At 43.7% G+C, this 72,089-nt stretch overlaps 1 protein-coding gene and 1 long non-coding RNA gene across 2 annotated transcripts; both read left to right on the top strand.

Annotated features, from left to right (window-relative positions):
- The first annotated feature begins 44,364 nt into the window (after positions 1-44,364).
- Positions 44,365-49,818, top strand: LOC142764892 (uncharacterized). Its single transcript, XR_012883947.1, has 3 exons — positions 44,365-44,499; positions 47,855-47,966; positions 49,602-49,818. It is a non-coding gene; the product is annotated as an uncharacterized LOC142764892 (long non-coding RNA).
- Positions 49,819-50,332: 514 nt separating this feature from the next.
- On the top strand, positions 50,333-64,473 carry LOC142765995 (uncharacterized). Its single transcript, XM_075867805.1, has 7 exons — positions 50,333-50,390; positions 51,618-51,802; positions 55,709-55,824; positions 57,131-57,242; positions 60,443-60,610; positions 61,590-61,706; positions 63,767-64,473. The coding sequence occupies exons 1-7, from the start codon at positions 50,333-50,335 to the stop codon at positions 63,935-63,937; spliced, it is 927 nt and encodes a 308-aa protein (XP_075723920.1). The 3' UTR covers positions 63,938-64,473.
- The last annotated feature ends 7,616 nt before the right edge of the window (positions 64,474-72,089 follow it).

Raw genomic sequence — 72,089 nt, 5'->3', positions numbered from 1 at the left:
ATGCTAAGGCCGCTAGCATCGATGTGCAGGCTGGTATAGGCATACTTATAGCGCTGACTGAGAACGAGATCAGATGTCAGCACCAAATTTAGGGTGTCAAAAGCGATGTCGCAATCGGTTGTCAAAGTGAAGACAGTGCCCGACGTCAGCAGCTTGTGCAATGACGACGCAATTGAGGTGATGTCGTGAATGAAACAGGGAAAATAAGATGTAAGGCTCAAAAAATTTTGTAACTGCCTCTGAAGCGTGTTAAAGCAATTACCTTGTCAGGATCTGGGTGAACGCTATCTCTAAAAACAAAGAAGCCCAACATTGTGATGTTTGTTCTGGCGAAACGACAATTTTTTGTATTGAGTGGCAGCCCAGCGTTTGATAGATATTTTTTCACAATCCATCAATGAAGCGAGACCTCATTTCACAACCGTCATACCACTCATCGCGCATTCATCACCAGCATAAGGTTTCCATTCCGTTTTGCCGCACCAAATTCTTTTCAGCAGCCTTCTTACCGAAACAGCCGCCGATTGGAACCACCTTCCCTCTTCCGTTGTAACAATAACAGACCCTTTGTTATTCAAGACTGCAATTTCTCAGCAATGCTTGTAACTATACGCAGTTTCCATTATCTATCTTTGTGTTGTATGTGCTTGAATTCTTACTTATACATCTTTAGTTGACTTATGTTGCCTTCCTGATTTGCGCATCTGACACTTGTTTCTTTATTTTGTCTCTTTTTTCTTGTGTGTTATAAATGTTGTTCCCACCACCTCTGTAATGCCCTACGGGCCCTGAGGGCATTCTAATAAATAAATACCCGTCAAACTTCGTCCAGCTGCTCTAGATGCTGAAGGAAAGTCATAGTCAGCATTAGTAGTTGGCGGCCACGGTGCATCCGTGTGAAGAGGTATCAGGGCAAGAGGTTCGGTGTCAGCAAAACTGGCCACAACGGTAGCATGGGAGAAAACAAGTGGCTAAGATGTAGTGTTATACTCAGTGATCAACGCTCTGCTGTCATGAAATCCGGCCAAACTAAGCCCAATTACAATTATACCGGACAGCCACCAATCATATGGTGCGAGAAACACATCACCATTAACGATCGTGTTGGACGTCAAGGTCAGAACATTCTCGTAGCCAGATGGAATATAACAGTGGGAAATCGTGGCAAAATGCAGTTTGCGAGCGTAATCAGATACAAATTCTGTGTCTACCAAGTGAAAGACTTGCTAATGACAAGATATCACGGCCGACGCTGAGGACAAAGTCTCACTCTAAAATATGTGCGTGGGTACATGGCAACTGAATGAGAGCACTGAAGGTGATGAAGTATGCCGTCGATGAAGACTCGCACAGTGCACACCTCAACAAGCTCATCAAGAACTGCATTGGCACACGGAAGGGGAGGTCCAGTATGCGGTGTTTATGCTTTCTTTAAAGCGAGCGCAGAGTTCAATAGTAATAACGCAAAACGCTGCAACCATGTCTACCAACACCTGGATCCATATTTTCAACACAAACAGTAAATTTGAGGTCTGCTGCAGAGGCGTTTGACCTAGCCTGAAAGATCTAGCTTTCCCACCGAAAGCAGCAATATTTAGTTTTCTGGGTGATGACCCCAGGTCGAAGCAGCTGGCCGAAGGGATAAGAGAAGCGGCGCATTGATAACAGATAGCGGTGACGCGGTAAACTGGAACCGCTTGCTTCGTCGAGGCTCCGCAGAGAATGTGAGCGATGTTCGTAGCGTTGTTAAGAGGTACCGTGTTGTGGGAACAGCAGCACTAAACTCGTGTCTTTCGTAGTAGTCGTAACCGCGTCTTTCGTAAATTTACTCTATAATTTACTCTATAAATTTACTCTATAAATTTACCGCGTCTTTCGTAAATTTACTGATAGCGCCGAGAAAAGCTGAAAACGTGTGCGCAGGTTCCACTTTAGTTACAAACTGGTCAAGTCGGGCGCCAGGCGTTGGAAAATGGAAGCGACGGTGGTAGAGCGTTTGCCGACCCGTGCATTGCGGGTGCGTAGAGTGGTTGCTGCTCAGGTGACGCGAGGGCCGCTAGGTGATCGTAAGTTGGCGTCGGTACATGGTCACACCTGGTAGTCTCTGTACAGCTCATAGAAACAAGCTTACCCCTGACAATGTTCTGGAGGCTGTTGCCAGGAGGCGTAGGGAGCTCAAATGGGCAGTAAGTAGCCTTTGCTTGAAGTTCCTCGCGCATGATAGAACGAGTCAACGCTGGTAAGTCACTGTATTTGGTTGCGGTAAGATGAGATAAGTTAGGTTGTAAATGTAGAAGATGGAGTTCATTAAGGCTCTGACACGTGGCGATGACTTATTCAGCGGTAGTGGGGTTTTGCACTGCAAGGGTGTTGAATATCGCCGCCCCACCTGTCGCTCTCTATCATTGAGTTGTTTGCGCGTCGAGCATCGACAAAGTGCGAGAACATCTGTTTAGGAAGTGTGCGACTCGCCGGTACGACACGCTCCGATAACTTCATTTACGCGATGTCGGAGCGGATGGACGGGTACGAGATAATCTCTCGTAACTGGTGTTCAGTTGTGAAATCCAGTCGATGAAATCCAGCTCGAGGTTAAAAAAGCAAGTGTTCGCTACAGCAGTCAGGTGGAATGCCACGCGCACGAGTTTCGCAGAGTCAGCTCAGCAGTTCAGTGCATTTACATAATCGAACTGCTTCAACCAGTCGTCGACGTCGTCTCTACGAAGTCCTGTGAACATTGGCGGGTCCTTCTAGGGTATGGTGACCAAGTAGATGTGTGGGCGTGAACGGCGACCTGAACGAAGCTCTAGGGGCGTATTGGAGTGGGACTCGTAAAAACACCGGTAGAACGAGAGGACTGAGGGACCAAACAGATTGATCCACAATTTGTGAGACTACGTTCAGGCAGCAAGCCGCTTCTTTATTGCCCTTGAGCCTGGGCCCCTCCGCTCATAAGCGGTTATGAAGAGTATCTACAGGTGATAGGATTCACATGCATAGATATTTTCTATTTATCTTTCTCTCTCTTTTTCTCCCTCTTCCTATATATATAGATATACATAAATCAAACTAAACCTAAAATCTCCAGTATACTTTCTTACATGGAGAAGTAGTTGGCCCTGTAGGAGCAGTAGGGCGTAGTGTAGGCAGTACTTCGGTGGACCAGCCTCCAGGGCCTCCGGTTCTGTGTGAGTAGCTCGTGATAGTCTTGAAGCTTGAGATACTCTGGGTTTTATAAGGGTGTGTAGGCAGAACCTGAAAAATTTCCACTTATTAATGAACGCACAAATGTACATTATTTCATTTTTGCGTGATACTCAACTTATTGCAGACTGCATGGCTCCCAGGCTGACACAACTATATCAGGTGCGTCAATCATTCTTGAAGGGCTTGTTTTGTTTAAGAATCATTACAGTAAGAAAACGTGATCACGAGAATTGCCTTAGAATCTGACCACGTTTACGAAAGCATTTATATAAAATTATCTCTATTTTCTTCGTGAAACAACAACCGAACACACATCACTGTCCTTCCCAATCTCTTCAGTTTGAGTTACTATATAATAATACCAGCGAAAATATTCAAAATCACATAAGCCAATGCACGCTGCCACATAAATCACGCAATATCCGTACCTACCGGGAGGCCGAGGGGAAAAGAGAGTGTTCTTGCTGTCTCCCCATCACACTGTACCAGAAAAAGGGAAGAATATACCTTTTGAAAGATGTTCCTGTGTAACTCACTGACAAATATCGAATTTGCGGCCACGTTTTTCTTCTGTTTGCAGCAGGGGAGTAGCGTAATGATATATTTTATTGGAATAGCAATTTACGGACACAATTTCATTTTTCGCTGTCACTACCATAACCATTGTCGCCGTGAGGCACTGTATAACGTCGCAGGGCGATAGTGTCGACCCACTGATTGCATTTTCCATGTTGCAGTTAAAGTGTGCGAGAAAATCGCGAAGCGAAAAGAGGCGCAGCATAGATAAACAGAAACGACTGACACAAGAACAAGAAACAGAGAAGGACCCAATGTACTCATCCGTTTTGCGTGATTGTGTCATTCGTGTCTGTTCATCTATGGAGCACATCGTTTCACTTGGCAATGTCATACCAACTAGCTACAGTCGAAGCAAACGTGCGAAGGCAGCCAAATAATAGGCTTCAACAGGAAAGCAAATGCACAGGCATTCTTCGCTCTAGCAAAAGTCCGATGAGGGAGGACGGAGGAGGGGCTGCTTAACTCCAACAAAAAAATCACGGCATGGTATTGACAGGAAATAGCAGATGACTCATGTGCTTGTGCTTGGATGTATGGTAGCAGCCCTTTTTGCGTTGCATCCATCGATAACAAGAATAATTGTTTCAATGACTACAGTGTCCCCGGGAGCGTTCGCGCACACCCTATTTTCAAAGGAATTAGCAAGAATTTTGCAGGTGTTCTGGTTTAAATAGCCTGCTAGCCTTTAAGCGCTCTACAACGCTCAGAATCGATTGGCTTACTACAAGAGGTGCATGGTCTAACGGCAGAGCTTTGTTGCATAGGACAGCTCAAATGCTTAAACACAAAACCTGCCGACGCACATGCGCAAGGCTTTACAAGCTCTACTTGTATCAATGACATCCTTTCGGAATGGCTTCCCGGGTACGCAACGCCTTCCTGCGTTCACGGTTCAAAATGTCACCTCACGTTCTTGAAGCGCTGTGCCGTACATGTATGATGAGCACAGGCATACGTTACCTTATATCAGGGGAGCGTGCGCACAGGCGTCTCAAATGATGGCGCTTTGATGCTTTGTACGAGTGCGAATTAGGTAGCAGTACGTATTCTGTGCTTCTTGATGCCATCTTTGCTCAGGATTCACCATATACAATGCACATGTGTATCTTAGCTACTTCAGCTACCGCAAAGGTTCATTCATAACCATGGACGATAGTTATCGGGATTGTGTTATGTGCTGCCTGGCGTCAATGGGGGGGGGGGGGGGGCATGCACATACAGCATGCTATATAGCTGCCAAACACCAATATATATTGTGCAATCAATCCTTCGTATCTTCCCGCACAATATAAAAGTAAACTACTTTTGTGAAGAAAAGTTATACTTTCTTGCTACACGGATTCATATGACAAATGGATCTACCATGTTTTTGTGCAACAAGAACAATCTTCATCCGGCTTGCTCATGCTGCCATTTCTTAATATTTGTACCTCACCAATTACCTACCAGAAACGCTACGCCATGCTGCTCTATGACGCCGAGTGAGATAGAGAGAAAAAAATAAGGAGAAAGGTGGGGAGGTTAACCAGGGCTGAGCCCCAGTAGGCTACCCTGCACTAGAGAAAAGAAAGGGGTAAAGAAAGGTATAGAGGAGGAGACAAAAGTCACTCACTGGAACTACGCGTAACAGCTTCACGTTTCACATCACAAGCGATGAAACAGACTGGTGTCTTTGAGAAAACGCAACAGCGCGTTCATCGCCTCTCGGAATTGGGATGGGCAGTGCATAGGCTAGGAAAGATCAGTGCAGCAAATATGGTCCTTTCGGGCATACGACAAGGAAACACATTTTGTGAACAATCTGCCTAAGCTCACGCAACGTACATATACTGGTACAACCAACCCTGCTACGTAACTACCAGAAAGTAGTTGAGTCAAGCAGTACCTACACGTTTTGTCAGAGATGTTAGTCTTAACAAGTCGACAGAATGTAGTTGTGACAATAAAGTTTCCAGTGAATATATCCAGGGAACTCTGCAGCGCTAGCGTCTATGGGTGCTGCAACGCATGTCACTTCTAGAAGCTTAAAAATGATGGGAAGTATTTGGATTGCTGTAATCTTCGTACTTCCGGCTTGGAGCTGCTTTGTCACTGCGTAACTGAAAATGTTCAGCTGTTACGTTTCACCCATTTAAGCTTTTAGGCTCACCAGTTTAAACCAGGTAACGATGTTCAAAACAGTTTGTCCTTTCATTTGACACACAACTAAAGTGCGTTGGAAGCCGACAAGCACTAATACCAGGCAAATCTATGTAATATTCATCATTTTATGTGGTGGCTGAACGATCGCAGCACCTGAGTCTCCTCCAGTTTATTTTAAAAAACTATATGGCTGTGACACGTACATAATGCACGCGAAAGCTACACGAAGTCGGTGAGGCGGCTCGAAAAAAGGATGTGCACAGGATTCTTGGACTAAACGCGGTGGCGTGTCGTCAGCTTTAAAACTGAATTTGCACCACGTTGAGTGTTTATATTCCTGTGGTGCAAACTTGTACGTGTTTTAAATCCGGACGGAGGCGTCTGGCTAAATCCTCTCACCACAGTCTTTCTTACTACAGGAATGCATAATACGACATCACAGAATTGGAGCAGCCAGCTTAGAAAATTTGGTTACCGGAAATCTGAATATATGTTGGTAATACACTATTTGTGCCAAATAGCTACGAAGAAATTGTGTATTCATTGGGCCGTGCTGAAACTGTGCTCAATGCTGAAATTTACCATTTCGACTTATAAGCAATCGTATCAGTGCGCCGCAGTACGCAGACATACTAACTACACTAATGCCAGTTTCTTCAACGCTTGATGCGCCTCCTTACAGGGAGAGTTAAACGACACGATTACTTTTCTTCGACCCACACAGAAATCATGCAATTTATTTTAGTCAGGCGTCAGTGTAACAAAAATTGAAAAAAGGTTCATTCGTTTTTGAAATTTCGCGCACTTGGTGTAATGGTTGCCTTGGTACACAAGAAGATGTCTCTTTTTTGCGTGTTCAATCCACTGCCATTACTAGATGGCTGTAGCGTTCAACCTACCATGGTCGTTATTTGCATTTTAGCTTTTTCTTCGTATTAACATAGGAGGTCCCGCCTGTGGTTTACTACCAAGGGACCTCCACCTGCATAATTACTCGCAATGTACACTTCTGACGCTAATAGGGAAACATTGGTTGATAAAAAAAACTAGCCAAGTAATATTGAAGGAAATACAGAGAACAGATGTTTTCTTATACATATTTAAGCAGAGATCTCACATGTAATTAAAGTACTGTTGTGATTGTCACGCTAATGTGCCGGGCTAACTATACATACACTAGCTGACAAACATTTTGTTCCATTGTGCAAGAATATTCCTGAAATAATTCAATATGCTAGGGAGACTACAAAGAATACACAGTCTAGGAACCGAATCATCAATGCAATAGATAAGAAAAAATAGATTGTAATAACTGGAACTCGATTCTACCTCGCACGATGTCAATTTATTTATAGTACTTAATGTAAGAATTGCTGGCCGTATTGCATTTAACTTGCAAGTATTTTCATGTATGTGAAATGGTTCTAATCCGGTGCGCATTTCGTTTTTATCGGTAAGAAACAGCTCTGCTGGCGTATTTGTTTCATATTTCTCCCATTTCTACAGCATTTCCCGATTAGTCGTTGGTTGTATGCGTATTATCGTAGTGTTTATGTGTTAACGTGCTGCATCCTCCTGAGGTGCCTCATGAAGAGCGGGCGAAGTCCAGAGAGAGACTATCTCCTCTTGCCCACAAATCTTTGTGGGCATGTTACGAAATGCCCAAATAAATGAATTGAAAATATCAACATGCTGGTAATCAGCATAATAGTAAGCGCAATGCTTGGTGTGGAGAGAGTTTTCCGAAATCTGGCCGCATCATTTTACATAGCAATGCTCACGGAAGTCAAATGCATTATGAAGCAACTTTTACCATTCACCGCTGATAACTTTGCAACTAGGATTGATGAATAAGAGGTGACTTACGGGAGTTGAGCGATTTAGAAGTGGCTCGGGCACAATGAGTTCACCACCTCCATTTTCCCCACCGCCTCCGCCACCTCCGCCGCCACCTCCGCCGCCACCGCCCCCTCCACTGGAAGCGTCGAAGCCGCCATACTCGTTTTCCTCCAGATTCACTGAAACAAAAGAGAATAAAAGAAATAGACAGATAGATAGATCGGTAGATAGATAAATAGATAGATGTAGTTGGGGGTGGACATTTCTTTGGTCAGACGGTAGTAAGAAACAATTTCGTGAAAAGTGCATAACGGATCTCTATAGATATCGACCTCATTGGAAGCCTGGTTAACGGCGACAGCGAGGTACGTGAAATAGCGCACTGTCTGGTGATCCTGCTTGTTATATAGGGTTACGTTCGAGTGGGTTAACTGAGCCATGGAGATAGGCTGGGCACAGGGGTGGCGCCAAGTCTTCTAACTGAAGAGGCACCCACAAGTTCGAGTAAGATCGAAATGTGGCCACTCGTCTAATCATGTCTGAAGGTTTTTTTTTCAAAATTGAACGAAAATATAGGAGCATTGCGTGAACGCGTTTGGGTTCTACCAATATTTGCGTGTAGCCAACTGTGAATGGTGCATACATACAGCTCTCCGTTATTATGCAGGCTCAGGTGACTCGCCCACAGCACGCGACCGAGTTTTCTAACGTGGCAAATCGGGGTACGAGCGGCCACTTTCTTTGTGCCTTTTCTCTGTATGCATGTCAAATGCATACATGGGGCATGACAGAGAGAGCTGAAATCTACCTACAGTCTCTCGAAAATTGCTCTTGCATTGATATATATATATATATATATATCATTACCACCTCAGCTCTACAAACAGAGCTTCGAAAACAAAGCATAAAGAAAAAAACATACTCACGATCGTCGCTGAGGACGAAGATTACCAGGCCTACCAGGACGATTCCCGTGGTCAAAAGGCAGCAGGTCATAGCGAACCACACCTTGACATTACTACAAAGGTGGGAAAGAATTTTGAATTGGTCTTGCGTGGTAAAAAAGGCCTACAGCGTAACCATGAGGTGTATATTGATTGGCTTGTTTGAATAAGAGTAAACAATAATATGATGCTTTCGCGAGAAGTATACGAGTGCTTTGAATTTCAATGACGTATGCAATGCGACGTAACATAAGAGAGCAATAACCTATGTCTCACACGAGCCTTACTGTTTTAGGTACCAAAAGTTAGTATAGAGAGGCTAGCAAAGTTTGGATTGTGCTTGCATGGCTGTACAAGACCGACCGACCGACCGACCGACCGACCGACCGACCGACCGACCGACCGACCGACCGACCGACCGACCGACCGACCGACCGACCGACCGACCGACCGACCGACCGACCGACCGACCGACCGACCGACGGACCGACCGACCGACCGACCGACCGACCGACCGACCGACCAACCGACCGACCGACCGACCGATCTATCTATCTATCTATCTATCTATCTATCTATCTATCTATCTATCTATCTATCTATCTATCTATCTATCTATCTATCTATCTATCTATCTATCTATCTATCTATCTATCTACTTTTGTAATTCACTGCGCAATGCTCCATCTTCACGTTTTCGTTCCTTCCTTCCTTCCTTTCTTCCTCCATCCCTCCCTCTTTCCCTTCCTATCTATCTGTCTATCTAATCTATCTATCTATCTATCTATCTATCTATCTATCTATCTATCTACTTTTGTAATTCACTGTGCAGTGCTTCATCTTCACGTTTTCCTTCCTTCACGACGGAAAGTAGACCGTCATATGTTTGCTTAGCAGTACAACACTTCAGTTACTATATCAGCAGTGACGGCGTTCATATTACAGTAGCAATGAAGCATCCCATGGTAATTGACTAGTCAACTCGACAGAAGGGCAGATCTTCCTATCAGAAAAGCCTGACCATCGACGAGCCCACGATCGAAAAAAAGCACGAGTCACGCGAATTCAGCACATGCATGTAACAAGTGCATTACCCCCACCCCCCCTCTAAAACGGTCACCAATGCCGTGTTTGTTGTGTGCCGTGCCGAAACATCCGAGTTACGCAAGCTTCACTTAATAAAATATGGAAACGTAACACTGGTTTCACACGGCAGTTTGTTCAAATGGCATTATACTGCAGGCGATTAGAGCATTTGTTACAATTTTTCTATAAAACTTTCATTATATAGATTTATCCAGCAAAAAAGCATGAGAAAAAAACAGCCGTGTTGCTAATAAGTAGGTGCAACGAACAGGTTTATGATAGCAGCGAACAGTCCTTAGTAGCACAGACATACACATGGTTATTAAGGCAAAAGCTCTCGACGACAGATCGAGCACCAGAAGACAGGGAGATGAGAGAGATGACATCACAGTGCGCTATGTCGACAGAACAATGCATCATCTCTCTCATGTTCCTGTCTCTTAGCGCTCAATATGTCGTCTAGTTCCGCTTACTAAAACGCCCAATAATAGCAAGGCAAAAGCCTCAGTCTTTTCATTAGGGGGAGAAGAAGTCGGCCTACAGCGACCTGCACTATACCATATTGGTCGAGTCCGAGAAAACGTAGGAACCGCAAACGTTTTAAAAGACAAAAATAAATAAAAAGAAATGAAGACCACTTTCTAACAATGGGCCACGAGTACTCAGATTTCTGGGAATATACCTAGGAAGTAAACAGTTAGAGCAAGGTTAATAATACTCGATGGTGATTGCCGTCAAGAACATGCACTAACTTGACGCTGAACTGAGCAACAATGACTAGACATGTCCGACTAAGTAAGGTATGAGGACGAAATAAAAAGGGCAGTGCTAGGACGACATAAAAGACAAGATGACACGACACAGCGCATGCCAGTCGTCTTCCCGTCTGTTGTATTGGTCCCAGCACTACCCTTGTTCATTTCGTTATGAATCCAAACCTACTCGCCCTTGTGTGATTTTGCATTCTATGAGGAAGGCTTGCCGCCCCTCTTGGAGGATTTGAGAGGATGGCCGTTATCCCTGCCTCCCTCCCCATGTCTGCGCTTCCCGAGTGCCCCGCTGTGTTTAGTTGCTTGAACGTACGACTAACGTTACAAAGATGATATTATACTTGCGTTTTGCCTGTAAAGTGCCATATCGCTGCGACACAGCGTAATTGTTTAAAAAACACTGAATCATTCGGGTTGAATCAATGTATAATTGCAAACTAAGACGTTTATATAAATTCGGTTTATTGAAAAATATTGATATGATGGCTAGAATGGCTAGGTTGGAAAAAGATTTTCCTGCTTATAATGTACGTCATCCGGAAGTGACTGATTGATATGGGGGGTTCAACGTCCCAAAACCACTTTATGATTATGAGAGACGCTGTAGTGGAGTGCTCCGTAAATTTCGACCACTTGGGTTCTTTAAAGTGCACCCAAATCTGAGCCCACGGGCACACAGCATTTTCGCCTGGATCGAAAATGCAGCCGCCGCAGCCGGGATTTGAATCCGCGACCTGCGGGTTAGCAGCCGAGTACGTTAGCCACTGAACCACCACGGCAAACCATCCTGAAGGATGGTACATGTAAAAATGTAGAACGAAATGCAGAAATCAAATGTCAAACTCTCAACTGCCTACACTTTTAAACTGCTTAATTAGGGAGCATAACATTGACATATATAGCATATCACAAAAACAGTGGCGATTAGTGTTTACATAATGATGCAACCTAGTGACTACATTTTTATTCCTGTATTGTATTCTTACATTGTTTTATTTTTTAATGCACATTGCGAAACACTTTTATTTCGGTTGTCCTTAGCCACACGTCTTCTGTGCTACGTTGTATACTAGGGGGTCAGGGCTACTCAAGCTGTTCTCATAGCTTTTACCTGCGCTCCTCGTAACATTTCTTTGTTGTGGATTAAATTTCAATTTCGATTTCAAATTGAGGAAGAAGCAAGGAAAATGATGGGAGCAACCTTGAGAGATAGGAAGATAGCAGAGTGGGTCCGGTAACATACAAGGATTAAAAATACCATAGTTGAAATCAGTAAGAAGAAATGTACAAGGCCCAGACACGTAGCTCGTAGGAAGGATAACCACTGGTGATTAAGGGTAACTGACTAGATTCCAACACAAACCAAGTGCGTGAGAGGGAGAGTGAAACGTACTTGGACAGATGAGATAAAGAAGTTCACCGGCACAACGTGACAGCAGAGAGCACAAGACCGGGTAGATTGGAGTAACATGGGAGATGCCTTTGCCCTGAAGTGGGCGTTGTCAGACTGATGATGATAACAGTATGCATAATAGAAACGCAAATGTAAAACGGGGAGTTGCTACCCACTAAAGCATGACCTTTGTAATTGTCAGTTATTCTATCAGGAAAATGTGGATCGTGAGAAAAAGAATGGTTGTCCGAAAATGCAGCTTGTATGTCGAGGGTGACGCTGCACAGCAGGTCCTCACTTCCCTGGTGTATCACATCATATTTCGCTAAAGCCAAAGACCTAGAAACACAGATAACACGTACGTTCCCCTTGGTTCAGGCTGTTCGATCCTCCTCACTACTGGCACTTCAGCGGCCACCAATGCATTCCTGCAGAACACGCAGAACCAGTTATAACAGTTATTGGGCAGCGCAATAAGCTTGTTTATGAAAGCAACAAACCTTACATTCTTGCCAGAATATGAGTTTTATGAACAAACATATCAAAGACGAGTTTTGATCAGCTACTATGAGAGTGATGTTTAGAATAATTGTAAATATATTGGAGAAGCATGCCGCTCCTAAAAAAACTAATGGTGTCACAAATAAAATCGGTACACCGAAGACTTGGTGTGCATTACTCCAACACATCGCATGAGCAAAATTCGTATAACTTTCTTGAAAGGTGAAAGCATAGAAACAGTGATCCCACGTACATCTCACTTTGCCATGTCTGCTCTAAATTCTTGTCTAGCGGCGTTTTGTTGGGCTTCCATGGACTCCTGCAAAAAATGGTTATGAATAATAACAGGTAATTTGACACTTGGATAAATTGGAACATGCATCCATAAATTGGATAAAAAAATTTATTAATAAATCAATGAAAGCGTTCGTTTGTGAACATAGAAGCATGCAATAGGCTTTTCTGATAAAAGACAGAACACCAATCACTGGCATGTGGGATATTTATCATAAGCCCAAAGGAGATTGCGGTGGGCCGTGATAAGGCGAAGTCATATTTGTTAGATAATAGGCGGACTTCTCGAGGCCCTAGTTACCACGTATTGACGAGCATTGCTTACTGCAAAAAAAACAATTGAAACAAGCGCTTGTCCGTTTCCCGTTGAAGTAACCTACTGCGACAAGCAGCTCCAGCGTGAGCGACACGCTAGCTGGTGATGGAACAACGTTTATTGATAGCCCCACTGCAGCATGTATAGTGCAGGGGTGAAGGGGCTAGGGAAAGAGAAACATGACGATATCTCTGACATGAGCGTTGTTAAGAAAATAGTGTGCACGAACGTGCGCGCGCACGGCTGGCTTGGAAGGTCGGCAGCAACGAACACAAAGAAAACATATCACCCGTGTTGTGTTTTTCTTTTTTCGCTAAGTAATTCTGATCGAGTGTTACATCATACACAGACGACTATGGATCATCACATAGAACTTACATACATTACATCAGACGACTATGGATCATTGCAATAGAACTAACGTTCGGCCCCAACAAAATCATTCTCTACCCTAAAGGAAAATTGCTCAATACTTGGATACTTCGCTTCTGAAAACGTAACGTTTTTATTTAAAACAAACAAGTGATACTGATGTAACACAGACAACACACACACTGTTCCCGGTGTTGGGGTGGCACTGCTACCCGGCGATGGTCCTTTATACACCCAAGGCCTGCAAACATAAAAATATGAAAATTCGTGCACTGCGGATGTAGTAAAATCGCGTAGACCATTTAACACGTCTTGCGCTAAAGCCACTCAGACATGCTGAACTCCTGGTTTGGTGCAGAGACATAATTTCTCAATCTGCGTAATCTTCTAGTGCTCGCTCAAAAAAGTGAATACAGAAAAAAAAGCATTCAGACAACGCAAACAGTAGGGAGGACATCTGTTTTAATAAGGGTGTAACAATTAAGTTATAAAATAAAACGAATTGAATCATTCAAAAAAAAAAAAGAAAACACTTTCCCTCGGTAGTATTCAAACCCACAGACACCGACCTTTGAAAGGAAGAAAATGACGTTCACTTGGCTCTAAACAGCAAAATCTGTTCTTTCAGTTTCTTATTTGGCCATGTGATACTGCGAGTTCGTTTTAGGCTACCCTGTACTGTCATTTCGGCCTCTGCCGCCGTCATCGTCATCGTAGCATTGATTTTAAATAATAATAATAATAATAATAATAATAATAATAATAATAATAATAATAATATTCAAGAGCTCGACCAAGTTCATCTGATCAGGTATCATGATGAGGATGTCGATGTGGTCAATGACCAAGGCAAGGTGATAAAACACAAGCGTTTCGGGATACCTACGGCTTCTTTGTACTCGCGACGAGGAAGCCGTACGAGTGCCGAAATGTCGCAGCGAGTTTCCTTTTTGACTTGGTCAGTGACCGCATCTACATCCTCAATAATAAAAACTGACTGCGTACTTGCATGCTTCTGTGCAAATGTCGTCGAAAGACTCTTCTGCCGGCCCCGCATATATGTTTTGCCGGGCCTCAGACAGCACCTCCTCCATGTTGAACCGGCCTCATCTGATTCGCATTGATAGAATAGAGGAGGCACTGCGTGGGATATGAACGCAATCTGGCAGTGACATCGGGTAACATGAGCTTGTACAGAACCCAGGGTCACTGCCAGGTGGCTGCGTCATATCGTCGGCAGAGCGCTTTTTCGTGCGTAGCGTCGCATTTTGTGCGTAGCAAAAGAAACACTAAGGTGTTGAGAATTACATGTCTGTGTATTTTCTAGTAAAGTAACACACGACCTAATACCTAAATACGGATGTCGTGCATCAGATATGCCAAATATTTAAGTTTTGCTTGAGAATGCTCACAAATATGAACGCCGCCCTCAGTCCAAGATGGCTGGGCACTGAGCAAGATTGGCCGAGTGGCTTACTAATTTACAGTGCCAGATAAATAAAAAGGTCAAAATTTCTTTGTACAAGTATCCGATGAAACATGATCGTCTTTGAAGTTGTAGCAGTAGTATAGTAGTAGTAGTAGTAGTAGTAGTAGTAGTAGTAGTAGTAGTAGTAGTAGTAGTAGTAGTAGTAGTAGTAGTAGTAGTAGTAACCATGCAGGTCACGTGGCTAGAGGGAAAATTCATGAAGTGAGAAAAAAGTAATGATGGTGATGACCTTTTTACAATAAAAAAATAAATAACATATTCATCACTGCTTCGCCATCTTTTTGAAAGCACTAAATAACTCAAATTGAAACAGAGCAGGCAATTTGCAAATATACTGTCAAATACGTGCTCAACTCATTGCCTTCCTCCGACGATTGGAAAGAAATTTATTACAGTAGGAAGAGCCTGAGAAATAATTCGTGAGATTTGCACCAATTTAACATGGCCTATTGGATTATACACTCCCTGAAACACCTTCGAATATGCGTCTTTGATGTAAACGAAGCGACACGTGCGAAGGAAGCGACCCTCCTGTACCTTTCGTTTCGGCAGTATGCAATCCCCGGGAAAGGTTTCAGGTGGTTTTACTAAAGTTTACTTATTGTTACTGCTGCAGCTATCTCTGTCAGTGTCAGCAGCTATCCCTGTCACTGTCAGCTTATTCACCCCTGTCGCATCGCACATCTCCCAGAGGGCCTCGCTATCACAGTCTCAAAAGCAATGAACATGAAGGTCGGAAATAATACTTTCAGGTTGGTCTACAACCATTCTCTCTGTTCTATGAAATGAAGTCAATAAACATCTGTGATGACGACTCGATACGTGAGATAACGCTAATCAATGAACGACATGCTCCCGCAAAAAAACAAAAAAAAAACAGCCGACATCAGTTCATTCTTCCCCTTGTTCGCTTCCTAGATACGCGAAGAGCCTTCGATCATAGTATCGATACCTTACGAATTCCAACGTGGTAAAAAATCAGGTAAATCACGAAAAACCAGCAAATATTTTCGTGAATACTTATTAGTAAGCTTGTCAGGTAAGAAAGCAAATGCTTTGCAGCATTAAAGGCTAGACAATGAATGTTAAGAGTTCCGCACGCGAATATGCGTACAGGTTTGAAAGTATCATTTTTATAGCGTGGGCACCTCCATACTGGCGCATCGATCATGTGATATTTCTAAGCTAGTACTTGCAAACATTGAGAAAGTTAGTACATATTTGTCTATGGGAACGTAGAGAACATCATAGCGTAAAGCAGAAAGGCCTCAAAAAAGATTGGTGGCTCACTTTGGGGATGACGGTTGAGCGACAGCCCCTTGAAGAAAACATAATTACAAATTAGTTTATACTGACTAACAAAGAATCTTAGATGTCGCTAATGTGCGTTTAAACTATTCAATTCAATGTATCTTCAAACTGACAACCAATTCAAATATACATCTCAACCAGCTCAACAATTAGTGTTACTGATACATCGTCTTCATCACCTTTTACAGCTGAAGCATTCAGTTGTGTTGCATATGTTTCTTTGTAGTGTTTAGGTATAAGTTGCGCTGTCATGAAAAGAGTTTCAAATAATATTATTTTTAGGTTTTCTGAGCCTGATAACCACCGCCTACTTATCGTTCGCACGAACTACAGTAACTGCAATACCAAACTTGAAATTCCATTCGTGACAATATTGAATTGTCAGCCTCATGTTCTTGGTTCATTGCCTCTCTCGTCACACGTAAGAGACGATGTGGCTGTACTCATCACGTAAGAGATTACACACGAAAAGTCTTATAGTGTAAATATTTTTAAAAACTTATGTATGTTATTCAAAACTCGGCTATAGGCCTTAGCGCCATTTTTTTTTCACTTGCAGAGCGAAAACGTGTGGCCAAAATAGTTTCACATGGCAGAATCTTGTGATTGCAGCGTTTGCCTTACCAACCCCTGGCGGTGCTGTGTCATCTGCGGGAAAGAGTCGATAAAAACGGGCAATGCATTGTAAATGTTGATTGGTTGGTTCCGCAACAGCTTAGCGCAACCCACACAGGGGGTAGGTCATGAATCGGACGGCGTCTTACTTGTTAAACTAATTGAGTTATTGAAGAAAAGACTTGCAATCATTAGGTATTACAGGGAATAATTTAAACTTGTAGGATTTCAAAGAACTCTAAAATGAATGGCATAATTAACACACACACACAAATACACACACACACACACACACACGCACACACACACACACACACACACACACACACACACACACACACACACACACACACACACACACTTAGCATTCCATTCTTTTAGGCTCTCGTAAAAACGTGTAACAGCGTTTCAAACGCTGGTTCGAGCACGAAAACGGGCCAGTAAGCGAAGGAGTAGGATGAGGCGTCCTAATTGCTGTTCTCGCTTACACGACATGTGCGAGTGCCAAGCGATCATTTCAGCCTCATTCATCGCTCGCCAGGACGGCGTTCCTGTAAAAAAAAAAGAACACAATTGTTAGCGTGCACGAACAATGTGGGGGTATTACTTATGACTTCAGTGGAACACAAGAGCATGAGCACAAAGACAGTTAGGACGAGACGAAAATCTCGTACTGAGGCAGTTCTATAGAACACAGAATCACATTATTGTCTCTGTCCTGTTATCCCCCCCCCCCACTATGTATTTGTCGTTTAGAAACTCACACTAGAAGAACATGGCTCTTTTGCAAGGCGCAAGTTTTTGATGCCTCATCCAAGTTGAAAAGTGACTGTCAGCAGCATTCTCAGACCCGAAAAGTGACTGTCAGCAGCGACTGTCAGACCCGAGTGATGCTGAAAGGGGATGAATTCGGCCTTGTTTGTGAGACTTAGCGCAAAGTCATGCAAGGAAGAAAAAGGAGGACACAACGCGTGCACTCACTTCCAACAAAAACATTAACACACCGTTAAAAGTTAGCGCACGTGGTGGGTGTCCTCCCTTCTCGCCCTTGTTCGGTATTCGCACTAAATATTGCCTGATGCAAAAAGTCAGTGCGACGTTATGACGTAACTATGTAAAGCCAGCAGGACGTCACAGGTCGCTAACGTTTTATTTTCACATTATCGTAACGCCGTCATGATGTCACAGAATGACGCCATCACGTGGTTCCGTCAACTACTCAAAGGTCATCCAATTCACACACACCGAGGCACCAAACATGTACAGGAAAAACAAATGGAAATGATTAATGTACGTGTTCGGTGTCTGGCTGTGTTTGTGTGTACATGTGTGAATGTGCCGTGTATTTGGGTTCTAATTATATTTTTTATGAACAGACAACCAGCAACGTGCAGAAAACTTTCAGGCAAAGCGGAGAGGAGAGGCAGGGGGTGAGAGTGGTGATGTGCTGAAGGAGAAGATTATAAAGATGTATTTGACCTTCCAGTCATCTTAGGAAATTGTTTGTCTTGAGTATCTTCAAGAATGACTTGAACAAACCACTACCACCTCGTTGACCTTTTTATCTCGGTGAATGTAAGTTATATTGTGAAAGAGAACACATTCATGTAACTAGACAAAACCCTATAAAAACAATGTTACATAAACGACTCAGACTTGGACGTTGTCGGTATTTCATTCAGAATGTACTTGAAGTCGCCGGTTCGTGCGCTCTTGAAGTTAAAAATATGGGCACAAGAACACTGCTTCATGCATATTTAGGTGAGCTCAATAATCACAGGTGGAGAACAATAACTAACGTGACTGCCTCTATGGCATTCTGCTTGTGCTATGGTGGGTTGTGAAAAGGTAAAGTAAAGAGGCGCGCTTTGTTTATTATCATTAATGCACTCCTAAACTTTTTTTTCACTAACAGAGTGCTTTAAGTAACCAGTGCACCAAGACTTGTACCAACATAAAAAATATGCACATCGATTGGTTCTACATACGATATAGTTCATCTCTTATTCAATTTGATTTCGATTGTTACCTTGAGCACTCATTCTTCCCGCTGTCGTACCTGCAAGAAAAAGCAATTAAAAAGAAGTGCAACAAGACTTACCATTCCACGTACCATGATAAAAATTGCCCAAGCACAATAGCAGGAAAAATACTGCTCCCATGCTATCGTTCCGGAACAAGAATGTGGTAGTTTCCCACCAGGGTCATGGAATCCAAAGACCCATTGCATGATCTTCGTATTTCACACTCCCGCAACAATGATCTGTATCCCAACAACTATCTAGCCAAAATGTGTAATCGCTTAGCGAGGGCTGAACCTTTAAGCAAGCCTGCACTAGAAGCTCTAGCTGTATTGCGAGTGTCTGTAGACATCTCGAAAATGACATTGTTTAACGTGCTTCTACAAACCATTACCTCTAATGTGTCAACTGGACGATCATTTATAGGTATTGTTTCGATTTAAATGCAGAGAAGAGAGCTTACTGTGCTCAGTGCTTCAGAATACCGAAGAGCCACAGTCGAAGCGACAGCTGCAATTGCGAAGCTTTTCTTCTTCTTGACCAGTTCTGGTGTATGCCCACTACAGTGACGAGCGACTGCGATGACAATGATGGTGACTATTCCCGGAACAATGGGTCAACCCACCACGGGGAATCGGCGATGACATGTGCGGCAGTAGACTACTTCGCTGAAGGAAGAAAAATGTCGTGGAAGTCAACTTTCATTAACACATCTTGCAAATCAGCAGCGCGAAATTTTCCTGCGTCTAGTTGTTTCAGTTGATACTTTTGGCCATGGCGGCCACTTACAAAATGTGTGAAAGGCAAGGTGTCACCCTGTTATGGTTGTCGAGGACGTCATCAAAAAAGATTTGGAGTTTCGCCTAGAGGGTCCCTTCTGAATATTTTACGTATAATAGCATCGCGCAATTTATTGTGCCCTAAAGGTAAATATATTTCATTGAATTCACGCGGTCAATGCCACCTTTTTGAGTTGGCGAATGTACCACATCTGCTCGGAGGTATAGAAACTGACTAAAGATGCTGTTGTGTTCTGGGTTTTTGGTTTCGGTTTCGGAATGACATGCGAGGATGCCAGGGGGCGCCGCTCTGGCATCCAGGATTTCAAGGCGACTGTAAAATAAAAGCAGTGTGCGTTGGGTAACCGTGGAGTGCGGTTGTTGTTCTTCTCTTCGGCGCTTCGCGCCAACCCGTGGGTTCGGGCTGGTCGGCCGTCTTCTTCTTCTGCTTCGTCGGGACCAGCCAGCCCCCAACAAAGCAGATCTCTTCGACTATGCGTCGACTTACGAGAACCGAACAAGGCGATTGTCGTCGACGGGTTTCAACTTCCTCACATTGAAGAACTGCTTCATCAGCTCTTCGGAGTGGTATGTTTCTCCAAGATGGACCTTGCGTCCGCTTATCACCAAGTTGAACTTTCTGAGTGCAGTAGAGACTTAACCTCATTTGTATCGCACGAAGGCTTGTTTCGGTTTCGCCGCGTGTGTTTCGGGCTTGCATCTGCCTCTGCAGTGTTTCAGAAAATGATGTCAATTATTCTTAAGGGTTGTAATGGCGCCCTTTGTTACTTGGATGACATTTTGGTGTGGGGACGTACTCGCGAAGAGCACGATGCTAACTTGCATACTGTTCTCAACCACATCAGTGAATGTGGTATGAAACTTAATAACAAGTGCATTTTTTCTGTGAATGAGTTACCATTTCTGGACATAATGTTAGTTCCCGCGGCTTGACACCTGTTGAATCTAAAGTTCAAGCCATTGTCAATGCCCCACGGCCTACTGATGCCAAAACCTTGCAATCTTTTTTAGGTCTTGTTGGTTAGTATGCCAAGTTTGTTCCTCACTATGCTGATGTTGTTGAACCACTGCGTACTCTACTTCGACAAGCACAGCCTTTTAACTGGTCCGCTGAAGCTGAGCAGAGCTTCATTCGAGTTAAGTCAATACTGACCTCGAAGCCAGCTGTTAGTATTTTCAATGAGAAGCTTCCCATCGTCATCACGACGGATGCGTCCGATGTTGGACTGGGAGCAGTATTTCAACAGCTCAGAGGTGATCAGCTGATCACTATCGCTTTTGCATCTCGTACATTGACCCCTGCTGAACGCAGATATTCAGTAGGAGAGCGTGAAGCTCTCGCGTGTCTTTTTGCCTGTGAGAAATGGCATGTTTACTTGTGGGGCCGGCACTTCACATTACGCACAGATCACCAAGCACTAGTTGCTCTTCTTTCTGGAGGATCCGAAGGCTGCCACCCCATTCGCATTTCCCGTTGGTGTACCAAACTCATGTATTATAATTTCAGTGTTTAATATTGTAAAGGTTCTAATAACGTGGTTGCTGATGCACTGTCGCGCCTTCCTCTTCAGATACCAGTTACTGAAGAGCATGATGAGGAAGTTGTTTCATTAGTTACTTCCTGCATTACTAAAGCTGAGCTTCAGGCAGCTACAGCTGCAGATTCCACTTTGTCTCAAGTTCTCAAATATTTCAGCAAGGTATGGCCTTCCAAATGTGCTCTTTCTTCTAAATTCTTGCCTTACTTCGCAGTCCGACAGGAACTGTCTTGTGTCGAGGACTTGCTTTTCCGTGATGAACGCGTGATTCCCCCTGCTTCTTTCCGTAACAAGCTAATACAGCTTGCCCAGGAGGCCCATTCAGGCATTGTCCGCACCAAACAGAATCTCCGAGACAGGTACTGGTGGCCAGCCTTAGACAAGCAGGTTGAGCATGCAGTTTAGAACTGCCATATATGTCAGGCAGCTGACAAGTCTGCCAAACTTGCATTTTCTCCGTTGCAGCCAGTCCAGTGGCCTGATCGGCCTTGGCAGAAACTCGACATGGACATCATCGGTCCTTTGCATAATGTTCCGCAAAATGCCCGGTTCATTGTTTCTCTCATCGACTACCATACCAAATGGCCAGAGCTTTGTTTCACACATACGGTTACTTCTGAGGTCATCATTGAATTTCTGTCTTCAATCTTCAGCCGGGAAGGTTTTCTTGATTCCATAGTTACGGACAATGGTCCACAGTTCCAGTCCCAACATTTCGAAGCTTTTCTTTCAGAACGAGGAATTCACACTTGAGGTCTTAAGTTTTCTATCCACAATCAAATGGGCAAATCGAGCGCTTTAATCGTGTTCTGAAGGAACATATCCAGATCGCCCAATTAGAACACCGTCTCCTCAAGCAAGTCTTGACTGAATCTTTAGCTTCCTGCAGGTTCACACCACAAGGCACCACTGGAGTGTCTCCTGCTCAACTTCTCCACAGTAGGCAACCGCGAGTTGCTCTCGACATAGTCTCTTTGCCTCGTAACATAGCAGCGTCTTCTGCTGATCAAATCCGTACCAGGGTTTTTTCTCATCAACAAGGAATGAAAAAGTATGTCGACACCCGTCGAGGTGCAAAGCAGTCCAAAATTCGCACTGGCGATCTAGTCAAGGTTCGTGTGCCAGGAAAGCGCCCCAAGTATCGGGGTCCTTACAAAGTCTTGGGCCAGGTTAGCCCCACTTCTTTTCGCTTAAGTGATGGTAACATCTGGAATGCTTCGCGCCTTGTTATTTTTCATACGGATTCGCCTTCAACACCTAAAAGTCTTCCCCATCACGTTCCAACTACGCCTTTCAACTATGCATCAGACTGTTACCTGTGGACTCCATGTACAGGTATTTCTTCAAGGTGGGAGGAGTTACCAGTCGGTGTCGCTGGTTCAAGTACACCAAGTCATACGGTTCACTTTGAACCTTCAACTACGGCTGAGACCGTTGAACCGGACTCCGGTCCGCAAAATTCTTCCGAAGCTCATGCTGCGAGCTCTAATGAGACCGCGAATTTTAACGCTCGTTCAGAGCCTTCATGATCTTCTACTGCTCTTGATGTGTCACATCAGAGCACAAGTGACCAAGGTGCAGAGACACCTGATTCTATACCCAAATGGGCCCGCCCTAAGCGGAAGCTGCTGAAGCCGCGTCGGTTCGAAGACTACGTGATGTAGAACCCTTGTTCATTACTGTTGTGAACATTATTGTTCTGTGAAAAGGTCCAATGCATTCAAATCAATATTGTACTGAGTTGTGTACATTTTTTTCAGTGCATTTTCAGGACTTCCATTGTACATTTTTTCAGTGCATTTTCAGGACTCGTAGTGTGTGAGTTCGGTGTGCCGTGCTCTGAATTTTCATGTGTTCTAACGTACATACCTTGTAAAAGATGTTGGTGTCGATCATGTATAAATATTGTTACGAGTAACTTGCTTAATGAGCTATTTACAGCGCAGAGAACTCGACGAGCAAGATGGCGTCAGACCAGCATCCAACTGAAAAACCCGCTTCGTCCTCCTCTTTCTTGCAGCCGTGTTAGCGGCTGTTTTGTATCATAACCCCCGGCGGTAAAAGCACTGTCCCGGTGCTAAATTTACGCAGATGATGTCGAAGGGGGGTAATAGGGCTTTAGCCGAGCCACGTGAACGGTGTCGCTCGGAGCTGACGATGACTTTGTTGGATCGGTTGGAACAATCTCGTACGTGACGTCTGTCACTTGGCGAACGATACGGAATGGTCCAGTGTAGGGCGACAACAGTTTTTCCGACAGTCCCACACGCCGAGTAGGTGACCAGAGGAGCACGAGAGAACCAGGAGAAAAGTGCACGTCCCTATGGTGAGAATTGTAGAGCGATTGTTGGCGCGCCTGTGAAGCCTGTAGACGGTTACGGGCGACTTGGCGTGCGTGGTCGGCGCGGGCAATGGCTTCACCAGCATATTCAGTGGCCGCAGGTAGTAACGTGTCCAAAGGTAGAGTTGGGTCCCGGCCATATAGTAGATAGAAGGGCGAATATCCGGCAGTGTTGTGACGAGATGAGTTGTAGGCGAACGTCACATACGGCAAATGAATGTCCCAATCATGGTGGTCTGGCACAACGTATTTGGCAAGCATATCGATTAGGGTCCTGTTAAGGCGCTACGTGGGGCCATTTGACTGGGGATGGTACGAAGTAGTAAATTTGTGCTTGGTATGGCAAGACCTCAGGATTTCATGAACGACAGCTGATAAGAACGTGCGGCCACGGTCGGTGAGAAGTTGACGGGGAGCACCGTGCACTAATATTATGTCGTACAGCAGAAAGTCCGCAACGTCGGTAGCGCAGCTGGTCGGGAGTGCTCGTGTGATTGCGTACCGCGTCGCGTAGTCCGTGGCAACAGCAATCCATTTATTTACGGCTGTGGAGAGTGGAAAAGGGCCCAACAGGTCGATACCAACTCGAAAGAAAGGCTCGTTGGGAACGTCGATCGGCTGAAGGTAGCCGGCTGGGAGGGCAGACGGCGTTTTGCGACGCTGACAGGGCTCACAAGCGGCGACATAGCGTCGAACCGAGCGGACAAGTCCAGACCAAAAAAACCGACGTCGTACCCGATCGTATGTGCGAGAAACGCCCAAATGGCCCGTCATGGGAGTGTCATGAAGTTGATGCAGTACAGTGGAACGCAGGTGCGCTGGGATGACAGGAAGTAAGTCTGATCCGAAGGAATCAAGGTTGCGGCGATATAGGATCCCGTCTTTCACCAAAAACATTCGTAGGGACGGGTCGCGAGGCGTTGACTCCAGTTTGTCAATGATGGCTCGTAAAGAAGCATCCCGACGTTGCTCTTCGCCAATGTTTAACAGCTGCGACACGGAAAAACGTCCGTGATAGCACCAGTATCGGTTGCTTCGTCAACAGGGTAGCGGGATAAACAATCCGCATCCTGATGTAATCGCCCTGTTTTGTACGTTACAGAGAACGTGTACTCTTGAAGGCGTAGAGCCCAACGAGCGAGACGTCCCGTGGGGTCCTTCAGGGAGGCTAGCCAGCAGAGCGCGTGATGATCCGTGACAACACGGAATGAGCGCCCGTACAGGTATGGGCGAAACTAGGCGACTGCCCATACAAGGGCGAGGCACTCGCGCTCCGTGATGGAACAGTTGCGCTCGGCGAGAGATAGCAGTCCACTTGCGTAGGCTATAACACGGTCGTGTCCGCGTTGTTGCTGCAATAGCACAGCTCCTATGCCGTGTCCACTGGCGTCCGTGTGAACCTCGGTTGGAGCTAGTGGATCAAAGTAAGCCAAGATTGGTGGCGTTGTAAGCAGTGTCGTAAGTTGCGAAAACGATGACGCTTGGTCGTGGCCCCATGTAAACGAGGCGTCTTTCTTCAAGAGGTCTGTGAGTGGGCGTGCAATGGTCGCAAAGTTCTTAACAAAGCGTCAGAAATATGATCACAACCCCACAAAACTGCGGACATTCTTTGTGGTCTTCGGAACGGGAAAGTTCGTGACTGCGCGAATTTTCTCTGGGTCTGGACGCACGCCTTGAGCATCGACAAGGTGATCGAGCACGGAAATTTGACGACGAGCGAAGCGGCACTTGGAGGCGTTAAGCTGGAGTCCGGCTCAACGAAAAACGTCCAAAATAGCTGACAAACGATCAAGATGCGAGTCGAATGTGGGCGAAAAGACGATAACATCGTCAAGGTAACACAAGCAGGTGGACCATTTCAGCCCTTGGAGCAATGAGTCCATCATTCTTTCAAATGTGGCTGGTGCATTGCAGAGTCCAAAGGGCATCACCTTAAACTGATAAAGACCATCAGGAGTGATGAATGCGGTCTTCTCGCGGTCCATCTCGTCGACGGCTATCTGCCAGTACCCTGATCGAAGGTCAATAGTTGAAAAATAAGTGGCACCGTACAGGCAGTTGAGGGCGTCGTCGATACGAGGTAAAGGATAAACGTCTTTTTTGGTAATTTTGTTAAGGTGACGCTAATCGACACAAAAGCGCCATGTTCCATCTTTCTTTTTAACAAGGACGACTGGAGAAGCCCAGGGGCTGCATGAAGGCTCGATCATGTTTTTCGCAAGCATTTTGCCGACTTCATGTTGTAATGTTGCACGCTCCGACGCCGACACACGGTAGGGGCGTCGGTGAATGGGGGTTGCACGGCCAGTATTTATGCGATGGGTGACAATGGTCGTTTGGCCCAAAGACTTGCTGGCAAAGTCAAAAATGCTACGATAGCCCTCAAGAACGTGGCAAAGCGCTGTAGCTTGCTCAGACGTGAGGTCCGATGACACCATTCGCTTGATGTCGGCGCCCCAAAAACGTGATGGAGTGGAACCACTGACTGAGCTGCAGCAATCGTCAACTCTGAAGGGCTCGACATGGTCATCTTGGAGAGCAGTAATTTTGGCCAGGGAGATATCCTGTGGCAGAACTTGGGTGGTGAGTGAAAAGTTGACCAGTGGAAGGAAGGTGCGGTTTCTCTTAATCGTCAGAATCATATGCGGCACAGCAACCCCATGCGTAAGCATCACTGCAGGAATCGGGGCCACCATGTAATCACCATCAGGTACTGGTGGCGTGGAGGATATGTCGACATGTGTGACAGAGTTAGGAGGGAGGCGCGTGAAATCAATGCAGCAGAGGCTGGTTTGCGGTGGGCTGGTCGGGTCGGAAAAGAGGGGTAAATCGAGATGGAGAGAGCCAGCTGAACAGTCTATGAGGGCAGAGTGCGTGGCTAGAAATTCCATACCGAGTATTAGTTCATGAGGGCAATGTTCGATAACGGCGAAAAGAACGACAGTGCTTCTCTCCCCAGTAGACACTCGCGCAGAGCACATGCCAAGAATTGCAGCAGTTCTTCCATCGGCGACTCGTACAGCTCGGTTGAGGGCGGGCGTGACAACTTTTCTAAGTCGGCGGCGAAGGTTAGCACTCATAATGGACACATGCGCGCCAGTATCTATCAATGCACTGACACGAACATTGTCGACAGTAACGTCCAAAAGGTTCCGGTTCGTTGTTAATGTTAATCGAGGATTTCTTACGAAGGTCGTCAACGCAGCTCCACCTCCAGAAGCTGCACGGCCTAGTTTTCCGGTCGGAGATGCTGCGAATAGGTCGGAGAGGCAGCGCGGCGTTGTGGGGGCGACCGGGACTGACGACGAGCAGGGGACGGTGACCGGTCGTAGCGAGGTCTGCTCAGAGGTGCTGTAGGAGCGGAAAATGTAGTCGGCGTTGATGGAGAAAGTGGTGGGGACGCCTGGCGAGCAGAAGTGGTGTGATACTGATGTGCATAATGGGACAGTGGTGCCCATCAGCTGCGGCAGTGACGAGCGATATGGCCAACGCGTCGACAGTTAAAACATATGGGCCTGTCATCAAGAGTACGCCATTCGGACGGATTGCGTTGTATGCGAGGTGCAGAAGGGGTGCGATAAGAAGGCTCAGCAGAGTATACGGTAGGAACAGGATGTAGGCCGACATTCGATAGCTCTTGACGAACGACCGCTTGTATTAAAGAGATCGTGGTCGGGGAAGGCACAGGCGTCGGTAATGGCGTGGCTACCGGTTGTGCTGCCTCGACCTCTCGACGAATGATGCGTGTAAGGTTGTCACATCGAGGGGCCTGGTGGAAGGCGTCGTCACACGAAGAAGTGGCCGCTGTGTTCGGAAGGCGCACGATGCTTTAGGCTACGCGGCTGGCTTTAGCTTGTTCGAGACGTCGGCATTCTTTAAGGATTGTGTCAATGCTCGAGACGTTGTTAAAAACCAGCAGGTAGAAAGCATCGTCAGCAATGCCTTTCAAGACGTAGTTAACCTTTTCGTCTTCCGACATGGACTGGTCGGCCTTGGAACAAAGGGCCGAGACGTCAAGAATGTAAGAGACGTACGATTCGGTAGAAGACAGGGCCCGTGTGGCAAGAGTCTTCTTCGCAGCGAGCTGAAAACCAGATGAATCGCCAAACAGGTCACGTATCTTTTCTTTGAAGAGATCCCAGCTCGTTATGTTTGCTTCGTGGCTTTCAAACCATGTTCGGGGAGTGCCGTCCACGTAGAAAAGCACGTTGGCGAGCATGAGCGTGGGATCCCATCGGTGAGTAGCACTGACGCGCTCGTACCACTTCAGCCAAGTGCCGAGATCGATCGTACCATCACCGGAGAAAGTGCCGGGATCCCGGAAGTGCGGTAGTGTGACGTAGGTGGTGGCTTCGACTGATGAGGGCGGCGTAGAGGAAGTACCAGCAGTCAAAGCAGTCGAAAGGTCGCCGATGGTGCGACCGCTGCGCGTCTCCATCGAGGTACGGTGGTCGTTCACCTCCACCAATAATGTTACGAGTAACTTGCTTAATTAGCTATTTACAGCGCAGAGAATTCGACGAGCAAGATGGCGTCTTGTCTTGTCTTGTCTTGCCTCCTAGGAGATTTTGGCTCATACCCACATGGGGGATTGGCCACACTGTACCTCTTGATAGATCATTTTTTATAACGCTTGCTAAAAAAATAGAGAGAAATAAGATAGAAACAATAATAATGTTCTTTTGAAAAAACGTGAAAAAATTGCAGAAGAATACGATAAACCAGAATATATATAAACAAATTAACAAGAATGAGGATGGGGAAGAAAGAATTGGATATATCTGGCAGTACCACTAGCAGCGTATCCTTCCGGTTGCCTGAATGAATTTATGTAGCGCTGACAGAATAGCACTGTGGCCCACACCCAACTGACTGGCTCCAAACGATAATAGGGTGGATGTATTGACTGTGAATCCGAGCATACCAATCGGTCTTTCAAGAATTATTCGGCGCAGTGAGGCGAAGCGGCGGCATGTGAGAAGAAAGTGATCTATTGTTTCCGGTTCATTGCAAATTACACATAGGTTAGTTAATGAAAATCCTGATTTGTTGAGATAAAAATTTAACAGAGGAACTCTACAGCGAAAGCTTGTGAGGGTCACCTCCATTGACGAGAAAGGCATTTTGCGGTGTTCCATGTGAATTGCAAGTGCCGAAATTCTTCAGATTTTAGAAGCGACGTTTCGTTCATTTTAAGATTAACAGGCGTTTGAATCGTTCGGCAGTAATAAAAGGAAACTGTGGAGCTACTAGCACCACCGGGAAATTTAAAGATGCCGAAGCGAGCGAATCAGCAATTTCATTTAGTTCAATTCCAGCATGCCCAGGGACCCAAATAAACCGAACTTCTGATAGGCTATGCGGTACGAGAGACCAAAATATCCTGAGAAGAGGAGACTTCTTTGCGGACGTTAGAGGTGTACATACAGACAAAGCATCCGAAATAATAATAGCTTTTGATTGCTGATAATTTAGTTTTCGAAGAGCCAATGTAATAGCCAGGAATTCTGCGAGATAAATTGGTGGAAGTCAGGCAATCGGAGCGCAAAAGACCAATTAAGCTGATGAGAAAAAGTACCTACTCCAGCCTTCTGAAGATTTTGCGTTGCGTCCGTCGAAATTACTACGAATTTAGAAAAATGACTTAATGGTATTGAAAGAGGCCCTCCAGAACATGCTTTTGAAGTAACTTGGCATTTTTTGGAAAAATATCATCGAAAATTAAGTCAGCTGGCATCGAGCATTGGGTTTGGGGAGTTAAATGCCGGAAGGAAACGTGAAGATTTCATAACAGAGACTCGACGAAAATGACTTGGGGTCTTTGATAACGAGACCACGGTCGCTGAAAGAAAGAAACTGGATGTTTGATGAAAACTGTCTAAGAACAGAAGAGGGGTGCATCGTAAAGTTTTAAAAATGTTTGCACAGTAAGCTGTAGAAATCTAGCATCAAGTGGAAGGATTCTAGCTTCCAAATAAAGCACGCTATTCGCTACACACCTAGGTAGCCCGAGACACAACCGCAGAGCTTGCCTTTCTAGCAATATAAGTGGTCTTAATTTGTACTCAGCACTTCCAGAAAACAGAACGCAGCCAAACTCCTAAATTGGGCGTACGTAAAGTTTGTATATCATAAGTAACGTATCCCTGCGCATCCCTGAATTCTTATTGCAAAACCGGCGGAGCAATCCTACGGCGCTTTCTGCTTTACGGGTGTTTGATTCTATTTATTGCTCTTAATTTAAATTGTCCACGTAAACAATACCAAGATATTTTAGCGCTGTTACTTGTGGAATTGGATCATTTCGATAATGCAGCGAAAGAAATACGGGAACGGATAGAGGGAATACAAGTAGAGCACATTTACTAACATTAAGTGAAAAAGACAGGCCGCCAAGCCATACCTCAAGCTCACTCAAATATGACTGCAAGATTTGATATATACTATTGATATCTCGGGATGACGAGAAAGAAGCAATATCATCGGCGTAGACATAAAGAGGAACATTTTTGTGAACGGGAATCGATGATAATAATATATTAAATAAAAGAGGTGACAGGACTGATCCTTGCGGAACACCTCTTGTTTGCTTATATGAGGCAGAAGTAATTCCCTCGTGGCAACAAAAGAATTGTCTCTCAAAGAGAAACTCCTGAACCCGAGATATAATGTACTTGGGAACCTCACAGTCTACTAATCTTGAAATAATGTACTGTATTCCACACTATCGTAGGCTTTTGCGATATCTAACGTGACTAATGCAGAAAGCTCACCAGATACTTTTGCAAGGCTAATTCGGCTTTCCAAATCAACGTGAGCCGACCATATAGAGCACCCCTGTCTAAATCCTACTTACCTTGGTGAAAGAATGTCCTGACGAGCGATGAATTCACTGAGCCTTTTATGAAGAATTCTTTCAATTATTTTAACTAGGTTTGAAGTAAGCGAAATTGGCCGAATGTTATCCAGGACATATCGGAGGCTTGGATTTTTTCGCAGCAACACAACCTTAGCAACTTTCCATGCGCTTGGAATCCATGTGTGCTGTAAGGAGCAGTTAACAATATTCAAAAGCTCCTCGGGATGGGAATCAAATATCAATTTAATCATAGAGTTTGTAATATGATCTTGACCGGGAGCTGCTTGCTTTACAGTTAGTATGACATCTGCCAGTTCAGCCATAGTGACTTCCCGAAAGTCCGAGGTTGCGCTTTTGAATGTCACAGGTCTCAAGCATGACGAAACGAAACGCGCTTCAAGTCCTTTCGCGATGCCCTCTAACAAATCTGTTGCCTCTTTAGGAGACAGCACTACTGAATGCGAATATGCTGGTACCTTCGTCGATTTTTTGTTTCGTAGAAACCTGTACAGGGCAGATCTTTTATCGGGTTTTGATAAACGCGAATGTAAGTCAGAATTGTGTTTATCTTTAGCTATTGCAACTGTACGTTTAAACAGCACTGCGTGGAATTTATAGTCAACCCAATTTTTCGGAGTATGGTTGTGGCGTAAACGTTTCCAAACAGCCTTACGTCGCCTATACGCAAGCGTACAATCTTCATTCCACCAAGCTGAATTTGACGGTGTGCTGCCGTACTTGACAGAAAACTCTGCCGGCTAGATAGAGTCACTTAGAGACGCTACAACTGAAGCAGCTCGTTGCTGTCCGACGCGTTCTCTCAATGACGAGAGCGCGGAGTTTAAAACAGTTTTATACATTTTATAGTTGGTGAACCGTTGTTGCCGGATAGCAGAGGTAAGTTGTGGTAGCAATATTTCATAGGTAATTGGTACATGATCACTACTCGTCCCATTATGAAACGTTTCCCACGATGAAATCATAAACTGGCCACAAGAAAATGTTAGGTCTAATGTTGATGAGCTTATCCCGCGTAGAAAGGTAACTTGTCCAGAGTTATGGCAGCGAAAATTATTATCCTGCAACCAATTCCACAATCTTTTGCCACAGCTATCTGTTTTAAGCCACCAAGAAGTGTGATGCGAGTTAAAATCCCCAGCCAATAAAATTGAATTTGACGAAGAATTCTTGATAACACAATCTAGGTGATCTGTGCGTCTTACTCCATTTGGAAAGTACGCATTAATCACTGTAATCTTGTTGGGGTTAGGTAACAAACAATCTATTCCTAACAATTCACAATCCGGACAAAGACCAGCATCCAACTGAAAAACCCACTTCGACCTCCTCTTTCTTGCAGCCGTGTTTAGCGGCTGTTTTGTATCAATATAAACAGTGTACAGGTGAACTTTTTTTGAGGAGGGGATGGTTGTTGTGTTCTGGGTTTTCGGTTTCGGTTTCGGAATGACATGCGAGGATGCCAGGGGTCGGCGCTCTGGCATCCAGGATTTCAAGGCGACTGTAAAATAAAAACAGTGTGTGTTGGGTAACCGTGGAGTGCGGTTGTTCGTCTTCTCTTCGGCGCTTCGCGCCAACCCGCGTGTTCGGGCTGGTCGGCGTCCCCGCCGGCCGCGTACGTCTCCGTAGGCTGTCTTCTTTTGCTTCGTCAGGACCAGCCAGCCCCCAACACAGCCGATGCATAGTTGATTTTCCGTAATATATAAATGAAGAGCCATCAATGTTTTCTGTGCACAATGAAAAAAAAATCAAAGGGCTTCCTTTACCACCACAGAGTGCATGCACAGCTAAATGACGAGCTCTCCAAGAATATTTCAATAATATGAGCCGCAATTTTATCAGGCACGCCTTAGTAAAACACACCGATTTTTTTTGTCATGACCGTACAACTAAATGTAACGACCTGCGTGCTTTTTGCTTAACGCCTTCATTGAAATACGGTCAACCTGGTTGATAATTGAACCCGCTTCCACTTCCTTAGCAAAGAAACACATCTGCTGCTTTGATGAGACCCAGAGGTTTTTATCAAGAACACTAGCAACGATTGCGTTAAATGCTTGTGGCCACAGTGGAAGCCTGAACGGCGTTCTGCACACAATAAAGAAAAAAAATGATGTAGATTATGGCCTAAATGCATGGCTCATACCCACTCTTGGGGATTGAATAAGAAACGAGTATTTAGATAGAGGAGATCACTTATTGCTTGAAAATCTAATGAATTATAAAAGAAAGTTGGAAAAAAATTTAAATTTAGTAATTGAGAGATGTGCAATCAAAACAGTCTTGATTTGGCTAGCAATATTTCTACAGCAGGACAGATATCCCGGTCTCAACTACAAAAAGGCAGTTATTTCACGTGTGGCTTTGTGGACTTTATGGCCAAAGTTCTCTACGCGTCTGTGAACAACTTCTTTCTCCTAAAAGAGCCCCGCCGCGGTGGTCTAGTGGCTAAGGTACTCGGCTGCTGACCCGCAGATCGCGGGTTAAATTCCCGGCTGCGGCGGCTGCATTTCCGATGGAGGCGGAAATGTTGTAGGCCCGTGTACTCAGATTTGGGTGCACGTTAAAGAACCCCAGGTGGTCGAAATTTCCGGAGCCCTCCACTACGGCGTCTCTCATAGTCATATGGTGGTTTTGGGACGTTAAACCCCACAAATCTTTCTCCTAAAAGAATGTTCGAGCACTCGCCAGCTAAGTGTCGTCAATAGCAACGTGAAGCCACTGCAGTATCTTTACCTCTATGTTGCAATGAATTGCATAGCGCTACACTGAAGAAATAATTGCTAGGGGTGTGTGAAGAGCGCAGCGCTGACACAGCGGAATGTGGAAGAGCGGAATTTCCAGTAACTGTAGCCAACTATTCTGGGGCTGCTAATAGAAGTACGCTGGATGAAGAATCTGATTTTTGTTTACTAGTTTTCCGATGAACATGACAATGTGGCGCCTTGAAATACTAGCACCGCATCTTTAAGACCCATCGAGGGGGGCATTATACGAGCACTTCGTAAGTGGCTGCCATATGTCAACAGTACTAAGAAAGGAACGAACTCATTGTTCATTGGTCTGGTGATTTACACGTGGAAGTTTCATTACTACATCATTGGCTTTAAATAATAAAAAAAAACAACATTGTCCCGTCATTGTAGTGGGTATCAACAATAAGTGGTCGAGAAGAAGAAAACCTTGTCACCGGCAGCGGCTGCGTCTACGACGGCTCTTTGAATATTTCAGGCGCTGAGAGGTAAGGTGTATCGCGCCGCATTCCAGCGTCAACAAGAAGTCACCAGCAATGGGGTACGACAAAGCACTTGACTGTTTGGAGCCTGTTAAACTGTGTCAATGTCCGAATTACCTGCTGACCCACTGACAGCCAGCAATACGGTTACAGGCTCCAGTGAAGGTTCGCATGCAGTGAAACGTGTCAAGCACTGTAGAGGTGGCAATCAAGATAACCACCCAAATAGGAATAAGTGTTGCAGGAGTGTGCATTTGTAGCGTCATATACGGGCCGTTCGCACTCCACAGTTGTGTGTCGCATGACCTCTATCTAGTTTGAGAAAGATATGGTGGGAAGAAAAGATGAAATCTTGTTTCTTCAAGCTATGCAGAGCACAAAACGTCACGTAGCGCTCATTTATCTCTGTTTTTTTTGCAGGTACACCAGCGGACTGACTACATGTATGCCATTGGTAACTGTCGAGATCATATCTGTTACGAATAGGTCAGCTTCGGACATGAACCGAGCACTGTGCAAAAGCGGTCGGCATTTCTTTTTTTTTATTTTCATGGACGGCCTGGTCTATCTCTTTACAAACCACTCTGTTGACGAGATTGTTATTAGAAGCGAAGTCTTAGGTCACTGAAAATTAATCCAACGTAACTACCCGTCTGTTCAGAGCGACAGAGACAGCAGGAATAGCGCTGAGGCAAGCGATTCTCTAGTAGATCTGTTTTTTTTAAATGGTTCTTTAAAGCGCCCTTCACTAGACTCCGAAAATACAAAAAAAAAATCAAGGAAACAAGCGTGTTGTTCTGCCCTGCCATTTTTCGTCCTTCTGGCGCACTTCCTGACACTAGAGCAGTGGTTCACTTGACATAGCTTCGGTGCGTACTCTTCATTCGTCTATATACGCGAAACACCAACTGTGAATTGTTTCCTAGAATCCCTCGCTATGCAGTCGTACACTTGTTTTCTTTGTCTTGCTTGACTATCGTGCATGGCTCACTGATTTTCTGTCTTCGTCTGCACATTCAAGCGCGAAGCCTGATAGGGTCCACACTTTATGTACAGAAAGAAGGACGCGGTGGGGGGGGGGGGGGGGAGTCCAAAGTTCCAATGTCGCACTGCCCTAGGCCTACATAGGATAGTGCCTAGGGCAATATCCTTCTGACCACCTCTACTTCTAAGAAATAGTTTGAAAGGAAGAGATATCGCCAGTAGCTAAGTTTGCGGAGATGACAAACAAACCACTTTTTCGCTTTCGAACTCGGGGTGGTGGGGAGCTTTTTAGGTGCGACTAAACCTACCCCAGCGAGCACTTTGTGCTTCATTTTAATTGAAAAGCGAGATGCCTTTGAACCAGTGTTTCCAAGTATCCTCTGGTGAAAAGTACGAGTTGCTTTCGCGCTAGCGGTTTTGTATTCCTATAATTGCGTCATACGTGCATGTCAGCCATGCACGCTGAGAAATTATTCTGCATTGCTTTCAGAAACATCTGCGTGGCAAGGGAGGACGGAGGCCGAACCGGTCGGGTGGCACTCCCACACAATCTGTAAGTGAGAACAAATAAGTCCAAGTTATAAACTTTTAAACTTGAAACTTACAAACACACTGTTTTATTAACACTACCCATTCGCGTTCTCGCTACAATATAAAGTTTTGTGTACTTGTGTGTTTTCGACAGATGATAAACCACCCCGTGAGAATGGTAAGACCACGTGTCTTCAATGGAAGATGCACGAAATGTACAAATATTTTGGCTACGCGTCTTTATTTTCGTGACTAGAGAAAAAGGTGGTGCTGCTGGAAATGCAAATAAGAAAAGCGTATTGCGTCTTGCATAACAATATGTACATATGTAGAAATATAATAATAATAATAATAATAATAATAATGATAATAATAATAATAATAATAATAATACATATCTTATTCGTATAGAATGTATATATATATACATTCATATATATTATGTACTATTCATTATTCCCTCATTCTCTTTCATTGTGAAACAAGTTGGCGGGAGAAGTGGTTAATCCTGACACAACAAAATCGTTCGCCCATATCTTCAATAATCTCCCTCTTGATTTTTTTAAATGCTGCTATATCTTATGTTCCTCGTTGGTGCTGAGAATTGTTGTACTCTTGTAATACTATATGTTTATTACATTCCTCATTCATGTTGCAAATTTTCGTTACTTTTGTAGCTTTATTGATTTCTTTTATTCTCACTGACAGTTATGCATCCACTCCTGCTTGAGCCCGGAAAGGGCCTGCAGTATTTGTAAATAAATAAATAAAATTGATAATGAGAAGTTGAAATCAGAAGTTGAAACTACGCCAACCCACACCATTGATACAGTTCACATCGTGTGTTTCCAAAATTGTCTCCAAATCTTTTGTCTACATCAAAATATGTTACTTTCTTCATATTTAAGAATGCCGCATGCCTCGGATCCCTCTTGGAGTGCAACAAGTGAAAATACTCGATTCCGCATTTTTCACTAACAAGTTTGACGATGCCTGCGAAAGTGGCCTGCGGTACCTTGCTACATTACAGCTGATAACATTGATCAAGTAGCGATTTAGCGAGACCTGAAGCGATTCATTAGGGACCTTCATCACACATCTTTAAATAAAATTTAATTGCGTGAAATCGAAATTAGGAGAGCAATAGGAGAATAAATGCTAATAGTAGTGTGGCAACGCCTTCTTGAACTTCCTGCACGTGGTTGCCATGATATCCGCTAATCTGGTGATGTCGTCTGGTGTTTATTTATTTCATCTATTTTTCATTGCAATAGTGTTTCACTTCAGTAATTAATATGAGCGTATTACTTCATTGAGCGAGACTTTTACCACGCAAAGTTTATGACGTTAGAAGTTCGTTGAAGGTGCTCTGAAGTTTACAAGTGACATCGACTAAATGGTGCTGTAGTTGTTCTTTCGAATAGTAAAAATGTAACTTGTATACTCACGTGTAGCCAACCAGACCACCACCCCATGAAGTGATGTTAAAAATGTTCGGGTTTCTCTTGTTCTGTTTTCTTTTAGCTCCTCCTTATGAACCTTCATCCCCCAAGTAAGCTTTTTAATGTCTTCTTGCTTGCCACAAAGTTTTTCTTGTGCACATTGAAAGTCTACAGAAGCACTTGGGAAATCTAGACTTCAAAGATCGCACCAAATGTGCATCATCCTGGAGGCTATCGCGCAATAACAATTGTTGAGACAAATGTACATACAAATTCTAAAGCGAACTTCTCTTCATGCTGATTACTTCTCACCTATATATGTCACATTGACGGCACTATCTGACCCGACGAAGCTACGCATATTTTAACCTTTAAAGCATCGCTGGTACTTCGTACGCTCCTTGCTTGGTTCATGCTCAAATGAGATTTCCTAAAATACTTATGCTAAGACAGAATTCTGCTTGTCTTGCAAGTGAGTTGATGAGAAAAGCAGCTAATGAAGTCTCGCTCTTTGCGTACTACTATTTCAAGCATTGAGTGATCAGGGATACTGATTGATTTTTTAGAAATAGAATGATGGCTATACAATGACGCCAGCTACCAGCAATGTCTCCTGCGTACATGTTCAATACTTTCGATACGGAGATGCTAACGTTAACTGAGAACGGTGCCTCGAAGCAGAGCAAGTGTAGGGCTGACAAACAATGACTATGATTGCTACTACGGTTAAGAAAATGAGCCTGCAAGGGCAACGTCACCGGTGCTTATTGGGGTATCATGTTGGAGAACTGAGAGGCCCCAGAGTGACCAGCAGACATCACTTAATTCACATAGAAGAGGTTGATACATAGGAAGTTCAGTGTATATAAGTTTAATCACATTTAATCTGACTGGTACATCGCGAATAATTTTTCAAGCTTTTGTGAGTCAAATAGCTATGAAATGTCAGAGACGATAAGACAATAAGGTGCAGATTCACATAAATTTTACTTTTTGTTTTCAAAACTGCTGTTTCAGTGCAGCATTGCTTTCGATGGCCATGCAGCTCTCCTATCGCGAAGTAACAAAATAGCGGAAAAAATTAACCATCAACAGACAATGAAATGACAATCTGTTTGAAAGAGCCAGCAAGCACAGAATCAATCGTCAACTGCCTACTGCACGCTATTATGTTGCGTTAAAGATCACTGAATGTACCATCACATGAATTCCTCGATAATATTTTGCAGCCAAATTGTCCGTTCAAGACGTGAGAATGGCAGACCAAGGGCATGCTGTATGATTTCACCACGTTACTGTCGCATGCAAACTAGTAATATTATTAACATTATCGCAGGCCTTTATCAACGCATAAGAGATCAAGGGCTGCGAGCAGTGTCTACCAAACACCAGGAGCAATGTACGTATTCTTTGACGTGAATTCTGACCTCTGTATGTTTGCTTTGAGAATGCTGTGACTCTTTGCAAGCAAAACAATGCAGTATTGCGCAACTTGCTTTCAGTTTTCAGTGGTGTTTATTAGGGTATCATGCTGGGGAACTTAGAGGCCCAAGAGTGACCTGCAGACATCACTTCGTTCCCGTCGCTACGTTAATACGTAGGAGCTTTAGTGTATACAAGTTCAATTAAGGAACATTCAATCTGACTGGAACATCACGAACAATTTTTCGTGCTCTTATTGTCTAATTGTCTCTGATATTTGACTCGCGGGATCGAATATCAGGGACCATAAAGCAATAAGGCACATCTTGACAACAATTTTTCTTTTTTGTTTAAAGAATTGCCGTTTCAGTGCAGCATTGCTTGCGATGGCCATGCAGGTGTTCTGGTACGAAGTATAGCTGTATAGCTGTTAAAGAGAACCATTAGTAGACAGTGAAATAACATTCTATTGAGAGGAACAGCAAGTACAGAATTAATCCTTAACTGCTTACGGCACTCTATTCTGTTTCGCGAAACGGACAATAAAGTCAAATAACAATTTTCGTCAGAGTGAAAGCTCAATGTATAAACACATCTAAAACGACTATATTACCAACAGCAGTACTTACTGAGAAATTAGGGTAAATGCACAAAAAGACATGCATCGCAGTAGGAAATTCTCAAAATGATACCAATGACGTCAGACGAACCACCTACAACTAATCATTCGTTCTAGGTGCACTAAATAAAGAACCGTCCGGACATGATGAGGCGCAAAAAAATGCTGTTTGTTCGTTTCTGTTTGATTCATAGAAAAAAAACACCGGATGTTACTATTTATATATAGAATGGCACGAGTGGTTCAAAAATTCAATTTTCGCATGGGTAAACTTAGAGTCACTGCACAATAAAGGTAGCATATACAGTAACTGTTGTTATACTGGGCAGGTCGTCACAGCTAGCGGGGTGCAGTTGAAGCAAAACACGTCCGCCATCTAGGAGCCAATGGCAGAAAATTGATCAATGGCCGTTGTTTCTGCTGTGGCTCCCGCTGCTTCCGTTCTGTTTACTATTGTCGGTGACCACGCAGTAAAGCCGGGCAACACTGTGCACCGCAACAGTGACGTGAGCTGGTCCGCTTTTTAAGACGGGCAATTTGAAGTGTGCTAACCCAGTGCAGGCCACTAAAACGCCATTTCATTTCAAAATAAGTCATTCCATGGCACCAAAGTAATACTACAAGGTTTCTGGACCGCTATTTCAATAATCAACGTCGACCTAATAGTTGCCGTTAGTGTCCCTTTAAAGATCACTGAAAGCATTTTCACATCAATTTCTCGATAATACTTCGCTGCCCAATTGTCGGTTCGAGACGCGAGAACGGCAGACCAAGTACGTGTTGTGTGATCTCATTACACTACTGCCGCACGTTAACTAGTATTATTACTACTACTTTACCGCAGGCCTTTATTGATGCCTAAGAGATCACGAGCGGCGAGCAGTGTCTACCAAACACCAGGAGCATGGTACGTGTTTTGTCATGTGGATTGTGACCTCAGTATATATATATATATATATATATATATATATATATATATATATATATATATATATATATATATATATATATGTTGACTTTGAGAGTGCTGTGATTCTTTACAAGCGAAGCAATGCAGTATTGCGCAACTTTCTTCGACATTTTTAAATTTTTTTGTTCAACCTACGTTAGTTTTATTGCTACATAGCTCCACGTTCGCCTGGTGCAACTGCAAATTTTAACAACCTTGCTCTTGTAGTACATATCACACGCTGAGTTTCACTCCCCCTTTAGGCTATTCCTAAATCCTTTTCATACCAGTGAGTGATATCCGAGCTTTTAAGAAAGAAGCATGCTGTGTCTTTTTTGTGTTCAAAAATAGAACCTCTCATATATTTGTGTTTGAAAACATGTTGAGTCGTCTTTATGGGTGCAAGCTTTCTTGTATCCTCCCAGTACATTACTACACATGTTTATTATTTTTTTTTGCAGGATACCACGGGTGTCCATTAAACCACCGGCGGAGAGGAACATAGAGGAGATAATGCAAAATGAAATGTACTTGTTGATTAGTATTTAGTATACAGAAAATTAAATGAACATATCTAACATTTTACTACCAAAGTCAAGAAATAAAGCGCACCATGTCTCTAACGGTGCTACAAATCAAATACGCGGCAACTTTCTCTAAAGTTGCCACGTATTTCTTTTGTAGCAACATTCGGTTTTGAGGAAGTTCGATCATTTGTTTCCAAACGTTTACGAGGATTTACGTGCGTTTTGTCGTAGTGGTGAGCACAGCCTTGTTTTATATCTGAATATAATTTACTGATGACGTTTTTGCACTTTTGCAAGTATATAATGCTTCCGGTTTGTGTAACAAGCTTACGCTATTGCACGTTGATTGCTAATATTGGATGCACGAATCACTTCGCAGGATTGCACTGGAGGCCAACAGAGTACCGGAAGTGAGACGTGTTGACGACGAATTACCGAGAGAAATGTACGTGCCATGTCAAGTCAGTGTTTCTACGTATTGTTTTTTTTTTGGGAAAGCTCGCTAGTGTTTTCCAAGCGAAGTATGAGAGCACTGAACAACGGGTATCTGGAGTGGCATTTTGTAATGTTTCTGATGACGGTGGTGTATTACGTGTTTCCCTATATTGAAATAATTAAAAATATTTGTAAATGTGCGTTTGCAGGTGCCAAAACTGGCTTGTTGGCTATATGCATGTAGATTACGTACAATCATCTTAAACCACGGCAACGAAATACCTACTCCCCTTTATTAAACAACTAGCTTACTGCATAATTTTACGTAAACAGTGTAGTGCGTGTGTGCTGCTTTATGCATTATGCGTTTATCACTGAATATCTCATGGTCATCACCCGCTACTTGGAGTAGGATGTCACGTGAAGTGCCAGACAAACTTCTCCAGCTCTCCGTCAAAATATTTATATCTCTCTCTTTTTGCTTGCGCAAGTCTACGAGTTCCGTAACTTGCGCATGTTATGCTCATTTAGCGAAAACGGCGGGGACTAGATTGAAGATTTTGTAAAAACAGTGTACATTTAAAAAGTGTCATTTTTCAGCTCTTCAGTGCTGTTTGAACAAACTGCCGAATCAGTGCAGTTTTATGTTTTTGGTAAGAAGAATGTATTTTCCAACCAAAAGTACTTTGATAATTTCGTTCATTACTTTCACAGAAAAGTGCTCATCAGCGCAGTTTAAAGAGAGCCAAAATTAAGAATTGCCTGATAGATTAAAGTCTATATTCAAGTCATCAACGCTTTGATCACCACTTGCTTGTTTGAGTTTAGCATATCATGATGGAGCTCGGATAAAACGTCTGAGCTTGTTTCGTTTGTTTAACAATACATGTGTTTAAAAGTTGTGATTTACCCAATATTTCAATAAACAGTACTCCTACAATAGTTGCACACGGGTATGGTTGTTGAATGTTTGGTCTAAAATAATGCTTGGTCACTGACATACGAGCTTATGGCCTTTTGGTAATCTCAGAAGGCACAACATATATGACGAATCTGGTCACGCGTTGCCAAAACAAAAGATGAAAGTTCTCGCGCACTTGAACTAACTCCCTATGCTTTAGTCATTATCATAAATGCCTAAAGATTATTCGACGTTTTGAGCCAGTAGCTTGACCAAACTAATATTGTACCATACAATATACTGTACTCGGCGACAGCTTTTCTTGACATTGGAGCGAAGGCTACGGAGGCGGGGCCTCAGTACATTTGTGTTACTACGCAAGTAGTCCGGCAGCTTGCAGCCGATTTCGGTTCCAGTTTCGGTTTTCGCTTGCTCGCTGCGCTAGTGTGTTTATTATAGCAAAATGTATGCATGAAAAATGGGAACGTGAGAGTTGAACTTTGATGAGAGTGCATACATGCAGCTAGTTACTGTGCTGTTTATATACTGGTACATATAAAATTTTCCGTTGTTCAGAACGTTTTCCCAGCATTATTCAGCCTTTATAACAGTGAAGTTTAGGTTCCGTGTTCAGCCCAGTATATACGCGTACGCGCCACAGGTGATCGAATGTTAACGTTTACGGTATTGAGCCCTGGTGCAGGCGAAATGGAAGGCCGGCTGCGGCACGATCCGGCCACGGGCCTGTCTTATTTCAGTTTTGCTGTATTCGGTTTAGGCCCTCAAAGGCTGTCAGCAATGATCGGCGCAGACTGCGCCTCCGTGTTCGAGGAGCCTCACAATTGTTGTAGATTGTTGTTAAGATTGCGCGCAAGACGCGAACAGTGAAGCTTATTTCAGAGATTGCGCGGCCACCAGTGATAAGGCTGGAAAGTTCGATGCGTGATGTATAAAAGACGGCGCGTCCCAACGATGAGCAGCTTCTCCACGGCCGATGCTGTGCTCGCCGCTGCAAGAGCAAGCAGCAGACGCAGCTGTTGTGCGGAAAACGTGGGGCCGTCCAAGAAATAAAAAAGAAAAAAAACTAGGGCGCACGATAACTTCTTTTCCATGAACAGCGTCCCATACTTGTTCTATCCTTATAATGAAGAAAGTTTTATTTATTCGAGCCAAGTAGCTATTAGAATCAGAAAATAAAATAGGTACTATTTCCTGGCGCGCGCGCATGCAGGCGGTTCGGCTCTATAGCTTCCACAGTGCTGTCAAGAAAAGCTGTCGCCGAGTATAGTAACTACATATGACGTGTACATATGTAGCTAATGTTTTCGTAACAATTGAACACTGAAATGCTATAAGCCATAATGTTCGCTTTTTGTCGAGTGACTTGATGTCTGAAACTTGACACTTGGTGTCTCCCGCACTAATACCATAGCCAGAAATGAGCGGCCGTATGTAGTAATACTGAAAGAGAAAGCAAATAATTGACCGCATATCTTCATGCTTTGCTGCAAATGCTGTCGAAAGATGACGCAAATGCCATCTGTAGGCACTGCGTAAGAAATGAGCGCCATCTGGCATAAATGTCGGGAAAAGAAAGTTTGTGTAGAACGCAGAGTCACTGGTAGGTGGCATTACCATGTTCTCGCAGCCAAGTGTAAAAAACACCCGCTTTTCGTTCACTGCGTTGCATTGTCAGCGCAGTGTCAAAGACGCCGCAATCTTATGAACAACGCATATATGCATATGCTATGAGCGAAACACTTACGGATAAATGTCGCGCCTACTATATGCATATTATTTGCTTTTTGTTCGACATTGTTGACAAGTATGAACGCAGCGAACAGATTAACGTGGTTGGGTGCTGAGCAAGGGCTTGAACTTTTACTGCGTGACTTACTCGTGCAACGGACAGACAGACAGACAGACAGACAGAGAGACAGACAGACAGACAGACACACAGACAGACAGACAAACAGACAGACAGAAATTTATGCCATAATCTATGGTCTTTAAGTATAGAGAGCTCCGTAAAGTATCACGCTGTGACAGTGACAGTTACTGTTAACACGCAATACCAGTCCTAATTTACGTTTATTCTCATTCCATTAGCGGCAGCAAGGTGTGGGTTGTCATGACTAGCAGCTGTCTGGCCATCGCATTCATCTTAGTATTCCTGGTCCTCTTCGTCTTCGGGAATGATGGTGACTATGTTTTCTTTGTTCTTGCTATCGAAAACCACGTACCTTAGAATAATTCTAAAGCTTAGAACCAGGCCGTTATATGGCTATTGCTACCAGCGCCGCCACGGTGGTCTAGTGGCTAAGGTACTCAGCTGGTGATCCGCAGGTCGCAGGATCAAATCCCGGCAACGGCGGCTGCATTTCAGATGGAGGTGGAAATGTTGTAGGCCCGTGTGCTCAGATTTGGGTGTACGCTAAAGAACACCAGGTGGTCGAAATTTTCGGAGTCCTCCTCTACGGCGTCTCCCGTGGTCATATGGGGGTTTTGGGACGTTAAACCCCATATCTCATCCAATCAATCAATGACTATTGTTACCATTCCGCGGTAATCGATGCTTTACTAGAAAAGAGGACTCATGCGACCGGTGCAACAGCAGCACTCTTTAAAAAAATTTAGATATTTGTATTAAATAAGAAAGAAATATCCGCCGTAAATGGTATTCTTCTCTTCATCCACTATACACAACTACTGCACTTTGGAGCCCTTTGGTGCCTGTAGATAGTGATTTCCAGTGAATTCCACAACGCCAACACTGCTCCAGTACATGACGATGCTTCAAATTAAGATCTATCTATCTATCTATCTATCTATCTATCTATCTATCTATCTATCTATCTATGAAATATGTTTTGTTCCAGCGGAAATAAGCGATGAAGACGGTTATGGTGGCTCTAGCGCTCTCAGCGGAGGCAGTAGTGGTGGAGGGGGCGGTGGAGGTGGAGGCTCTCCCATCCCTGAACTATTTGTGCCTGAGGCACTTGAAAGTCACCCAACTGCCGTAAGTATTCACATGTTCACCAAGCTGATCCCATTTTTAGGCATCGGTAAAACACCAAAGTGCGTCATGTTTTTGAAGAGGTAGTTAAGCTTATATTGTGCGTTGTTTCAATACAAGGGCGAAGGAATGATTGCTGCAGAAACAAATTAAAATGTTACGCAATTAACGGCAAGCAGGTCGGAACTTTCAGCGCACACCTCCAGTAGAAAGCATGCACAAAATGAGCATACACAACGTGAGCGCGGACTAACGACTGTTTCAGCTCGACACTTAAAGCACGCTGTTCAAACAAAAAGGAAGACGCACAAAATGAACGCTCAAATCTACGCAGTAGAAGCGAGAACAGTCACAGTCCTAACTTCTTTGTTTGTGAGCAACGGGCTTCTTTCGTAACCGTGGCCGCGGCAGTGAGCGAAATCACTTCGTACTCTTCCGACTCATGAGTCTGATGAGTGTGAAGGATAGGATAGACGACGGAGCTGGCGATGCCGGGAGCATGCCGATAACTGCTGATGGGGAATGAGAGACAGAAGACTTAGATGGACAAAGCACGCAGTGATGGACCGGTGTTTTCTACTGGAACTTGCCAATCACAGCCAAATGTCAATGAGACACAGAAGACTCGAATCAGACACAGAAGCCCACAGTCCGTTTTGAGTTAACGCGCTCGCTGCAAATTTTTATGGTTCAACAAGGCGCAGGAAAAGTCTCCCACCGACACTACCTTGAAGGTTGAAATCCAGTGCCTATATATACGGGGTGGCCAGTGAACGGTTGTGCAGCGTGAACCGTGCCCTTTGTTTTTAAATCAAGGAACTCGCTAGCAGACACTGTCTGTGTCGGCGTTGCGTGGTGAGAGGAAAAGCGAGCGAGAGGAAAAAGACGGGGAGGGGTCTACTATGCGTATTGGTGGTGTAAACGCTGCTGGGAGGGATGCCTAGAGAAGAGTGAACGGTGGGCGAGGAGAAGCAGCGTGCGTCGGCCTTGCGAGGCGAGAGAGTGGAAGCGAGGGAGAGGAGAAAAGGGCGCTCATGCGCTGTAAGGATAGTCACGCCGCACACCGGATTAAGTTCGACCACATGACTCTTCGCATCTAGAATCCACACGATCAGTAGAGGCATCGGGGATGCGACGAAGAAACCAAGGGCAAGGTCTGGCAGGTGAACGGGACTCGCTAGTCGGCTGAAAGACATGGCTAGTTGAAATAAAGATGACAACTACTCGCGAGCGAACAAAATATGCACGTGGTGCCAGGTAATGTCAAATATTTCCTTTGCTGCCAGAAAATATCACCGCACTATTGGCAAGCGTGAAAGACCGCTTTATAATTCAAGAAGCGTACGGCGGAGAGCTAGTCGCTTAGACACTAAAAATATAAATTACTACATTCAAGAGACATGAAGAAAGGTGCTTCCAGATACTGTTAGTCTGTGCTGGTCTCATCCCCATCTGTTTTCTTTTGTCCCGTTTGCAGGCGCAGTATTATGTTCTGCGCTTCATAAGTTGGTTCAGCCCCTGCCCCAAACTTCTAAGAAAAAATGAAAGGGGAGGGTGAGACTGGCTAAAAGGTCCCCTTGTGCTTTACCCTCATCACTCCCGTTGCATGCGTGGATAGATCCGATGTTTACAAGGCACATAAATTGGTGATGTGACTTCCAAGTTAGCAATAATTTTACACAGAACACCAAACTCCAAGGTCCTCCAAAAAAGTTTATCTATTACTAAGCATTTTTAAGAGAACAAGGTAAAATAACTTCGGAATGACATTTTAGTGGTATTTTTTTTCACTTCGTTCTCAGGCAGTCCCGGCAGCTGTATCTCTTGTTGTCTCTTATTCTAATCATTCCTAGCAAAATAAATTATTCAAGGACCCTTGGGAGAGCAAGTGAAATTGTGCTGCGGTTTTGTTTTCAACGACACTCTAAGAAAAAGTATGAATTATACTCGGAAAAGTTCTGCTACAGAACAATAATCGTCGTCAGACTTGCTCGCATTTCTTTTCTTGAAAACCCAGCCCTGGACACTTTGCTGTCGGGAAGGCTATGCCACACTTGTAACGTGCGCGCCGTTCGTGACCGCAAACACAGGAACCATGGTGATAGCGCGAGGAAAGTACTTGAAGTAGATGACGAATACTGTTGTCTTGCAGAGACACTCCATGGTCAAATCACATGGGTCGCGAAACATGGACCGAAAAGTGTGGGAAACCTATTGCAACAGGCATCAACGCCCGCGAATGGTTGTTGCGCGACTAGGTGAGGAAGGGACAATCAAAAGTAAATACTCAATTACTTTTTTTAAAATAGTCATAATTGTATATATGATAAAGTTAACTAGCTATAAACTTACCTTACGATGTGTCTCACCCTTGCATAAATAGTTGATTTTCTCGATTTTTCGTCGAGTGTCAGAAGTGGGGATTAAGGGGCTTATCCAGGCGATTGGCTATCAGAGCTTGCGTTTTGTTCGGCGTGTTCTTTGGTTCAGAACGGTGCCAGGTCAACGAGGCATCGCTCACTTTTTCGTGGTTGTTTCATGTGTTCCTTCAGTACTTTACTTATATTTTATGTGCTCTTTACTGGTGTAACATTCAAAAGCTGAACTAGCTCACAGAATGTGTAAATGGCCACTCCTGTGACAGCCGACTGCTTTCACTGGTGCACGGCCGGCATGCATTCGGCTTCAGTGATGGTGAACGTGTTGTGCTCTCCGCTTTGGTGGCGTTGAAGCAACGAGACGCTGTACTGTACGGCTGACAAAGCTATATTTTCAAAGCTGCTGTTTCGCTGCAGTTGTTTTCGGCGATTGGGCATCGTGAGGTTTCGAACTAATGTGCTATTGCGCTCGTAAAAAGTTGTCTCACACTTACCTCGGCGAAGCTTTTTGGGCATGTAAGTACATCATTTGGATAATAGAACAGCTTTGCTTGCTCAAGCTTTGTGTTTTTTCTCTTCTCCCGCACGCATTTAGCCAGCCACAAGACAGAATAAAAGCGAGTATTAAGAATGACACCTGAAAGGTCGGCATTTAAGGAAAAAATCCATTTCGTGCAATGTAGGGCAAATGTGTGAGGTCGCAAACGCTTCCGGTTGTGACGTCGTATTTTATTCTTCATTTCTTGTTTGCAGTTAGTTGGCTCCTCCTCACGTAGGTTGCAACGGTGGCACCAGCTGCTGACTACTGAATCCATGCGCTTTTATACATATAACTTGGACACTCCCCAAACACTGAACTTTTTTAGAGTGATAAAAAGATCACTATCAGGGGGTCGTGCAGGTAAAGATAAGTTTCAGACGGCAGACAACTGTACAGCATTGCGTGCTCAATGTCTTAATTTACCGATGAAATTTTCCAGGTTCTGCCGACGCGTGCTCGTACTACCCAGCGCAACGAAAGCCACGCAACCGAGACGACCAAAGGCGAAGTGACCTGGCTCACCCAAGCCACCACGCCAGCCCCTACTACTTGTAAGGAAAGACCGAACTTATGTCGCGAATGACATTTTGTACGCAGAATTACGACGTAGGCTGATCCTGCAGTAGTAACTTCGGCTATCCAGTGTTATTCTTTGCCTTCGAGGTTGTTAGTCTGCGCCGGTACCGTCTACATCTTTCTGGTTGTGTCCTGTTTGTTGGCGAAGTTTTATGTTTTACGATTTATGAGTCGGTTGAACACCTGCCCGAACTTCTGAGAAAAAATGAAGGGCGAGGGTGAAAGTGGCTAAACAGTCCCCTCGCGTCCTCCCCCCATCACTCCCGATAGATGCGTGAATATATATATGGTTTCTAACAACATGTACTTGGGAATAATTTACCTAGATGGCTTTGGTGATTTTCACAACAAATCCATGAAGTGAATCACGACGAGTGGGGCGAAGCATCCGTCCATTCATCCTTGTGTCCAGCCATCCATGCTTCCGTCCGTCCACCCGTTCGTGCGTCCGCGCCTCTGTCCGCGCGTCCGTCAGTCTGTTGTCCATGTACGCTTCTGTGCGTCCTTCTGTCTGTACGTCCATCCATCGATAATCACAGCACATTCACAGAGGGAGTTATGATGAGTATATATATATATATATATATATATATATATATATATATATATATATATATATATATATATATATATATATATATATGTCTTTCTGTTTGTCCGCGGTAACGGTGATTTCCCTAACGGCACCAAACAATACCTCAAACGGCCAACTCCATCCGCAGTGCCTGCCAATATTTCTCAAGCATCAGCATTCACACTTGTGCAACTATTGCGCATATATAAAGCACCATTACACCACCTTGATGCTCTGTATGTGTGCTTTCTTACTAGAGAAGGCACACATAAGTAATTCCAATGACCATAGTGTTTATCACGCTGCGCTGACAGTGCAACGCGATGCTGAAAAAGACAAGTGTTTCCAACGCTTCGTTAACACGACACATATCTGTGTATGCAGCATAGACAGGCGTGTCGATTCTGATTGAAAAAAGAAAGCGATGTGGCACATGGGACCTATGCATTGGAGCATTTGTAGAGTGCAGATTGTGTTATTCTTACTCGCTTATGGAGTGCAACCGAACACGAATAAATGATGTGGCTCGATATTTATCGGTGAGAATGGCGATTCCTTTTCCGCACAGAGGCGATAAAATGTAAATGTGGCACGACTATCATCGCGATCAACACACTGCGCACATCAAATGGCGTAGCTTGGCGTGCGAATTCGGACACCCCCGCAGTGGGTGCAAAATTGCATCGGCCTGCCTTCTGAAGGCGACATGGCTAAATTTGACAGCGTGTGCTGCGCGCGCTCGTTTTTTTTTTCTATCTACCAGACTGTTAGTTTAATTGCTGGTTGATTATTCCTAAAATTTTGCTTTTTCATGCTTCTGAAAGCTTGTGTACTTTCGTAACTTTCATGTTAAAAAGATACCCTTCCGTGTCGATCAATAGCAACTTCAAAGAGATCGTCCTGATGCCGTACAAGAGTACTGATCCCTGTAGAAGTTATCAGGACGGTAGCTCATCTTGGCTTCAAAATATTTATATAACAGAACTCTTTTTGAGCACGTTCCACGAAATACTGTTCCAACGTGTGCTTTGTGCAGCCACAACCACGCCGCAACCTCTTCTGTGCTCGGTCTCCGAGACGGCCACGCTGGTTTCCCTGTACCCGGACGACAACCTGTGTGACATCGTCATGTACACGCACGTTCGCGCGAGCAAGAACCAAATTTTGGCGGTTGACGACATGGACAGCTACACGACGTTCACCACTGTGTGTGGAGTAAAATACTCGAAGACCACCTGTGGAATTTCATTCGACGCTCGGTGAGTGCAGTTTGTGTACAGACAGGAATACACAAGATTTGTTCGACATGGCCGGATTTTAACATGAAAGTGACCGTGTCCATACCGGCTCCGCTTAGAAGGTTCCATCACGCATATGACTTTTTAAATGTATACTAACAGATCGCCAAGAAAAAATTAAGAAGAAAAGATTCTGTCACACGGAGTCGGACCGGAAACCTCTCAATTCAAGCGGGCGGCTCTAGCCATTATGCCAAGGAGTGTGCGTTGTCGATGAAGCTAACTGCAAGTCATTCATATATATATATATATATATATATATATATATATATATATATATATATATATATATATATATATATATGTTCATTTATTTATTAGGCACTACTTAGGCGTATGCCCAAAAGTGATCGATGTGTCATTCGCGCGTCAACAGAGAGCACCGTAGTGCGAGGAGCAAGCAAAGTCGTGTGTGCGAGAAGCCCGGGGAATCTTGCATAGCACCTCTGCTTGCGGTTTCTGTGTTTCCATGGCAACCTTGGCCCTGGCTGCCAAGTGCGACCAAGGTTGCTCGCACAACAGCGGAGGTGGCGTACTCTTGTCGTTCTGCTTCCCCGCGAATCTGCAGCTTCGCGGGAGAGTGTGTAAGCGATTCATAATGGAGCGAACTGCTCTGAGACAACAGAGCGCGCAAACTCTCTCGCCGTCGACCAGTGAAAGTATTAAAGCAGCTTGAGTTGGTAGAGCCAACGCCTCTTCTATTTTTTCAATGCCAGATGCGCTCAATTCAACCTTTCACCACCATCTACTCTAGCCCTTTCCTGCTCTCGCATATCACTTAGCCTCCGCGTTTGCTTTGCGGTCGTGGAAGGAGCCATCCAAGATTGGCCCCTCGAGACGGAAATCATATGAAGTAATTTGTTGGTAAAGCTGCGTACAGATTTGTAGCGGAGGGAGTTGGGGGGGGGGGGCGTGTTGCATTCTTTGTGTTCACAGTGTAGCGTGTCACCGTTCGTGGCGCTGTGCGGGCAACCATTGGAGAAGCATCACTGCGACGCTGCTGCAGGTGCTGACTGTAAGAGCACTGTGAGGTGGTGGCAGGGTTGCTTCGAGCCACGAGGAAGGAGCACGAAGGAAGAAATCTGACAGACACGTGATATTCGAGAGGAAAACACGTCTATCGCACCTCCGTGGGAAAGCCCTCAGACGCACGTGTGACCCAAGCAGCGCTACCCATCGCATCACAACCACTGCCTCAAACTAAGGCGGACTGATGGCTATACCGTTGAGGAGCACACGTTTAGACTCGCTCTCTGGATTTCGTGCCAAATGGTTGTACCCCCGTGATCTCCGACGACAGCACAGCTCTGGCCGACTGGGCTCGCCCTATGCCATCTCCTGACGGACAAGAGCTCTCTCCGAGTGGTGCCCCGTCCTCAGACTCCTGCGACGGCCCATCTTTCTTATTTTCTCCTTACTTCCCTCTCTCGCAGGCCCTGCGCCTCACTCTTTCCTGCCTTTCTCTCTATCTCTATACCTTTTATTCCTATCATTCTAATCCCTCCTTCACCCCCACCCCTCGTGAGCTACTGTTGAGGGGCCCTCCCCCCGAGAGACAGTTACGGGCTTCACTTTTCCCTTCTTTTTATTTAAAATCACCCCCTCTCCCCACACTAGCACTGAAGCAAATGAAAGATTCGATGCTAAAGCTTGGACGATGAATACCTAGAACTGGGGAAACGTATGGCAGTGGGTACAAAAAAAAACACAAAAACATGCTATTGCATGTCGCACTTATGCGTGGTGATTCGCAGAGGTTTTGCAGGAGTTCCTTGTGTCTTTTCGCAGCTTTGTCAAGGCCTCGCAATTCACGAGTGACATATCAGAGGAGCTCGCTCTCTTACGGCGGCAGAACGTCGTGCATTTAGGCATCCTCAACATGTACGACTACGACAACAGAGTCCTGGAGGCGTCCTTCTACGTGGAGCCTGCTCTCGATGTAAGACGCATTTAAAAGCACCGACTTGCCGGCTGCCTTCACTACTTCGTAGTGCCTTATGATAGTTATTAAGAGAAAGCAATTAAGATGATCAAATACAGACACTGAAATAAAAAGCACAGCATAAATGCTTTATGGTATATTGAAATAAGAAACATATAAATGGATAAATTGTATTAATACAAACAGAGCACTATTTGCGCAGTTTGGTAATTTTTGATTCCTTTTTGTGTTAACGCTGGTCATTGCATCACCCGAGATTAATTGCTAGACTGTTTGTTATCGACAGATCAACCCTATTCGTTCGACGGTGGCAGAGGCAACGCCCAATGAGGAATCAGGAAATATATGGCATGATGTGTTACAGAGCATGCGGTTATAAGGACCCGATACCACTCCAAGTTTAAAGAAAAGATAGTGTATTCTTTCTTGCTTTTACACCGGCAGTTGCTTTTTCTCGCTATTTATTTCTACATAAAACATGCCCGCAATGCCAGCACCATGTGTTGAGCCTATCAGGATAAGGCTTTCGGCAATACCCTATTATCTTTGTTTTCAAAGTAAAAAAAAAATGCCCGAAACGAGGTGAAACGAGCTTATCACGAGTGATAGTCACGCGAAAAAAGGCAGTACGGCTGCACAGCAATTAACAACCTTATACCCTCGTATGCGAACCTGTTGATAATACTAATATTAAAACTTAAGTTTACGCCCTAAAACTAATGATGTGATGATGAGAGACGCTGTAGTAGAGAGCTCCGGAATTTCGACCATCTCGTGATCTTTAATGCGCACTTAATACAATGCACACTACATGGGCCTCTACCATTTCGCCTTCATCAAAATTAGACCACCCTGGCCGAGATCGAACCGGTCACCTCCGGCTTAGCAGGCGATCAGCCCAACCACTGATCCAACGTGGCGGATGTATATGCAGCAATCGAGAACCTATTATGACGTCACGCAAACAGACTGCTGGCTTCGTGAATCGCGTCTAAAGAAAGAGAAAGCCAGAAGAGAATGGCGCACCCATTCTTCGTATTTTAGTATACTAATGTTAGCTTTAAGATTTTGGGAAATGTGAAAATGAACTTTAATTAGCATGATTTTCAAAGACACACTATAGAGGAAAGAGAAAATTAGCGTATTTGGAAAATATAATTCCGCATTCCCGAAAATGTCACTTATACCGTTAGACGACACTTCGTTAGTGAGCAAGCCCGCGAAAAGAAAATGCGGCTGGAGACGCCACCTTGAGATTCCCTCACTAAACAACTTGACGTATGTGTACACAGGAGATTTTTATGCAGTCTACGAGATCCTACGTAGTTCCTAATAGGTAAAATTCAAGTGCTTCCTCATCTGTGGGTGCCATAGATTTAGCATACGATGTTTCATAAAACTTCATCTAGCCAATGTCACGCAAATACGATACATTTTGTTATCAGTGACGTCACGTGCGGAGATTTGGGCACAAAATATCAGTATGAAGCTTCAACATTGATTTTATCCTTATTTAATGAACCTATGATGCAAAAATTAGACAGTAGAGTGTTCAGAGTGCACTTCATCATTCTAAAATAATTCATATTTCCACTTTTTTGTCCCCTTGAGCATAGAGTTTCCTATATATACACTAGAGTGAACTCTGGCGCTAGTGTCTAAGGGAGTTTCAACGCACGGCGCTTCGCCGAGCATAGTACAAGGACTTGTCCAGTCTTCGTACTTCTGGCTCCGTGTGTGTTTGTGTGGCGTGGAGCTGCTTTCTCACGAAACAAAAATAAGTAACTGTTCAGTGGTTGCGCTTCACCACCTTATACTTTTAGGCTTACCGTTTCAAATCAACTAACGAAATTGAAAAGGGTTCGTTCTTTCTTTCGAAACAAAACCTAAACACAGAAATTAACGAAGCCACAAGTGCCATTTGTCCCCCGCAAGTACGAAGACTAGGCAAATTTGTTTACTACCAATCATTCCCATGGTAGCTGAACGGTAGCAGTGCCAGAGTCCCCTCTAGTTAATTTTAGAAAACTGTGTCCCTATGTGCTTGTTGGCTGGAACAAGCCCCAATATCAAGAGGGCTTTATTTTGAAACGCTTGATATCATCCCTGTTCAAACAGTTCACGTTTACAGGTGTCGTCTGTGTCAGTCACAGTTCCACGAAAAGCCACTTACGACGGTTTGAGCCGACGTGAGCTGTGCGGGAATTACGAGACGTAATGCGGTGGTGATGTGCCTCACTATGGTAGACTACAAGGCTCCATGAACTGTTGCGCGGTAAAGGTTCTGGCACATAAACGGAGTACTGGACATCGAAAACACCCCGTGTAAACATTATTCCGCCTCAGATCTGCGCTTTCATTCGTAACGCTTTGTCGAGTAAATTTTAATATCACAGGTTGTACATCCCAAACCATGATTAGGAGACGTCGTTGTGGAGGTCTCCGGAAATATTAGGCCATCTGGCGGTATTTAACGTGCATTAACATTGCACAGTACAGGGGCCTATATCATTTCGCCTCCACCTAAACGCGATCATTACGGCCGGGAGCAAGACCACGACCTCCGGGTCAGCAGCGAAGCACCATAGCCACTATTCCACTGAGGCGGATGTCGAGTAAATTTCGAGCTTAGAAAATGCTTATTAGACCAATAATTGAATACGCGAAAATTGTCTGGGATCCATTCACGATGACAAACATATCAAATATTAAAAAAACTTCAGTGTTTAGCTGTACGGTTTATATCTAATAAATATCGATGGACAGATTCCCCATCTCAACTGTGTGCACTAGCAGAGGAGGAGGAGGAGGAGGAATAAATGAGGAAGGACAGGGAGGTTATGCACTAGCGGAGCTACCCACAATTGAAGCTAGGACAAAACACGAAACACTTAAGTATCTTCACCTCAATATTGATAACCGTGTTTATGTAAGGTATGCTGAATATTTCAGTATTTTTCGTACTAAAACTTCTAGGCATCGCCATTAAATACTTATTCCTGCACCTGCTGTTTCCACCAATTGTTTTAGGTATAGATTTTTTCCAAGAGCTATCAATAGACGGAATTCGTTGAGCGATGAAGCATTTCAAGCTCATCTATAGATATGTTTTTAAAACACCTATAGCACATATCCTCGTTCATAATTAATGATGCCTTTTTTTGTCTCTGCGTGGTCTAGTGCATTCAATGATTAAGTTCTTGGTCGCGCTATTGGTTGCGTTTTTTTGATGACTTCATTATTGTCCTTTAATTTGTTACTTCTGATTATATTTGTTAGCTATGTTCTGTTCTTAGAAGGTTCGCTATTTTTTCATGTACTTTTTTTTTTCACTCCTGTAACATCCCTATGTAGGAGCTGACAGTAGTCGTAAATAAATAAATAAATAAATAAATAAATAAATAAATAAATAAATAAATAAATAAATAAATAAATAAAATAAACAAACAAATAAATAAATAAGTAAATAAATAAATAAATAAATAAACAATAAAATTTTACCTGTCCTTCCTTGCGTGCTGAGCGATCAAGCAGTGAGCAGCTCGACAATTTCAAGAAAACTATACTATAACATAGATGTCGGAATGTTTACAAGAGAGACTGATGTGATTGCCGCAACACATGCCTTAGTTTTCACTGAAACGTTCAAGAGCGCGAGTGCAAAGAAATATTTAGTTTTTCGGTATCTGTGGTAGTGCGTAATTGTACGATTTGAGATGGAAGAAAGTCATTCTTTTAACAACTAAACAAAAACGAAAATGAGAAGTGCACTCGACCATGTTTACATCTTGAGGTTGTCTGCGTTTCTCGCGCGGTTAGCCACGATGAATAAGCGCCGATTCACCCATTGTTCAGTCCCACTTTCGAATAACAGTTTTCTTTGTATCCATTTTCATTTACCAGAGAATAACGAGGCTGAAGGCACCAACGTCACGAGTTATTTATGGAATCGGCTTCTTCTTTTACAACAAAAAGATCTCCTGGAACAGACTGCAGGTTCTGATCCTCGCGTCGAATGCGTAAGTTTTAGCAAAGCTTGAATTTAGGCTAGTTTGTGTACGTCATTGTAATGTTGCGCTAAGGGGGAAGGTACGAAGATGTCATGAAACAAGAGGACAGGACAGGTGGTGCATGCGCAAACTTTCAACTCTTGTAAGTTGAAACTCACAAATCTCAACTTATCTGTTTAAACTATCAAGTCAGTTGAAAGTTTGCTTACCATTTGTCCCGTGCTATTGTTTCGTACTTCTTTGTACCTTTCGTTCGTCGCAACCACAACACACTACGTAAGTTCTACATCACGGACATCATCAGCTGATCAATTGAAATAACCAATGCCTCAAGAATCGTGTTAATGCTTCCCTGTTCAGTTTTATTAAGGCGCAAGTGCAGAGAAAGTCAAAGCACGGATAAAACAACAGGCGAATGAACAACTGCATGGATGGCTGAATAGGTGAACTGAATTTCATAGACGTCTTTCTCCATAGTCGTAACAAAATGAAGAAACCGGAATGACATGCCCGAACTATGAGATGAATATGACATTCCACTGCAATCACATCTCCAAAATGCAGATGTGTTCGTAGCGAAATGATAACATCAGGGTTAGGCACTGAACATGATGGCATAATACATATTCTGCAATAATCGTCATAGAAAAATAAAATATCAATATACTTACAATAAATTTATTGTGACTAACACTGCGGAATAACTTGACGAGCTACGCAGACTGTGCCGTCTTAAAATAACTACATGTTTTGTTTGTCCTACTATCTCAATTCCTATTTTACTTTGGATTTATTGAGCTGGAGAGCAGGATTGTAGATTCTTCGATAAATATTTTTTTACTTATTTATACAACATTTTAAATTGCTTGATGATTATCGTACACTGAAATCTCGAGCATTACAGGTTTCCCAAATGCAAAAAAGTAGCGCTATGGCTCCTCTCCTTCATTAATCTAGATATTTTCGTCAGAACGCACCCGTCGAATTGGTCTCTCCGTAGCTGTCTTTTCCCTACAGATACATCGGTCGCGTAATTTGTTTTCCATTCAGCTGCAGTTAAGTAGCTGTCTCATCGAGACCGTTCCTCGCATTATTGTCTTTGGTATACGCATTGCCTTGGTAAGCAATTTTTCTACCCACTGGCTTAAATTTCTTCGCTCGTCCTTATATACCACGGCCCTCCGCAAGAGAGTTAAGCAGGGGGCTAACTAATCTCCATAACTCATAGCTCAGGCCCCTTGTAGAACAAGTTATTGTGAAAGGAACGTGTGAAGCCATCTTTTTGGTCTATTTTGTTAACCTATTTTGCATGCAGGAAGGACATCATCGTTGTCATCACCTGCGTGTTGAGTGTGCCCAGCGCCAGTGCGTGCATCGCTCTGCCACCGACGACCTTTAGGAGCATCAGTGACTACCCGCCCAGATTCGTGAGTGTGGACTGTCACTTAATGGACCCTTTCGTGCTAAAGAGAAATACGTTTTTGACAAAACTTTGACATAGTCACATATTACTGCGCTAATTGGCGTAACGTCTTCGATTCAGCAAGGCTTGAACTCGGGAAAGCTGGTGCAACATTTGAATGAAGTGGCCCTGATTGAACCGCAGGAAGGCCTACAGACAAAGAGAGCAAGCTAACTGTTTGGACAAACTTGCAACAGTTCATTTTGGTGAAAGGAAGTCTAACGTTTTTTTACTGAAATTTTACTGGAACTTTAGGAGCATATTGTAGGCCTCTTCTATGTCTCCTTGGCGCATTGTGCCTTTTGCTCGGCGCAGTTGCATCAAAATATTCACCAGCAACTTTGGCTACTCTTTCGAAGAACTAAAGGCGGCCGTGTTAAAGTATCTCTACGGGCCATCATCAATAACAGTAACTGAGGTGTAACTATATAACTGTAATTTATACAAGAATATTTTACAGAAATACTTAAGGCTGCTACAGACATGCGTGCTAATCTTATTACCATTTTCTTAGTGAACCGCCCACCTGGCGTGCGTAAGAGGATATACCTGTAGCTACGGATACAATGATTAGCCAGCTGTGACAGCTAAGCACTATATTGACTGTTGTGATACATAACACATTAGACGAAGCATTCATGCTGTTCACTCACAACACTGTATTTGGAGCGCGCATATACAACTCACAGGGTCTCTTATGCATTGTGCTAAGACGACTCGTTGCAAAAGCTACCTACTTTTTCTCCTCTCTCGATGTACTGTTCCCATCTCGCCCCTCTCCAAAAGCTTACTGCCCGTAAGGCGGTTTTGTACTGCTTCCAGGTTAAACGCAACTTAGTAATCCCTCGAAACATTCACACATTCACACTCACTTACACACACACACCACACACAGCGATTAAGTGCTGTGTGCTGCGTGTTATTCTTCAGTGGAAGCGAGTGTAAATGTGTGAGAGGTTTGAGGGATTCCTGTATATCGCTAAATCTACTTACAATATGACGAGTTATCAACCAGCCAAACCGCAAGATTGAACTCTGCCTTTCTGTATCCCCCTTGTTTTTTCGTTTCTTTTTTTTTTGTACTGCTTCCACAATGAGCTCACTACTAGCCGAGGGACAGTGGCGTGCTATGTTGGCACCATGTGATGTCATCGCGATGCCACGATAACAAGCTTCGGCTATCTTTGGCGCTCTGATGTCGTCACGATGACGCCATGTGTTAACGGCATCATGTAATGGTATTTCACATCACTCGTGTCGACGGCGACGCCACCAGACGCCAACGCCGATGGTCAGTTTTCGTGTCTGAAGAGCATCTAAGGCTTTCGCATTAATATGCACCCCAAGTATGGCACCTACAAGGCAAGTCCTCCGGGCTGGACGATAGCTCCATTCAGGTTACAGGCACAAATGCTGAGCGCGAGACAGCCTGTCCTGCGCACGTGTTTATCCACCGTGCACAGTACCGCAAGTGTAAACAGATGCTTAGAGTGCCAGTTGTAGGGGCTAATGAGGCGTAGGTAACAAGATCACTTTATTCATCGCCTAACGTAACTCCCTGAATGCCGATGCTTGTAATGTTAAGAATCAGCCGCTATCCAGAAAACTCTTCTTAGAAAGGCAACGCTGAGGGTATTGCAGTGTTCGTGTCTAACGAACATAGTAAATGCTGAAAAGAATGTGAGACCTAATGAGAGTGGGTACTTTCCAGTTCTTTGCTTTCTAGGGGAACAGCTAGAAAAGAATGCAATTAATTGGCCGTACTAGCAATTATATTTCATATATATGTCATAAATGTTCGTGATTTTTGGTGGCTGTGTTGACAATTTTCGAGAGTTATTGATACAAATGCTCCCGAGAATTGCGGAATACGATGATAAAATATTTGCTGATGTTTCTTTAACGCGTTTTTTGAGCACCCAAGGGCTTGATGGGTTAAATTAAGTAATGTTCTTGGTTTTCCGGGTGACACACAATGTCATTATTAAACAAGAATTTAAATTCGTAGTGGGCGCTGCTCACCCTTTGGAATTTATTCAGTTCATTGCAAAAACAAAAAATACACTTGAATGCATTCTAGCTCAGTGTCATTTCTGTTACTGCTACGTTTACAAAGTGCCAGATGTGTTAAATTCTACTTCTAGAGGTGTTCTAGTCACCAGGCATTCTACAACGTCTGTCGTTTCTGAATCCCATAAGCGCAATGTTAGTTGTGTGTTAGCCCTTCATAGAAGTGTGGCAGCTTGGGCTAGTTGGTATGACATGACAAAAGTTCAGCGCGGGAATGGAACGACGACACAGAGACAATAAGGACACGTGTCCTTCGTGACCTTCTTGTCTCTGTGTCGTCCTTCTGTTCTCGCGCTATAACTATCGTTAGCCCTTCAGCTCTGAAAATTTCGGGAGCAAGATAGCTCGGACATAAACTCAATAAGGTATGCTATCAATATGTTGGCGCCGCCTATGGACCGAGTTAGTAACTTCACAAAGAACTATGCCGTTAAAGTGTTTCGAGAAATGCACATATTCAAGACCGTTTACTTAATGTGGAAGGCTCATCAAACACGCACAGAGCCATGCAAACTGCCATTCGTCTGTTAGTATTTAAAAATCACAGTAATCCGTATCAGCACAATCAATCGTTTATTCAGTCATTCTGTCATAAAAGACTTGAAAACTTAATTCAGATGAGAAAGATTCCAAAGCTTGATAATGAAAAATAATTATTTTTAATTTTCACGCTTGCACAAGGAGACCTTGCTCTTTTTATTCATAGAAACTGTGCAATACGATTCGGTTTGCTCATACATGTATCAATATTACGCCCGAATGAACCAGTGCAGCTTCAGAGGAAGCAGCCTGCCTCTATGAGGGGCAAGCTTAATTATTCTGAACAAATTGAAGATCACAGTTATCCATCATCATTGTAATTGCGTATTTTTGGTCGCGCACTTGGTTCTTTGAAATTTCTAATTTGTGGCAGCAGGCAAACAACTCACAGAGTTCCCCACTGAGTAAAAAAAAAAGAACTCACGAAGCTGACTAGTTTCACAACACTCGCCGAATTCCTGTTAACGACTGCCATTGCCCGCACGACGTTGTTTGTTCACTACGTTGTGGCGGAGTTCTCATTTTTCTCGCATTTTTCATCTCCAACTGGTACAGGACTACGTAGTGCAAATGGCTAACGACAGTTTCAAGCCCCCGAGCCAAGTTTTGGCCTTCGCCTTCCAGATGGGCACCCTCATCTACAACATGACTTATCCCCACCGGCGGCCCACCGACGCAGTATACGAGAACTGTAGCGGCTTCATTATCGGCGACAGTTCACAGGTTAGCCGAGTTCTATGAACTGTGTTGTGTCAGAGGATATCAAAAGGACGCGTGGTGGACAGAATTATTCAGAACCCTCCACTACGGCGCTTATACTAGCCTAAAGTTGCTTTGGGTCATTGGAACCCATAAAGAAACACAATTGAAGAGTTTCAATATTTATTTCATGAAGACCACCAGTATGCCATTCTCTCTTAATAAGAATAAATTTTTTTTAGGTTTAGTTGTGGGCAACCTTCAAGTTACCTTTACCCAAAAGATAGAGCGCTTTATTGAGCTATTCCGAGTGCCGTCAGGAAAAAAAATGAACCCCCCCCCCTTGAGAACAACTGTTACAATCTGACCTCCAACAAGCGTGAAATCTGACCCCAACCTGTTGTACAAAAACGCTTACGCTGATGAATACCAAAACAGGTTATAAAAACACTCTTTGCGAGTTCTTTCAAACGTTTATTCACAATATCACTGCAGCTACTACTTCTAGATCGCTCAAGTTTTGTTTGTCATTTCGCAATAGCGATGTTCCTTTAAGATACTAGCCATCGTAAACTGTGCCCACACTCTCTCTAACTAGCGCGCCGAGCGAGTTCCTCAGCGATAGTTGCGGTCTCCTTTGAGAATGGCATGACGTTGTGTTAGGCATACCAGCGTGATGTCACGTCATGGCCGCATACGCTATCCGAAACGCAAGATTTGTCTAACGTAGCGACAGCAAATAATGACGTTCGTACAAACCAGCCCACTGCTTGCTGGGCGTGGTGCTGTGCGGTCGGGTGAACGCTTGCCAAAATGCATAAAATGATTTTGAAATTTCGCAGCGTAATTTTCAATAATTACCCCAATATAAATGCTTATAATTTCGAGCTTGTCTCCCTAGCCGGCACCTGCTTCGTGCTTTCATCTACTTCCGATTACGGTGGAGTCGGACATCTTTGTACTAGTAAATGAATCTTTTTTTTTTATAATTTCTTGCCCCTAGACCTGCGGAGCTGAGGAAGAGATTCTGACAGCTGAAAAGGCCGCCGGTAGCGTCGCTAATGTTCAACGGAGGACGCTGTTCTACACCTATGACACCGTTGAAACGATGAAAGAAAAGGTATATATTTTCACTCATATTCTTCTGCGATAAAAACTAGAAGCAGACAAAAATGTAGATGCGTCACAGTTCCTACTGCCAAATTACTTTATGACAGAATTTTATTCGTGTAATAAATAATTCCGACACATCGTCATATCTGTACTTTGTTTATAGGTGAAAAGGTATGTAGATACATGATGAGTTAGTAGAAGTGCAATAAAGACAACTTAGAAATATATGAAAACGTACTTGAAATCAACGCTGGAATATTTTAGTCTCGTCGAAAAAGATACAACTGTGTCCGTATACCCATGGCACGCTTTGCTTCTTTTGGGACCAACAAACGCCAACCACTACATCTTTTGTGGTGGCACGCAAAGCAGATAATAAAAAAAAATAGTAACCAATATGCTTACCGGTGCGTGAGACTGTCGACGTTCTCAAGCTCGATGAGAACTTCCATCCGAGCGGGTTGTAACTGTTTGACATTATCGGCGCTTCGAATCTTGTTAGAAATGATGTGGGTTATGTGGCGCAATTGACTTCAGGATATTTTCATAGGATGCTTCTGGTATTCGGTAAACACGTCCAGAAATAGAGAACGTACCACATTAAAAAGAATATTGAAAGATTAAAAAGAACAGCAAAATTTAAGTTTAAAGCTTGTACTCAAGGTTCGGCGCACTCGATATTCCCGAGAAGCAGCGAAAATACAGAGGTACCACTCACACCAGCCCTGCAAGCCGTGTAGTGGGGCACCCTTGATTTATCTACGATCTATGCATTTTAAGAAATGATTTATCCAGTGATTCTATTGGTATGCAATAGGTTAGAATGGGCGTACCTATTTTGAATGAAGGAACGCACATAACATCCACGCTCTGCAGGTTTGAGCAAGCAAACTTTGTGCGTGGTATCAAAGACGACCGCTAAGAGCTTATATGAATCAAGTTCATTAGATACTACGTGATTTTCACTGCTCTGACACAAAGGATATCTTAAAAAGAATCGCTTTCAACATTTGTATCCGTTACTTGTGTATTTCGTATGTATGCACTAAATACTGGCTAATTTGATAAGTACATTTTTTGTTTCAATATTGAATGCACGTTGCCTTGGCTTTGTTTTTTTGTATTCTGGCAGCTATTATATAGTCATATACCGAGGAATACTTTTACGCTCGTATAACAATAATTGTGCATTTTTAAGCAGCTTGTGCGGCTATGCATAGCGTGCGTATTCAGTAACAATAAAATTTGTTGAGGTTTATAGTCCCGAAACCACGATATGATTATGAGAAACGCTGTAGTAGAGGGCTCCGGAAATTTCTACCACCTGGGGTTCTTTCAAGTGCACAATATCAAACACACGGGCCTTAACTCTTTTCGCCTCCCCGGAAACACTGTCGCCATGATCGGTATTCGAACCCGTGACCTGGGGTTCAACACTATAGCCACTAGGCCACCGTGGTGGATGGTGGATTCAGCAGTTACAGCTTCCAGGATGGTTGTACCCGATTCTTTTCAGTAAAATGTTGGAGCTTTGCAGAGAAACACGCAGGTAGTGTTTAAACTTAAATTCATGCCGAAATTATTGAAATTCTGATTAGCTGAATGTTTAGCGCTGCTGAAATGAGGCACTAAGTAGTTGTAGCTGCACGCACGAAAATATAAGCTTGGGTTTCAGAAAGTTGGAATAATGAATTTGAATTCGACCTATTTCTGACTGCGACATGTCTAAGCATAAGTGATTTGAAAGAATATATGTCGGGATGATTTGTACTCTCGTTATGTTTTAGATACGAGCGTACGTGCACGACTTTTATTGCCTGAGAGGCTGCTTCACGCAGTTTATTTCTTGCCGTTGTTACGCATTCTGTCTCCGAGAAAATATTGATTCCTCGTAGTAATCGCATTTATATGGTTAATTGTTGAAATTCGGAAGTTGTTGATGGTACGCTAGTTCATCTCAAGCTGCCCGTGACACCTTTATTGCCAGAGGACCGCCAACTCTAGAGAAAAAATTAAGTTGAGTTTTAGTTGTAACAAAACCTATACTGCAATAGTATTTTTTTTCAGGCGGAGTTCGTCATGACTACAAACAGAAAGAGGGCCAACTTCACGTGGTTCCTGTTCAATGTGCACTTGACGGACATCTCCAAGAAGTGTCGCCCCAACGGTCCTTTCGAGCGGCTCAGAGAATTTAGAAAGTTCCACTACGACATTAGCCGGCGTCGGCAGACAGTATGAAACTCTCAATGCACGGCCACGTTCATTCGAACACCGAAGCTGGGCGTCTGTTGGGCTATTCCAAATATCACCGCAATGAACTTAGTTTTCTAACGTTAAGAGTGCCAACCCGTGATTGTCATATATTTTATACCGCCGAGGCGAAATAGTCTATAGATGTTTTGCACATTACTGCAATGCGTTCATAATGTGCTTGATTATAACATTACGCTTCACTGATTTATAGGTTTTATAAAATGAAGTAACGTTGCAGACCTCTTGCAGCGTGTGTTTGTCTTTGTGCAGTTTTTCAGCGATGTGGATATGTGGATTTCAGGTCGGACACCACAAAACGGGAGACCCAACCCGGCTTTCAAAAGCATCAGTGGATTACCGCTGTTGAGACAAGTTGTGTGGAATGTTCAGTGAATTTGACATTCTTTCATTTCCCTACTGCCATCCCCCATGGATACATCTTTCCCGGGGAGAAAGAAACGAATAAGACAGTGACGTCCCAAAAATTTGTAGTCTTGCCTAATAAATATATTGAGTGCTCAGACTATTCTACTTTTTGCAACAGAAATTATGATGTATGCTAAATTGTTTAATGGCAGTATTCTACAGAGAAACATTCTTGTTGACGGCACATGTTTTTAATTTTTTTCATTTGCAGATACTTCATTCCCCTCCTCAGGCCAATGCAGGAGTGAATACATTGGATAGTTTGGCATAATTTGAAGATTAAAAGAATAAGCAATTAACAATTACGCATTTGGACAGTCATATCAATGTGCACTACATATATGTTTTTGTTATGCGATAAGGTGGCCATCAAAATATTTTCATTGTAAGTCACTCAGATTCCATAGAATCATGCCATTTTCTTATTAAATTGAGCGTAAAGCATAGTTTCGTTTATTTCAGCTTTGTTGATAATTTATGATTCATTATACTCTGCAGTCGTTTACAATCAGCCCGCAGTACAAATTGGCGGCTCGGCAGAAATATGAATACCATTATTATACACTAAAACAATAGGATGCCTGGGAACTGAGTTATGCGGTACACTGGAATACACTGATAATTCTTCCTAGGCACACATTTATGCTATACGCCTTGTCTTATGTTTCTTAAGCAGCATGCAGCGAACGTTAGCACCTCTCTCATTACGCATAGCTAATAATTGTTCTTAAATTCTGATGAGAAACGACGTCAAATGCTTCAAAGAAAAAAAAATGGCATAGGTGTGGCCTTTTGTATTCATCACCAATTCCCGCTGCTGAATAATGGCAGATAAACCAGATCTAAATCGATGTCTGAATGATTTCCGAAATACACGTTTACCTCACCCACACAATTGAACAGGCATTAATGCATGCGTGTCCGAAGCTATGGAAGCTAAAGTGCAGGGTCTGCAAAGCAGTACTGAATCTAGCAAAAATGATACTATTGCCATGGGAACTACACAGACATTCTCGACGGATGCTTGAAGTTGGTGTCACCATCACTGTCATGTTCTGTATAAATTGCAAATTCATGATAAACCTCGCGCAGCATATCTTCCACCCGTGGGTAAGAACGCGTGAGCAGGTGCGATGATGGCAACTGTACAGCAAAGATCAAAAGAGCCGGCTCGGAAGGTGAATGCGATAACATCACCCGCCGTGTTTTAGATCTGCCATCGAGTGCTTTTCGAGCGGAGACGAAACGACTCACCCGTCTTGAACGAGCATAAAAGGATTCGTTCAACAACTCTCCTTAGAACATTATCACTCAGTAAAAAATTGTCTAGAATCACACCTCCGGACAATCGCTACATATATATATAGTACTGTGCAAGAAGCCACGACTTCGCTGGTGCAAACACTTTCTTATGCACAAATTTGTTTTAGTGACACAATAAAGCACATGACACCTGCTGTAATTTTTTCTCTCATTGCTTGGTACAGGCAGCTTCGAAGAGGCACTATAGTAGAGCACGCAGTTTAACATAAACGTTATAAAGCATACCTTGAAACAAGCTTCAAAAACGTGGCCAATAACTGTCTGTACGTTAGAAAGTCATCGGAAATCGTAACATGCATCTCTATTAACACAAATAATTATAGTAGATCAATTACGTAGTCACGTACTTTTGAAACATGTCGCGCATGTAGCGTTTCATAACATGCGTTTTTATTTTGCATGGTTTTAGAATAAAAAGATGCACAGGTGAGGAAAACAAATTTACTTTCAACAATGACCGAGGGCCTTGAAAATTTAGCAAAACAAAAGAATGGTAAATGCACATAGAGGTGATCGCGTTTATCCCTATACAGCCAGGCAGAATAGAAGCTTCGACAATCTCACACACAAATTGAGGCGTGCAGTTCTCCCCAGCAAGCATTACGGGCTAGGCCTTACTCACCATCCGCGTATGACAGCTATGCTTACAGTTTTTCGAGAGGAACGCACTTGCATTCAGGTTCGTGATTCGTGAAAATGTCACTCCTAAAACGAGGATGCGGAACGACCGGCATCCGCACTTACTTACTAGGGGACGTTTGCGTAAGTAAAGTAGACCTCCACGGACCCTTTGCCCAACGCCTCCTCCATTTCGAGCAGGCCTTGCTTTGCCTATCGTGAAACACAGAACTCTACGGTACTTGCGAGTGCGTGCACTCATCAGCGTTTTTGCCTCATACAATCTGCACTAGCTTGAACTATGCAGCTGACGTCTTAATAATCAGCGTTCTTGTGGGACACGGAAGCGCACAAAGGCATCGATGAGTGTCTTTTGCGTGCGATCGCAGATGCCGTGGAGATGCATCACATCACGTTGGAATGTATACGGTACACACCGAAGGACAGGAAGGGGACAACAACAGAGAGGTGTGGGAGGCAATGCTGTCTATCCCGGCCCTTGAGGAGCAGCGAAGTCTAGACAGGATGGCTTAAATGAAAGTGAGAGCCAGCGGTGCCTTGGAATAGGGGCCCGACCAAACAGCGTTGTTCTGTTTTAGCCAAAACGAGGTCTTTTCCACAAATTAATTTGAAGTATTCTTCCAAGTTCCTCCAAGGGATGTCTATGTAGGTACACTTGAGCTGATGCGAGTTTAGTTAGCGTCTGTGGCTGCTTATGATGCCGCATTGTCGTTTAATAGCGACCTTTCCATGACCCCTTTAACATGTCTTGAAGTAGCTTATTCGCAGTGGCGTTCATGCATACTTTCCGTGAATTACGACTTTCACAGAGCGCGGATAAGGTGAGGGGAAATCAGCATGGCACGCGCGACTGCACATCTGCATTCCCCGTGCTGAACTGACACAGGAACAGCCACGCGGACGGACACACCAGCGGCTCGGCCAGGCTAGCCAAGCCCTGGAAGCTCATCGCTAGTTTCGGTTTCAAGGAACATGCCCGCTCCTAGCAGTCGCAATGCATTCTAAGATCCGGTTCAACGGAGTGAAGTTGATGTGAATGTTCGCATTTATTGGCTTTCACAAGTTTTTACGAATAAAAAAATTATGCTCCTGTAAGGCACTTCTCTTTTGTTTATATGCCTGTTTTATTCCTTATTTTGTAAATTTTTAGGCAAGGCGAAGCGCGGGAAGAGATCGGCTTGCGTTCATAGCGCGTGTCTCCGCTCCTGCTCGCCCCTCGCTCAGCGACGTGAAAAGTTGAATCGCGCTCAGTTATATCGCTCAGTTGGCGCGTCAGCTACAAGAAAGATAAAGACATCAAGGTGTGGTGGGCAGAGAATGGAAGCCGCAGTGAGCTATACGCCGAACAAGTCCACCAGACAGTCGTCAAAGATGGCTTAGTCGAGCAACGCATGTTTCCAGTGACTAGGCGGTGTGCTAACCCGAGGGTTTCAAGTTACGTAAAGGTTCTTCAGCGTTTCCTAAAGGCAACGGGTGAGCAGAAACGTTTGTATCAATTATTTGAGCAGGTATTCGTTTTGAACGTGTACATATGATTAAACTCAGTTCTCTGCAAGCCGGCCTGGACTGACAGAAAGGCAGTGTGGCTTGACTAATTGGTGAAGAGAACAAACAAAATACTGTCAGGAAAATGCGTTTACTGAAATGATTGAATTGATGAAATCATGTAGCCGGGTTGACTCGGCTACATGATTTTAGTTTCTTTTTATTTCGGCGAGTAGTTCAAATGATGTCAAGTAATTGTAGGTTGCTTCCTCGCCATGAAATTCTTGTAGCAGCGGATTGAAAATTTGTTACTCTTTAATTCTAATAGTGTCACTCAAGAACACGTGATGGACTATTTGCTCCTAAAGATTATTACAAAGAATGTCGTTGCGCCGAAGTTTTGACAAGCGAGCTTTTCTTCCTCAAGGCAACGCTGTTGCCCGGACGAAGACAAGTAATCTTGCCGAAACACTGTTTCCAGCGACGTTCTTCCTCGAAAAACTTCTTATCGCTTCAAGCCTCCCCGTGCCTTTGAACTTCCGTCGTGTTTTGTACTGAAGTTCCGTAAAAAAAAAAAAACTATGAGAACTGCCATAACAAACGTGATTGAGTCAAATACGACGTGCCCTAGTCGCAATTGGTGGTAATTTTTGCTTTATTTCGGATAGTTTGGGCTAAAAGTTTACTCATTTTGTCCGTATTATAAGATGAACCTCTTTTATAGATTAACACTTTAGCTCTACGTGTATATCTGTTTTTTATACAAAACGTGCAATGAAAAAGTTCATTTCATTTTGGCTGATTGAGTTTTGTTTACTGAAAAATCGGTTCTAAACTTTGACCTCTTCAGAAAAGACGAAAAAAAAAACGAAATTAAAAAATAACGATTAGGAAAATTTCAAGAATGTCCGCATCGCCCGAGCGGTGAGGAGACCTAAAAGAAGGCACGAGAGCATTCCGCTTGCACGCGAAGTGGGAAAGGAGGGTTTCCGCGGCATCCCTCCTGCTCTCGATTTTTCGTCCTTTTTCTCTATTTCAGGATGTTATCAGGGATGTCATGAAAGACATTATTTGTTCCTGAGTTATTTCTAGTAGAACGGCCGGCAACCATCAGTGGTAAAAGCGGCGCTGTCGCTGCCGAGAATGAATACATTGGAGGTATAAGTAGAGACTTTCCGCCCCCTAGATAAAGGCCTAAGCTTAGGTATCCCCCTCCCCCTTCCTTTTATAGAGGCGAGAATACTGGAGGCATGCTTTGACTTTGGTGCACACTATTAAGCCGATTGTGTTTCCGATTTCTGAAGTCCTGAAGAACAGAGTGTCTTATAACAGAACGGGTGTTTCAGCCCTAATTAGGCTGTCTTTGTGTATTTAGTTGCAGCAGTGAGCGCGACAGCGCACTCCGAGGTTGCACTTATATACGTTGCTTTGGCTGCTGCAGGAAGGAGTAAGCTATGCATTGTTGCCGTGAGAAGGGTTACTAGGTGAGTTCGTCGTTTTAGCTAATAAGAATGAACAGATTCAAGAAATCACTGCTGTGAAGACAGCTAATACCGATACGAAAGGTGGCCGCCAACGCACTGAAGGTCTTTGTATTGGCACTCACTCTTTCCGGTTACATTCGTAAAAAAGTTTCCAACGCTTAACACCCTCGGTAATTACTGCTCATACATGCAATGGTATTCTGAATGTTTGGGCTACACTGTCATTTTTTTTCCTTAACGACGTATTCTATGATATACTCATCAGAAAACTTTTCAATATATCTCGGGCAAGCTGTACAGTTTTTAACAATTGATTTAAAGTTGGCTGCTGCAATAAATTCTCAGCGGAGTTTCGACCAGTACTGAAGAGTGATTTTTTAAGGGTCAGAAGGTGCCTGAATGGCATACTACAGAAGAACACGTGGTCAACACTCGTCCGGACGGCCGATGATGTATAGCTGCGCGTAGGAATGAATACGGGTGCGCCCCACAGTTTAGACAAACCTATCGCAAAGAATCATTACTATACACCTCGGCGCATAATGCCCAGAATTGGTGTATCAGCGTTCTGCTATCGCCTTCCTGTAAATAAAACCTTGGAATGTAATTGGGAAACTTGATGTTTTTTTGTTTTTTGTGTTGCAGTTTTCTTAGCGTTTTTCGTGTCAGTGTTTTTTGAACTTTCGCTCCGCCTTTTCTTAATCACGAACTTGTATACCAGCCGTAGCAGGGACTCTCGTGTGTTCATCTGTGTTTCTATCTCCATCCTCACTTCTCTCATTCCTTTCTTCTCTACTTCTCTGCCTCCCCTTCTCCAGCGCAGGGTAGCCAACCAGATATTTGTTTTCCGGTTAACCTCCCTGCATTTCCGCATCACATCTCTTTCTCTTTCTTTATCCATAGCAGAACACCTAACTTGTCTTGGGAGGTTCTCAGTATATGCGCGCTCTTCGCAAACTATTCTTCTCTCACGCTTGTCCCTTAATTTTTACAGCTCTTTTCTGAAGAAAATTATTACCCTAACGTTTAACGCCACGCCAATGTCAGGCGTTTTCATGTTGGGGGTTCCCGTGCTGATTAGAAGAAGAAGAAACCCAACGAACGTTTTTCAACATAAAGCCCACGTTAACAGATATTCAAAAAAAAGAAAAACAGGTCGAGGAGTAATTTTCAATTCTGGATAAATCTGTGACATACCAAATTAATCGGGTTTGGCGAAACCAGCTGTCTGGTCGGCACCAAAATCAAGTTGTAGCTATTAGTGTCTACTTTGTTGTTGATTCTTTTTTCTCACAATATAAATCTTAAGTTTCTTTCTTTTTTTTTAACATACTGTCTTCACTATACAACTCCCCCAACCCCTCCTTTTTTTTTCGTTGTAAACAATAAGGCAGTTATCTTCCATATGAGACTACGGTATATGTTCTCTTGGCCAATCCCCCAGAGTGGGTACGAGCCATGAATTAGAGGATACAAACAAACAAACAAATCGGCGCACGTTCGTTCGAAGCAGCCGAAAAGCAAGCTCTCCCGTTCCATCCTTTCTGGTTTTGAAGAGAATCGATAACAGTAAGTCAGAACCAGTACGCATTCCTTAAGGACGACTCGGAAAACTTAGTGCGCAGTCTGAATCTGTTTGCTATTCCCTTTTACGTGGATGAAGCACTGAAGCAGTGGCACGAGGGTAAAGGCACAGTTTTTTCCCCTGAAGATTACACGCCAATGCCACTGAAGAAAAGTGTGCTCCTTGCATTCTCTTTTCTGCAGCCTATCAACATCTCGTTAATGTACAGTAATGAGCTCATTCCGCAGGCGAATTCCCTTAAATATTTGGGCATCATATATACTGACACATTAAATTGGAGAAGTCTCATTGATGATGTGTACTCCAAGGCAACACGGGCCATGGGGTGGCTACGGAAGCTTGCAAACCGTAAAGCGGGTTTAAGAAGAGATGTGCTAATAATGATATATAAACTTTATGTGCGGCCCATCATGGAATTCGGTTGTGTATTATTTTCTGGCAGCGCAGCCTATAAAATGAGACTCCTAATACTGCTGGAAAGAGAAGCGTTGCGTTTGTGTCTGGGTCTACCAAAGTTTGTTGCAAATAACGTGTTGTATATGGAAGCTCGCCTACCTTCTCTGCTAAATAGGTTTAAAATTCTTACTGTGCAAGCATTGTTAAAGATATACAGTTCGCACTAAAGACTCTCATTTTACGTTTTCATTCAAGAACCGACTTTATTTTTCGAAACCCATTGGTCGCGAGTACACACCCTGCAAATAATATTTGCACAAGTGCTACTAAACCAACTGAATGTAAAAAGTAGACATATTGGTCCAATACACAACCTAAAGTCAATGCTTAGCATACAATTCGATGATATATTTCCTCATAACGCGAAACAATTGGCATATAGGTATTTAAATGACCAGTTAGCAGATTATCTAGCCCACCAAGAGATAAGCAATATCATAGCGACTGATGCATCTGTGTCAAAAGAAAAGGCTGGTGTTGGCATCTTCTCTCCTTCTTTGGACTGGTCCTTTTCAATTCGACTCCCAGATTATACCCCGGTATTCATGGCAGAATTATTGGCCATTGTTCTTGCCCTACGCAAATTACCCTCAAGCGAATCATTAGCAGTTATCATTACAGATTCATTATCAGTTTGTAATGCACTTTCTGCGGCAGTAAATTCAGAGCTCATGAATACGTTTCGGCATTTAGTACCGAAAAACGTAAAAAAACTGCATTTGCTATTGGTACCAGGCCA

The sequence above is a fragment of the Rhipicephalus microplus genome, chromosome 6 (assembly GCF_043290135.1).
Source record: "Rhipicephalus microplus isolate Deutch F79 chromosome 6, USDA_Rmic, whole genome shotgun sequence".
Lineage (NCBI taxonomy): Eukaryota > Metazoa > Arthropoda > Arachnida > Ixodida > Ixodidae > Rhipicephalus > Rhipicephalus microplus.
This window is presented reverse-complemented; position numbering and strand designations above follow the sequence as displayed.

Excerpts from the sequence above, each read along its gene's own strand:
- LOC142765995 (XM_075867805.1), top strand. The coding sequence starts at position 50,333 with ATGGCAACCTTGGCCCTGGCTGCCAAGTGCGACCAAGGTTGCTCGCAC. Across the intron at positions 57,243-60,442 it reads GTGACTACCCGCCCAGATTC|GACTACGTAGTGCAAATGGC; the intron begins GTGAGTGTGGAC and ends CAACTGGTACAG. Across the intron at positions 61,707-63,766 it reads TTGAAACGATGAAAGAAAAG|GCGGAGTTCGTCATGACTAC; the intron begins GTATATATTTTC and ends ATTTTTTTTCAG.